Genomic DNA, 72,089 nt, shown 5'->3' with positions numbered 1-72,089 from the left:
TGGTCTAGTGGTTCTAGGCGCGCAGTCCGGAACCGCGGGACTGCTACGGTCGCAGGTTCGAATCCTGCCTTGGGCATGGATGTGTGTGATGTCCTTAGGTTAGTTAGGTTTAAGTAGTTCTAAGTTCTAGGGGACTGATGACCGCAGAAGTTAAGTCCCATAGTGCTCAGGGCCAATAATATTCCTAGTCGGCCGGGGTGGCCGAGCGGTTCTAGGCGCTACAGTCTGGAACCGCGCGACCGCTACGGTCGCAGGTTCGAATACTGCCTCGGGCATGGATGTGTGTGATGTCCTTAGGTTAGTTAGGTTTAAGTAGTTCTAAGTTCTAGGGGACTGATGACCTTAGAAGTTAAGTCCCATAGTGCTCAGAGCCAATAATATTCCTATTCTAAGCAAATAAGATATTTAATTATCTTAACATGTATCAAAATATACACACAAAAGTGTTTCTAAAAGTTGTTCAAGCTAGAAAAAAATAAATCAGTCTCACCTTTATTGAAACCTAGAAATCTATTTGGTACTTGTTGCTGATAGTTTTCTGAAGCTTACAAGGATTTTTCTTTTTAAAAAGAGAAGTGTAGTCTTCTCCAAATATTTTGGCAATTTTAATCAAATTGTGCTTATGGCCTAGTTTTTCAGCAAGGTCATGGGCAATTCACCCCAACTCAATCAGGGAAATGTCATAGAATTATTGTGCCAATGTAGTCACATTGTTGACCAATTATTGTTTTTGTTCAGCAATAAAAATAAATCTTCACCTGAAGATCTTGTGTGACTTTGATTTTAATAGGTCATAAAGTGTAATTCCTGGTATTTTCAATTCCTCCAATACGATATTCAATTATCTCCCTGACTTCATTAAACTTAAATGCCATTTTTAGGGTTACTACACTCCACTTAGCACCTACCGATTTTCTTTTTCTTGTCCTCGCCATTTAAAATTGGATATAAGGCCTTACTTAAGTGTAAACACCTTTTTCCTGACGTTTAGAGCATGGGGAAATACCGACAGCCTGTCGACATTGCCCTACATTCTTTTGTCAACATTACCTCATTCAGCTTCATGGCTGAGATTTTAATTGCTTTGCTAGTGCCCGAAAAGTTACAAAACCCACACTAAAAGACGCAGTAATAAACATACTATCTGCCTCCTTTATAGTTAATACCTTTAAACATGTTTACGTTCTTAACGCTGTTTGATAGTGAACGAAATATAGCATGAAAATTCACTAAAAATTAATTTCTAACGCCTCAATAAGACTGTCGTTTACAAGAACTCTCCGCCTCTGCACCCTGCTCCTGGCATCATCCGCTAAGCTTCAGTAGTTTCTGCTACTCACTACAGCGCTACTCAGCTGAGAAAACGATTGTGTCGGTATTAACTGATATGCCGGTGTTCTCCCAGTCTCCCCTACATTGTTTATCTTCAGCAAAAAGAAAATGGATTACTTATCAGCAGTGTATAAGATTTTTCTTAGTAAAATATTTCTGTAACATAATTGTAATTATCGTTTCATAAAATAAAACATATAAAGTGCACATAACGTGTGTCATACCAGTAACCATTATGAGTAATGATTTTCTTGATGTGCTACTTCATAGTTTTTTTAGGTATTAACAAAATCGATATCGTCATCAGCGTCAACCATTAAGTTACAGGTTATTTAGGAAAACTATAATCAGGAAATAATGCTTTTAAACTGGTTCATTATATTCCGAACCTTATTTTTGGTATGAAGTTAGTACTTTTAGCAACTTTTAGTCTGCTGCTGAGTTGTGTGAGTAAATATTTTACTGTGCAGGAATGGCAAGGCGATGACAAAGTTAATGTGTGTATCATATATGAGATGTTAATTATTCGAGGACACAGAAATAGAAGGAACTATACTGACTTAGACGTACACCAGTGGCCAATTTTTTAATCGATTGGCGACAGAATTAGATTTTCTGAAAATATTCGCTACATCAGGGCAACGGACAACATTTTGCTTTCAAATATTCTATCGTCAGACATATATTTAAGAAGCAATCTTTTGCTTCAGAGGCTAAGACTGTCTGAAGTAATCATGGCAACGGGTTTCTATTAAACAAAGGCTCAAAAATTTTAGTGTAGGTGTGGATAATATAGTTTTTTATTCGTGCAAATAACTAAATTTCATGTGCGAAAAGTAATAATTGATGTTTTAAAACGTATATATGATGCTTTTCGTCTTCCTTCCTTCCTTGCAGTTGGTGTAATTTATTATGGAAGTTCCATTATCAACAACATCGATTATAAATTTTAGCTTTAATTATTTATCAATGCTGTTACTAGCGCTGATAATCCCTGCGTGCTGGGACTAATACTTTCGTAATCTCACATTCACCGCTTAGAGAAAAAGGCCACTACGTACCCTCAGACGGGATTTTGTTACTTCGATAGTACATATATGAGCGAGGTTTCTACGGCCTCTCGCATCCCAATCACCATCGTTCACGGTCATTCCAGTCGCCTTCATTAAGAACTATCGCCTCCATTGCTTCGTTGAGGTCGTCTTTCCAGCATCTCGCAGGTCTACCGCGCTTTCTTCTTTGATGTGGAGTCCATTGCCATACGCGTTTTGGCCATCTTGTTCTGGCATACGCTGTAAGTGACCATACCAGAGTAGGCGCTTCCTTTCTATTTAGTTTAGGATTGTGCTTTCGACATTCATAACCTTTCTGATCCTATCATTTCTAATATGATCAAGCTTGGAAAATCCACAACCCCGTCTCCAGAAATTCATCTCGACAGCCAGCAGGAGATCTTCCTGCCTCTGAGTTAGTTCCCACAACTCTGCACCATAAGTTGTGATTATTTCAATAATTGTGTGGTGGATGGTATGTTTTGTTCTGCGCGTTATGTTTTTGTTCCAGAGAATACCATTTAGTTCCAGAATGAGATTCTCACTCTGCAGCGCAGTGTGCGCTGATATGAAACTTCCTGGCATATTAAATCTGTGTGCCAGGCCGAGACTCGAACTCGGGACCTTTGCTTTTCGCGGGCAAGTGCTCTACCATCTGAGCTACCCAAGCACGACTCACGCCCCGTCCTCACAGCTTTACTTCCGCCAGTACCTCGTCTCCTACTTTCCAACCTTCACAGAAGCTCTCCTGCGAAATATTATGGTCATAAGTTGTTTTATGGCTCGCTTGCCCTGGCCAATTTTATTGTTTATATCATCCATACTTCTACCATTGACACCATTTAACAGTATCAGCACCAAGTTGTAAGTCGTTAACAGCATTTTCTCCCACTTTCAGATATTCTGTTTTAGATGCGTTTATGACAATACCCCATTTTTCATATACTTCTTTCAATTTGCACAGCATGTAATTTGCATCTTCCTCATATCCAACTACTTGGTCGTCAGTAAAAAATAAAGTGAACAAGATCTCATCGTGTATGGGGATATCCATTCCTCCTCATTTCCTTTTTCAGAGTTTTAGTGCCTCCTCTAGGTGGATCTTAAAGTGTGTAGGGGCGAGTGCGCATCCCTGGCTTAGTCCCTTTGTCACCTCAAGCTCTTGAGATAGTTGATTTCTCACTTTGACCATTGTCGTGCAACATTGGTAGAGGAGTCCGACAGCTTTCACACAGCGTGTCACCGAGCTATGTGAAAGCTGTCAGACTCCTCTACCAAGGTTGCACAGCAATGGTAATAGAAATAGTAATGGAGATATTTTCATGTATAATAGACCTTCTTTTGGACCACTCAAGTATTGTTGTCAAGAAGAGTAAAATATCATCAACGTACCACGGTCCTGCTTCCTCGCTGCTAATGCTGCTCGTGAGGCAACAGCGACCCATTAAAGCTGATGCTACTGCCTAGACCTAGATTTATAGAATGCACAGTCCAGCATGGCCCTTCAGCTATTCTTCATGGCCGTGGTGATCCGCTGTGTCAGGATGCTCCACAGGAAACAGGGCTTTAAATGAGGAGTTGGTTTGAGAAACCACATTGATGTAGCCCAGCAGGAGTATTAAATATTAAATTTGTATTTATTTTTATATCAGACATGTACGAGCACAACAGCACTGCAAGTCAACGTTAAAAGCTCAATGAGTAACTTTATCGAATGTTTACTATTAATGGCAGTTCATCGTCCTATGAAAGGTGTAAGTGCAACAGCCCACGAACAAGGTGTATCGCAAACAGCGCTCTCAGACTCACCGACAAGGGAACCACAGCAGCACGTCTGAAACCGAAGACTTACTGCCGACCACTTGTGCTACCGCCGAAAACCGATCGTTGCAAATCTCCCCATGCGCTGCTCTCTGCTCATATTTTGAGACGGTACCTTATCCCACACAGTAGCCTGTCGTTCTACCGCTGCAAAAAGTACATACTGATTGCTATATGTTGTACGATAAGCTGGGTATTCAAAATAAGCATCTCAGCGTTCTGATCATTTTGGTACGTTCTGCTATATGTGAGGAATAAACAGCATTTCTGTAGAGACCCATATTATTCTCGATCTACAAATGGCTACCAAAGGCCGTGCATTATATTGGGTAGCAACTGGTTACTCGGTATGTCCCGGTTTCTGATTTACCTTACTAACTGAGTACCCGACGTTGCACAGGTATGTATTTATTCCATTCTTCTGTTCGACCGTCTGCTCCTTCTCCATTTGTCCGCCCACCCCGATAGCTGAGTGGTCTCTGCAACGGACTGTCATGCCAGGGGGCCCAGGTACGCTGGGTCGGAGTTTTCTCCGCTCGGGGACTGGGTGTTGTATTGTCTTTATCACCACCATCACCTCATTCCCATCGACAAGCCAAGTCGCCGAAGTGGCGTCAACTCAAAAGACGCACCAAGTGACCGGTCTACCCGACGGGAGGCACTGGCCACACATTTTTTCCCTTTGTCCATCTCCTCTTCCCACCGCTCTCTTTCCGTCACCTCCTGCCCTTCTTTCTGTCCATATGCTCCTCTCCCCTTGAAACGTCCCCTTAGAACAATTTATACAAGACTGTGCTTAACCTGACACACAATATTATTTAGCGCAACGCAATCTGACTTTCAAAATCCCTACAAAAGAATGGCCCTGACTAACATTAACCTATACCTTTCACAAATCACTTACCTCACAAAAATCTTCGTTACTGGAACTACTGCAATACAGCGAGCGCCACTACTGCCAGCTAAATAAAAGATTCAAACTACGGAAGGCACTAACTACTGATAGGGATAGTTAGCAAATGAAAGATATTAATAGAGAACAAACAATGTATTTACCTTAATAGTCATAATATATATAGCAGTTCATGACAAATTACAAAACTCCGCCATCTCTCTCCCCACATCCACCACTGCTGGCGGCTCACCTCCAACTGCGCAACGCGCCTCACCAATACCACAATTTCTACAAGGACTGCAGTGGGTCTGCACCTCTGGTGGCCCACCAATGCCGTAATCTCTACCAGGACTACAGTGGGTCTACTCTGTGATGACCTACCTATCAATATTCTTCATAACTTCGACTGTCTCTGCTGTGGGTTTGCTCTGTTGTGGCCCATTACCTGTCAGCATGTCAAGAGTCAGCACTGTCTTTCCGTTGGAAGGACAACACTACTTCTTCAAGACTGCATGGAAATCCACTACTTCCGTGTGCATTTTCTTTTACTGCTCAGACTTTGAGAAAAACACTGAAATTTTACTGTGATTAACAATCTGGACTATCTTTATGGACTGTGAGAAAATTTTAGCTTTTGACCAACGTTTTATCAGTAAGTGTGTGCATTGGTTATCTTTGTTACTGTAATTATGAAAAATTTTATCAAATCATTATTGGCCACTGCCCAAAAAAATTTGTAAAATTTTTTGTGGGGAGCATGGGGGCTATGTAAGTAGGCTGTTTAGGTTCTTATATTGGTAACGCCGCCGCCACGTAGCGCTCTCTGTATGAAAATCACTGGCTGTACTGTGTGCAGTCTGTGGCTAGTTTGCATTGTTGTCTGCCATTGTAGTGTTGGGCAGCGGCAGCTGGATGTGAACAGCGCGTAGCCTGTTCAGTGTTGCCAATTTAGCGACTCTGTCGCTAGAAATGGCGACTTTTGCCTTCGTCTTAGCGACAAAAAAACCTTTTTAGCGACAAAAATTATTTAGCGACTTATCTGGCGACTTTTGGAGTACTGACGACTTTTGAAGCACAAATCAAAACTATTTTGGGCCAGTATTTTCGTTAACAAAACTAAGATTTTAACTATCGAATGGGTACTACGCAGACATTGTTCTAGATTTACTAAGTTAAATTAAGTTCTTAGCAGATTATGTAGCACTGTTCAGCATTTAGTAAACCTGAATGTGGGAACTGCCTACAGATTAAGAAAACCTTGACTATAGAACATTATTCATTACCCACTAGCCTGTTATCGTCGATAGCGTATCGATCTATAATTCTTAAACTTTTGAACCTTTATTTTTCGAATTGACAAAAAACATACGTAATATTAAGTATAATAAAATACATTTCTGTCCAGCAACATCTAATTTTTCGAAATGTTATCTTGCAGTCAAATTATTACCACATGCACAGTGGTAATGCAAGAACAATTCGATGGGGGTATCTCAGACATTATTACGTTTAACCAATGAACAATAGGACTGATATTGAGTTACCGAGTAAGTAGATTGTTTCATGACCTCTAGTTCGCCTGAGTTTTAATGTATTTTCAGTGATTATAAATTGGTGAAACTTATGTTGTGGTGGCTTACATAATGGATTTACCGCAGAAGAAGAAGCAGTACGCTCAAAAATATCGGGATGCGTGGGAAGCAGAACCTGAATTCAACGGGTGGCTGAAACCAGTCATTGGAGACTTATCGAAGGCAAGATGTCAAGTATGTGTAACAGAGTTTTATGCTGAATTGTGTGATATTAGAAAGCATTCGAAAACTATTAAGCATAAACAAAAAAATTGATTTAAAAAAACACAAACCACCTTACCAATAAAAATTGTTTCGAAAACTACAGTTAAAATAGCAAGCAGAGTGGAAGGCACCCTTTCTTTATTTATTGCTGAACATTGTTCTATTTTACCTGTAGATCATTTAGGAATACTGTGCAAGAAGGTGTTTTCCGATGATGAGGGCGCTAAAAACATGCGATTACATCGTACAAAGTGCACTAACATTATGACTGAAGTTTTGGCTCCATATTTTACACAATCATTGGTTGACGATATAGGTAAACAAAAATACAGTGTACTAATAGATGAATCCACAGATGTATCAATATATAAAATGCTAGGTATCGTTATACGGTACTATAGTGTAAACAACCAAACCATTAGATCAGCATTTCTCAAACTCGCTGTAGTAGAAACTGCAGATGCAAGAATTTTGGCTGCTGTTCTTGTGAATTCTTTGAAAGATCTCAAACTTCCAATCGCTAATACGGTAGGAATTGGCACAGATAATGCTTCTGCAATGGTTGGAATAAGCAATGGGCTTTCCGAACAACTCAAGAGAGAATATGGTTTGAAGCATTTGGTTCTGATCGGTTGCATTTGTTACTCTCTTCAACTTGCAGTTTAGCACGCCTCAGTGAATACCATACCAAGAAACATAGAGTTACTTGTACGGGAAACGTACAATTGGTTCTCCATTTCACCCAAAAGACAAGAGGAATATAAAAAGGTTCATGAGACAATAAATTGTGGAAAACAGCCACTAAAATTTTTGAAGGTCTGTGCAACACGTTGGCTTTCAATTGAACCAGCAATACGAAGAATTCTAGAGCAGTGGGAAGAACTAAAGCTACATTTTTCACTTGCCATGGTTCAAGACAATTGTTACACTGCCGATCTTTTGTACAAGATGTATTGTGACGACTCAAATCATCTTTACATGTTTTACCTTAAACATGCTTTAAAAGACGCACAAATAGCAATAAAAGCTTTTGTAGGAGAAGACAATGACCCCACTAAATTACTAGATACACTTGTATTTCTCATGCAGTCACTCGGACAAAACATAGTTTTTCCAACTGTTGATTTGTTGACAACGCCAGTTCCAAGCGAATGTATGTACGCAAATACGAACCTTGGCTTTATGTTTGAACAGAAATTGTCTGAGTCAAGTATGTCTGAAGAAAATAAAGTTTATTTGAAGAAGAGATGCATTCAGTTTAGTCTGAAACTCATAAAAGAAATACAACAAAGACTGCCAAGTAACGTTACGATCCTGAAAAAAATGTCAATGCTGAATGTTGAAGAAACATTAAAAGTGAATAAAAATAATGCTGTAGCGGATGTAACCAAAGAATTGGGTTTTAGTGGCGATTTCGTAGACGGTATGCTGCAAGAATGGCATAATATCAACTTCATTAGGTGGAATGACACTACTAACACTGTTCGATTTTGGAGTGAGGTTTTGCAATATAAAAATGCCGCAGGGGAGAATCCTTTTTCTTTGATTTCACAGCTAGCAATGACTGTTCTATGCCTACCGCATTCAAATGATGAGGTGGAAAGAATATTCAGTTCTGTGAACACTATAAAAACTAAACAACGTAACAGATTATCGTTAAAGAATTAATGCTTTGATCATATTGAGAGACCAGCTGAAGAAACAAAATAAAGATTGTGCATCTTTTGGTCGGCCGCGGTGGTCTAGCGGTTCTAGGCGCTCAGTCCTGAACCGCGGGACTGCTACGGTCGCAGGTTCGAATCTTGCCTCGGGCATGGATGTGTGTGATGTCCTTAGGTTAGTTAGGTTTAAGTAGTTCTAAGTTCTAGGGGACTGATGACCACAGATGTTAAGTCCCATAGTGCTCAGAACCATTTGAACCATTTTGCATCTTTTGACATACCGTCAGACGTATTGGAGCTTATTGAAACGAACAAAAGTTACTCTTTTGCGACAAAACCAGTCGAACCGCAACATCATCTTTTGAGCGACGTTCAACCCTCTACATCAACTACAGTTCTGTCAGAGCATGAAACAGAAGAGTTATTCGATCTTCTGAGTGACGACAACGAATAGCTCACATACCAGTATGTATATATTTTGTAACCTAATTTGAGTTCTTGCTTTCTTTTGTTACAAATATAGTTGTATATTTCTAGTATATTTGACTACTGTGATCGGAACAACAATTTATGTGCTGCATCAATTATGATAACATGTTTAATTAAACGTTCGCGTATTTTATATGTATGTTGTTGCAAGCGATGCGTCATTTAATTAAGACAATATAGCAATTACGTATGAGAAAATTTTTATTAATATTTTATTACCCCCCCCCCCCCAACTGGCTTATTGCACCATTCACAGCACGAAAGTTTCAGTACACCCCTAGTAAAATCAGTTTTAGCGACTTTCTAGCGACTTTTGATATTGAATCTAGCGACTCTGGTTTTTTAGAGTTGGCAACACTGAGCCTGTTGGAGGTGAGCCGCCAGCAGTGGTGGATGTGGGAAATGAGATGGCGGATTTTTGAGTACAGAATGGATATTATGAACTGCAATGTATATTATGCTTTTTCAACACTATTAAGGTAAATACATTGTTTGTTCTCTATTAAAATCTTTCATTTGCTAACTATGCCTATCAGTAGTTAGTGCCTTCAGTAGTTTGAATCTTTTATTAAGCTGGCAGTAGTGGCGCTCGCTGTATTGCAGTAGTTCCAGTAACGAAGATTTTTGTGAGGTAAGTGATTTGTGAAAGTTATAGGTTAATGTTAGTCAGGGCCATTCTTTTGCAGGGATTTTTGAAAGTCAGATTGCGTTGCGCTACATAATATTGTGTGTCAGGTTAAGCACAGTCGTGTATAAATTTTTCTAAGGGGACGTTTCACCCTCTCCATCCATCTTCTTCTCCCCCCTATGTCGATCTGCTACTACATCTCTCGCTGTCCTCTCTCCAAAACGAGCGAGGTGGTGCAGTGGTTATCACACTGGACTCTCGCATTCGGGAGGACGACAGTTCAAATCCGAGACCAGCCATCCTGATTTTTTTTCAGCCACGACTTTGCCAGAGTACGCACATGTCCCATACATTTAATATATTTCACAAGTATTTGTACCGTATTTCATCTGTATCTGTAGCGAATTTCACCCTGTAGTTTCAGTCTCTACGTCGTATCTCCTAAACAATATGTCGTGTAATGACATAATTCCTCATGTACATACAGTGGTTTATTTGGATACTGTCTGCGAAATGTATTGCGAATACAGTAAGTATCAACGACGAAATAAATTAAAACATCAGGTATGATGCGCATTTTTTCAGGTATCCCAATGTTTATGACGTCATATATCCTGAAATAAGTGTCGTACAATAAGTTTAAAAGTCATGCGTGATGCGGCAGTTTCTTACTCATCTCAGTGTTTATGACGTCATGTTTTCTGAACTATGTATGTACATGTGAACACTGTCTGCAAAATCTGTCGCGAATACAGTTAGCAATAAAGAAGTAATAAATTAAAACATCGTGCTCGATGCGCCAGTCTTACTGCATGAACAGCGAAAACCTAGTAAGCGATAAACTTTCTTCCTTTCATCATTTTGCTGGGGTTGTTACAAAGATAAAATGTCGTTAAGATTTGAAATTATGTCTAAGGTTCGTCGCAAGTCACTAAGTGCTCTCATTTTCAAATACTGTATGAATATATTCTGGGTATTCGCGCGTCATGAGCTACACTACTTTCTCGCACCCACCCCCACACTTTTGATAAGTAGGTGGTTCTTACATCAACAATGATTTTTTCCAGAGAGAAAGTGACATGTCTACAAAGTCTGGTTGCAATCGTTACAATGTTTTAGGAGGAAATGTGGAACACACATACATACGTATATAAAAACACACGTACAAATATCCATTTTTGTAATATGTATGGATTTATCTTACTGAGACCTAGTTAGAGTGCAAAGATCCTTTAGTTTATTTAGACGTACTAATGCAGTACAGAAATTATAAAGTAAAATGTGTATGTATTCTAGTCTTGTTGGCAATGAACCTGTCACCCCCGAAAACTGATGATTCGACTCTGACACTAATATTGTTCGTTATCGATTATTTTGATATGTCACCCACTTGTATATCCCGTCCGCTCCAAGTACAATGCATAGAACGTTCATGGATATAACTCGCTCGTCAGACTGGCATGAATTTTTGCGTTTTGTCGGTTTTGGTTGGTTTCATTTGATAACAAAAATCTCGTCAGTCTTGACATTTCTTTCCGGCAAAGAATTATCCACGTTTTGCACTCCAATCAAATCTCGGAAGACATTCAAAAGTCGTTGATTTTATTTGTCAGTCACATTCTGGAAAAGATCCTGAACACCTGATGTAGAGATGTTGCTCCACGTCCTCTACTAAACACTGCGTGGTTGCAATTGACTAGTAGAAAACACATCTGTTGTTGTACACCAAGAATGAAGTCAGTCTCGGAAATTTTTGGACGGATGATATATGAACCCCACGCGCAACGGGGCACTGGCTGTCTTACCCAATAATTATGTACGTACCAATCTCCGTTGCAATTGCTCTGGGCGTTTCAGAGCATTTTGACTAATGTCGTGAAACTGTAACAGAGTTGATGAAATTATTTCGGATGATCAGCCGAGTAACAGCATCGTCTCGAAGCAATTTTGCTAATTGTCAACTTCAGGTTAACTGAAATTCCCATCTCCACGTTGCTCTAGCACAGGGATCTGTCATGTGTAAATATTTCCGTGGTCACATACAGGCTAACCAAGTGCTGTGCTGCGGTGGAATAAGTCACAATTTCTCCTGAAGAAAACTGCAGCTAAAACTCGAAGATGTCTTATCTCCTAGCGTTTGCGCCTCTCGCAGGATAACTTGATAACGTTTTCCTCTATCACTTATTTACAGACAACTCGACACACATTATTTGGAACAGCGCTTCTCTGCTACATCTGAAATGTTTTCTTATCACTTATTCTTTTCCAGACAAGTCTTAGCTTCCCCGCGTGATGTATTTGGCAGCTAGCACTGCTATGCACAATATTTTACCTCTACAGTATGGCGCCTACCTATATCCTATAATCCACTTGTGTAAATAGATGGTTGTGTCGCCTCTCTTGTATCTTGGATACATTTCTTTTTTTTGGGGGGGGGGGGGGTTACATGAATAGACATGCTATTCACTTAAATGCATTAGGTTAATCAGCTCAGTAGACGCTACTTACACTACGTTTCCTATGTATTTTGTGGGAACCTTGACTGAGATAAAATATGGATCACGAACTCTAGAACGTACACTTTCAGTTGTCTAACCACGTTGAAGATTGTATTTTTAGGATCGTGTGTTCGACGACAGGTCAAGTCATTCGAATCAGCCCCAACACCGCTTGTAGTGTAGGCAGTAAAGAATGTCGTTGCTTTCGGACTTGGTGTAACGTGTGCAGGCAGCGTACCCCAATGTGTCTACTATTAAACGAAATTTAGATACAGAAATAAATAGAGAAAACAGAAGTTATTGAGTACTGATATCGTTTATTAAATAAATTGTTAATAAATACAACGATGGCGATGCTGAAGTGTGGTTCCAGTATTACCGCTGGTCTGGAATTCGATTAACGTTTGTTGGTTTCTTGGTAGATGCCGCGCTACTTAGAGCTATACAGTCTTCTTTCATCGTGAACTGGAAATCTGAAAGATATACGAAAGATGTTCCATCAAACAATGAAAATAATTAAATTTCTTATCTTTTATGAGTTATTAGCATTTGAAGATCTCTTCAAAATAAATATTTAAAACACAGAAAAATATAAAAGTCTCTAACTAATCGCCAAACTCTAATTCATAATCGTGGTGAAGAAGTTCCTACGATCAACATCTTATCAAGTAAAGGGTCGTATACATACTGATGAGAGGAAAGATGAGTAGGAATGCTAAATTAACGATGGTTGTTTTGAGACACTTTATACAAAATTTCAAACATAACAGACTCTGTGTCTCGATTATCATAACCAATGAGATCCTACATTTAAAATACTCATTGTTTTATTTCTCTGTACTCCAAGATCTACCTATGTTCTGCTCTAATTGTTTGGTGAATTACTTAAGAAAGCAGTCTTTGTCTTTCGAAAACAACGTATGTTGTTTAAGTGAGACTAGATGGCAAACATGTTTGTCTGTTATACAAACGTACACTTTTCCGCAGCCTAATTTTTTATTTTCGTGCTACCTAGACTCGAAGCTATGAGCTCAGTTTCCAATACAATAGTATTACAATGAAACAAGTTTTATTACATATCTCAATAAATATGTAGCAGCCAAATCAGTGAATAAGCCTAATGTCTACAATACAATAATTGTAATAATACAAGAAACTCAGTTAACAAAATCCCGAAAGAAACAGTTATCGTAGAATGGAAAATCAGTCAAGTTTGAATCATTATACTTTTCGTAGGTACTACAACACAAACTAATCAAGGTTGTGTCTTCATTCCGGGTGACAATTTTTAGTGACCCTTCATTTCCAGAACTTCTAAATCAATAAGTCCCTGTTCTCCGTGGCCTGTTCTACGCTCCTAATACACCAGCACCGTATCCAACATGACTGCAAAGTAACTGCTTTGAATTCACAGAATCATCTTCTGCGCTTATTTTCCCCTTCTGTCTCGATGAAACTAAGATTAAATTGACAATGCAGTACTAAACGTCAACTATAAGTAAAAATACGTACTTGGTAGGTTGACTAGCAATATTTCATAACGCATTGACAGAGTCGTTCGGTGAATTCTTGTTGGGGACTGGTTTCGGACGTCCACTGTTGACCAGGGCTGAGCAGTTTTTGTCAAGCGTTATTCGAAAATCTGAAACATTTAAACAACAACTGCAGAATTCGGAAACAGCGTATTTCACCGTCGTGAAATGTTAGTTTACTCATACATACATGGCAGCATTCTTTTGCAGAATAATTAATTGTTTACTGCCACCTGGTCAGTCTAGTTTGTACGTGTAGCTCTCTTCTGTCATCTACCTTCCCTGTCTTCCTGCATCGACTCTGCAATTCCTATCCTCCAGTGTTATAGGAATGATTCAAAATAAGTTTTACACCACCCTCATGACATATTGGTTGAGGATATTTGTTCATAAAAACTACTTGGGTCACAGGAAATCGTCACGTTTGAAGTGGAGGTACTATGGAACTTCGTTTGAATGTGGTAGTTTTGGCCATAGATCAGCCGAATAATCGAAAATCTACATACATGCGGGAATTCAGAAAAAAAATAGAATGACAGATAATACAATATTTTACATAAATGTTGACCAGATATTAAAAAAAGAGTACGTTTCGTACACTGAAATAATCAGTTACGTATCTGTTGAGCCAGATTAGTATGTCGTTTACATGTAGAACGATCACGTTATAGCTCGGCCGACATTGTTTCATCATGCCGTTCCAAAAAACCGTTATTTGACCAGTTGCGATGTGACAACTGTATGCGTCGTAATGTCTTCAGACTGAGTGTCAAATTCGTGAGATAATCCGTCATCACCATCAGAAACCATTGTCACTTCGCAGCGAGTCGTTTACGTTGATAACGCCTATGTCTGAGTATCTCGAGATCTTTGTAAATGTTGCAACACCAAATCCATCAGCAATGTCTTTCAACAATTGAAGCCATTAATTAAAAAACAGCACAAATGAATAGTTTGACACTATACGAGTTGTGGTTATTTGGTATCAGTGTATTCATTGACGGAATCCGTTCCTCTGACAAATGATCGAGATAAGTGGAAAGCGACGACATGTAAAATCATTTGAGTACCATAAGAACTACATGACTGTGAGTAATACTGGAAGTGGAGCGGTCACCAACAGAAACAGATGCTTAATCATTGGTTCTTTGACTGTGCTTATGAACATGACATACCAATAAAAGCCCCTAAGGCAAAGGACGTTGGGAAGTATATAGCATCCGTTGATACTCGTCATCACGATATTTTGAAGAATTGGTGCAGAAACACAGAACGCAACAGATGAAACATGCTGACTCAGATAGTCAAGTGTGGACACAGACTAAAACTGACACTGTATTACTCACAGTATCATAAACACGTCAGAGTCAAAATAAGTGCGGTTTATATCTTTCCAACTTAATTCGGACTCCCTTACTGTGGAGTTGTACAACATGAAATATAATGATTTCCCAACCAGCAACAAAAAAAAAGCAAGATTTCTGGCAGTGCTTCACACTTATGCCGCCGGATTTCACTAATTTGAATCAAAGTTATATATATAGTTAACTGGGCACAAAATACCAACACAACAATCTAAATGTTTTAGAGATATGCAAAAATAACTGGTTTCCTCAAAAGCAAGGTTGGTGGACTTGTGGTGCTCTTGTTCTGGTAGCCATGGCTTCAATTCTCCGTTACCCTATGCAGTGCAGCTACCTTTTTGTACATGTACACTACCAGTTTCCTTCTCTCTGATATCATTGTTCACTTGTAACAATCGTAGGATATGCTGTACTGTACAGCTCTGTTTCAACGTAGTAACTGACTTGCATATGACGGCTGTCTCAATATAAATCTAATGGGTCTCGTCGTCGATTGTTGCAGCTATAGAGTTAGAATACTGTGGAGTTATTGTACTAAAAACCACACAGATGAACTGGGGATCCCGATCTATGAGGGTCTGATAAACGAGATCCCACTGTAAAGCTAAACCTGCATCTGTATGATTACTTCTGCACTGGCACTCAAGTGCCTGGCAGAGAGTTCATCGAACTGTGTGTGTGTGTGTGTGTGTGTGTGTGTTTGCTGAGAGACTGAGTAACATGGAAAGTGATAACGATTTTGTAAATACGATGAAATAAGAAGAGCTCTCATTCAGTGTAAATGCCTCACGAACTATCACGCCAGAACAAAGGAGTAAATGTTAAAGTAAAAGAGGAGGTTTTTGACGATATATCTGTGTTATTTACGGACAGTGGTGTAGAATCTGCTTCAAGAATGTCAGTTAATGTCACTACTAGGAATAATGCAAATCCTGAAGGTGATATTAAGCATGAAATCAGTAACAACCAATTTGTTTGATGACATTGCCGGCGGCGGTGGTCTAGCGGTTCTGGCGCTGCAGTCCGGAACCGCGGGACTGCTACGATCGCAGCTTCGAATCCTGCCTCGGGCATGGGTGTGTGTGATGTCCTTAGGTTAGTTAGGTTTAAGTAGTTCTCAGTTCTCGGGGACTTATGACCTAAGATGTTGAGTCCCATAGTGCTCAGAGCCATTTTTGTGATGACATTGTTGGTATTATTACTGAATCAAATGTGGCAAATGTGGATACCAAATATGGAATACTACCGGTGGAACAAGGTAAACAGGAAACAGTAATGCAGAAAATAGATACTCTAAGTATGCAAGAAATGTTTGCAGCATTAATGGGTTCTGTAGAAGATGGAAACAAACAACATACTAATTTGGTTAAAACAATTGGTCAGAAAATTAGTAAACTTGATGAATAACTCGCAAAGTGCACTAATGTTCTAAAAGAAATGTGGAAAAATGATTTGTAGTCGTTAGATAGTAAAGTGATAGGCAAAATTTCTCAAGTTGAGAATACTACCAACAATTCGTTTAAACTGTAAAAAGTGAATTAACAGATGCTTTGGAAAAAGCTGCTATTGGAAACAAAGAAAGAGTAGATTTGGTAAAAGAGAATGTGCAGAAAGTAGAGGTTAAAATAGCGGCGGTAGAGTCTATATGTGTAAATGATCACAAATTGTTAGAGAGTAAAAACAGTTCTGAATATACCAAATGTATGAATGAAGTGAAATGTGTGTCTGACTGAGTCTGTGTGTCTGAAGAAAATGTTCTTCAGCTAACTAACCAGGTAAAAGAGGTTTAAACTAAGTAGGATGAGCATGAAAGTAGATCATGCCAAGTTGAAACTAACCTCAGACATGTAACGAACGGGAGTGGGTGTAGTTTTGTAGTAGAATCGTCTGAAATATCATACGCCACTAACAGGCAGGTTTTACGTTTTGATCCAACAGGAAATGTACATCCAAAGGAATTTTGGAGTGACTTTGAAGGTTTTTTTACCTAGTTTGTGGTCAGACAGACAAAAAATAGGGTTTATTACGTTTAAATTCTTGGGAGAGGCTAGAACTTGGAGGGTTATCGCTACTGAACAGTACGATACTCTACATATATTTGAACAGGCGTTTTCTAAAAAATATTGGGACAAGCAGAAACAAATGGAGTTGCTAAATACCTTCTGGGCTGGGGAAAGTTTAGCCACAGAGAGGAAAGCGTAAGAACGTTCGTGTTGAAGTGAATGACAAATTTGTCTTATTGAAACAATAGAAGTTGCTGCATTAGGAGGAGCATGCGAATCATAATGTCAAACCACCAAATAATGCAGAATCACAGCATAATGTAAACTTTAACAGAATAAGCGTTTACTGTGGAAATAGCAAGAGCAGAGGTGCCGGGAGATGGTGCTATCCAGCAAATGATAGGCGAAATAAGGGGAACCAGGTGCAAAATTATCGATCGTATTCTCTTGTGCGAGAGGATTATGTTGCGCCAAGGTGACAGCAAATGGAGATAAACGTAAGAAATAGTACAGAATCCCAGAATCCGTCAAACTAAATTCCGTCTGTAAAAGGGTAGCGTTTACAAGACGTGAAGTAGTAACTTGAACCCGCTAGCAAAACCGTTTGTATTGTACATGTTAGCACTAAACAGACAGGGGTTACAAGTAGGGAGCAGAAGAAGGTAGCAACAACAGACGAAACGAGCTACATAAAAATCTGTACATTTAACGGAGGTTTATGGGATTTTTCGAACAGGCATAAACAAAATAAGCACTGTATTGCAAACTAAATGGATGATGTAGCAGCGGAAAATGTGACAGAACCTGAGTGCCAGAAAGTATTTAGCAACCAAGTTGAAGTCGAGTCATATTCTGAGGAAGGAGAAGTAACAGGAGCTGCAGAATTACGGGAGATTAGTGATGTCAGTGTAGAAGGAATGCTAGCGTCTATAAACGACGACATTTGTGAGGCTATAAGAGAGAGGCAGGAAAACGGTGTCAAAAATGGGGTTCAGTCAGTTAATTGCGGAAAAAAGGGAAAGAGAGAGAAAAGAGAGAATGGCAAAACGCCGGAAAAAATTTTTGCGCTTCATTAATGGGTAGAATAGTTAGTTTGGGGAAGTAAAGTGAAGAGGGTAATTCTCCAAAAATCTGTGTAATTTCTGGAAACAGGGAAGGTTTCGGCAGAAAGGATGTTGTGAACGATTTGTTGGAGGAGGGTTCTGACACTAGCAATGAAAGGAAGGTGTTGAGTCAGCCAGTAATTAGTCTACAAGTGTGTAATGAAGAAGTACGGTGTTTAGCAGATAGTGGCAGTGATTTATGTGCTGTGGGATTTGTTGGAGGAGGGTTCTGACACTAGCAATGAAAGAAAGGTGTTGAGTCAGCCAGTAATTAGTCTACAAGTGTGTAATGAAGAAGTACGGTGTTTAGCAGATAGTGGCAGTGATTTATATGCTGTGAGTAAAAGTTGGTTAGAATCGTTGCCAAAGAGAAATGAACTTGTAATAATGCCAGTAAAAGGGAAACAGATAATTGAGCTACAGGAAAAGTTAAAAAACCTGTTAAACACGAAGGTATATTGACAGTAAAAATAAATGTACTCCATAACTCCTTTATAATCCCTGATCTACGTATAAAAATGCTAACTGGCGTAGACTTCTTAAGCCAGTACAAAGGGAGAATAATTTTTAATGAAAATGTAGTCATTTTTGAAATAAATGGGAAAGATGCGATGGTACCATTTTTTCGAAAAAATAATTTGACTAAAGAAGAAGTAGCCAGTATACCAATTAGGTATTGTAGAAAGATGGAAGATTTAGAGGGCTACAATAGGTATGGGGATGGTGTGGGGTTGGACCCTGAGGAATGAAGGTGGTACAAGAAAAAATAGCTAAGGCTCTACCAACGAATCTCCAAACTGGAGAACTGGACTAGCGGAACCAAAGGAAAAGTCAAAAAAGATTACTGCACAAGGGCGAAAAAGTTTACACATGAATATATGTGTCAATTTAGGATTACTTAAAATCACAGCCAAATGCATATAGATTAGTATATTGGAAATTGGGGAAACCATTGGGCTTAAAAATGTTATTAAAATGGCTCTGAGCACTATGGGACTTACCTGCTGTGGTCATCAGTCCCCTAGAACTTAGAACTACTTAAACCTAACTAACCTAAGGACATCACACACATCCATGCCCGAGGCAGGATTCGAACCTGCGACCATAGCGGTCACGCAAAAAAAAAAAAGTTATTGATTTGAAAAGATATATTAGTCCGGAGTTGATGTGAGCGAAGCTTGGAGGCTTCAGAGGGCGTTGTAATATATGCAATGCTAAGTGTTTGACAAACACCAGGTGCTTGAGTTATTCACAAGGCAATTTCAATTTCTTTTCGTATTGTCAATCTTCCTCTTCTGTCATTCTGAGCTGAATCTATCATCTCTAATTTTCTTCTCTATCACCGAAGGTAAAGTGTTTGAGAGCCTCAGAGGGCGTTATGGTGTCTTATGACGAAATAAGTTTCATGGTGAGAGAAATGGGAGTCAAATTGTAACGGAGTGAAGTGACGACATAAATATGTTGAGGTAGGAAAGTAAGTAAGGTACGAAGGTGATGACATAAAGGGAAAGTAGAAAAAGGGTGCATTATCCTGCTGAAAGCTGACAGTAAGGATTGACTTTAGTAATATGAGAAGTTATTCCATGCTCTGTGGAAATGTATGAAGCATTAATGTATCAGCTAAAATAATGGCAGATAGGAAGGAATATCCTGCTGGAATATGTAACAATAAATAGGAGGCTGTGTGAAATGTAGGGAAATGAAAGTAACAGGATGTGAGAAGTGCAGTTAGTAAAGGAGGTATTTATGATGAACAATAAAGTGTAGTGATCAGGAAAAGACATGTTGTAATGATGAAAAGGACTATACAGTAGCCACATAGTTAAAGGAAGTTCAACAAATATGACGAAAAATATGCTGGGTAAAACTGAAGAACATTTATTATGAAAGGAACATGAATGAATATGGAGATTATATATATCGTAAATAAAAAAATTATTACTATTTAATAGTGGTGAAAAATATGAAGAAGAAGTGATGCAAAGAGATACTGGATAAAAGTGGTAACTATGTATTATAAAATGTTTGTAAATAATTGCTTTGTGTGAAATGTGTTAATCAGAAATAAATGTTCTCAAGCTGAGTTAAAGCAAAGAAAAAGTTTAAGTTTTGCTTTCAATAGCAACTAGTTTTTAAATAAAATCATTAATTCTTCTAAAATAAACTAAATCGTGAAAAAAAATTTCTAGTAGATTGGATTTCACTGATTAAAGCAAAATAAAGAAGCAACACTCTGTTAATTTACTTTCATTTGAAGTCAGGTTAAATGAAATATAAAATTTGTAAATAATTTCTTGGAATAATAAGTAATTGTGTATTAGGATGTATGTAAAGAAAGTAGTCTTAGACGGAAATATGGTTTCAGGAACAACGTTGCACGTAAACTCTGGAAGGAAAGATAGGTGGAGAATGGGGGAATGTTACAGACACTACAGTGCAAAGGTGCCATAGTCAAAAACCAGAGAAATATATGTGACAAACAGACTACAGTGATGTGCTGGTGCTAAGGCAGGATACAATAGCATTACTAAATGGAAGGATACAAATCGCAGTGCCTTCAAATAAAAAATGTCAACAAGTAGTTAATTTCAAAAGACTTTCATGAAACATGAATGTAAAAATGTTGAAAAAGTTATTAAAATATTGAAAATTTGCATCAATTTTGTCAAGTAAGATATGATTTTTCATAAAGAAATTAAAAGATTAGGCTAGGTTAGTTGTAGACTGTCAAGACCAGAGTAATAAATTTGTAATTTTAGTTTCTAAGAATGAGAATTATTTGAAAGATATAAAATTTGAAGCCAAGACCAATCATTTGTATAATTCTAAATTTTTTGGAAAAAGACTTTATAGCCATAGGGGGTGTGAGGGCCTGTGTATCGGGAGAATGACTCATGCAAGCACAGTCACAGATGGTCTGAAGGGACCCCAGTCGAGTACATACTTCTAATTTTCATTCACCAGAGTCCAGTAGTGCACACAGACACTCAGAAAACAGGTCAAGTGAATGTCTTTGTGAATTGTTCTGTTTATTTCTTGAACGCTTTTTTGTTTTATTTATGTTTGTACAGTTTTGTATATACTTTTAATAATGTGAATGATGCGTCAGTGTGGTCTAAAGTAAATATGTTGATCATTGTTCTACTGATGAACGCTGTACGAACTAGTGTGAGAAAGTTTTAAGACGGTGTGAATGCAGACGACTGGGAATTTTGTATCATAATATGTTAAATAAGTTTATTTTAAAAGGAAAGCTAATTATACTTCAAATGAAAATAGTTAACAACGCGAAGTATAAACAAAATATCAGAATGTCAAATTTTTATTTCGGGAAAAAGTACAGTTGGAAAGAGTATTATTTGTTGATTGATTAGTCATGAAAAGCGCGGACTATCGCGGGACAATAATGTTTTTCTATTGGCCTTAAAGAAAGCTGACCAATCAGAATGGAGTATTCTTCACGCGTCTTTTCTCTTGGAGACAGAGAATGCTTAAAGGAGTCTAAGTAGTTGGATCTCAGCCTTTCAATGGTACGGTCGTGTGTAGTATGAACTCCGAAGAAAGTTATAATTGGCCGGTTTTAGTTGTGCTACGTGTTCCAAAAGTGTTTTAAAGTGAAGGCATATACATTCCTGTGTGTCTTTTAGAAAGTACGAATTTTTAAGTAATTTTGTGTACGAGAAAAGACAGTAATTTCGCGTGGCATATTGAGCAGATCTGTGACTAAAAACTTGAGTGCATTAGACACCGATAAACTTAATATTATGGCGAGCATTTTCATTTAAGAACAATCCGTGCTTAGTAGCTGTTCACATTTCGTGCAATATATTACCATAAACTTGCTAACGTGAATGAAAGGGTTTGTGCATGACTGTGTTAAGATTATCACGGGTTTGGCAGTGAATATGGACATTATCATGGTTCAGAATATACCGAACTTTTGCCTGTATTCCCAACTTTCATTCAAAATTAAGACCTTTCCGCGATTCTTCGAATAGTTACGTTACATGCTGTCTGGGACGAGCTGCAGTGCGGTAGGTTTCTGCTCGTCTTTCCTACCGGCGATCTGCTGCACAGAGTTCACAGGTAGGTGGAGGTAATGGAAGAAAGGAATCGCGCCGCCGCACAGTCGTGAAAGGGGCGTTGTATACAATGTGAGCACTACCCAGTCCGCCAACGTGAGTCGGGGAGTCATTCCAAGCTCAGACTGAGCACACGTTGTCACTTTACGGCGACTAAGGGTGTCTGCAAGGAAAGATGTTAGCCGATGCTGTAGACCACAGCGGCGTCATTCCAACAGTCAGTTGCTATTGTGAGTGAGAACGCATTGAAGATCTGACTCGTAATGGTCGCCCGGGGTCAGTAACACCAGCTGATGGCCGCAGCCTACAGATCGCAGCTACCCCGAGTCGAGTGCAGCAGAAGTGCACGATACCTTCTTGGAGGCAACATGGATGTCTGAATCGATCCAGAGATTACTCATCCGTCTCCTCATCATCAGTTTTGCCTCTAAGCGTTCATCACGGACAACAACAAAGTCCCGTCAGTGGTGTGCTTTCTCTGCAGTGAGAAATTCAATGATGACACGTTGCTTGTAACGTACATCAACTACAGATGCCATTTTGAAACTGTCCTGCAGCTACGCTATGTGTCGGAAGTGACGGAAACTTGGCGTGCTCACTCAGGAGACTTCAAATAATACATACGTAACGTTTCGCATTCGTAGCGTTGCGTTCGGCTGAGAAAAAGCTGCCGTGCATTACTTTCTGGGCAACCAGTATCCGCTTACACCTCCCCACAACTGCACGGAATCCTATAAATTCCTGCTTTTTCCAGCGGCTGGCGAGTATCCGTGGCCAATTTTAAGTGATCTTGTATCTTCCGGGTGGGTTTCTAGATCATCGCGATGTTCCGTTTTTTCAAGATATTTGCTGTGCGGTGAGTAACGTCCTTAATGAAAGGCGCCTGTGCATCACTAAGACTTCTGCGCGGTGGTTTTAACTCTCTTTTTACCTCGACGGACGGATAACCACTCTTGAGCAATGCATTGGTCAGATGTTTTAATTCTGCGTCAAGCAGCTCTGTTTCGTAAATGTCCCTTGCTCTATTCGCCAACATTTTTATGATGCCTCGCTTCTGTTGTGGGTGGTGGTTCAATTCCCGTTGTAGGTCATGGTCTTTATTGGAGACTAGTACATCAAGAAAATGTTATCTTCCGCCTGATAAACTGAATCTTCGGACTGATCCCGTTGAGATGTTTGTGAAAACGACCTAATTCCTACCATATCTCCATGAACCTATCATCCACGTACCGGAACAAAATTTTTTGGCAGTTTTCAGTGCCTATTCCTCGATTTTTTTCCATAAAGAAGGTAGCTGGCGGGGTGGTCGAGCGGTTCTAGGCGCTACAGTCTGGAACCGCGCGACCGCTACGGTCGCAGGTTCGAATCCTGCCTCGGGCATGGATGTGTGTGATGTCCTTAGGTTAGTTAGGTTTAAGTAGTTCTAAGTTCTAGGGGACTGATGACCTCATAAGTTAAGTCCCATAGTGGTCAGAGCCATTTGAACCATTTTGGACCATAAAGAAGATGTACGTGGTTACTACGAAAAGGAACGGTGAAAAAGCGACTACAAGAGCACAACGGCAATTGCAGAAAAGAAGATTGACAGATCAGCTCTTCCGAAACTAACATTGCGAAGGGAACTGCATGTAATGGGCATTTAATAAGGTATCTCGCAAAAAGGCAAAGGAACTCGCACAGCTTGTATGTATCAAACAACACTCAAACTAGACAGTAACTGACTGAAAGTGTCTGGTGTGATCGGACGATCATTTTGCCTCTTTTCAAATGAGGCCCAATGATGAGTTTAACCCGAAGTGAGTAGAAGGTGTAGCTCAGGCTACATGTCGATCGGCGTTTAGTAAAAGAGTCCACAAACATAGGGGTGCAGCTCTCCACTGGACGTTCTCTATCTCTTCTACTTAACCTGTCAACGAACGGTCCCAGACTGATAAGCAGTACTCAAGAATCGGTCCTACTTTTGCACACTTCCGCTTCTATTAGTACCCTTGTATTGTATGTATTGAATGTTAACCGGAGACCTAGAAACGACGGAGAGGCTCCGTCCCCGCCGCAGCCGCAGCGGTCCACAACCCCTCGACGACTTCCGCAGTCCACTTCACCCCTCCGCCGCCCCACACCGAACCCAGGGTTATTGTGCAGTTCGGCCCCCGGTGGACCCCACAGGGAACGTATCACACCAGACGAGTGTAACCCCTATGTTTGCATGGTAGAGTGATGGTGGTGTACGCGTACGTGGAGAACTTGTTTGCGCAGCAATCGCCGACATAGTGTAACTGAGGCGGAATAAGGGGAACCAGCCCGCATTTGCCGAGGCAGATGGAAAACCGCCTAAAAGCCATCCACAGACTAGCCGGTTCACCGGACCTCGACACAAGTCCGCCGGGCGGATTCGTGCCGGGGACCAGGCGCTCCTTCTCGCTCCGGAAAGCCGTGCGTCAGACCGCACGGCCAACCGAGCGGGCGTTAGTGCCCTTACTGGCCATGTTTTATGTTAATAACCTGACATCAATGGCAACACCAAAATTTTTGCAAATGGTGCATTTTTCTGTAATGAAAACAGCTGCACATGCATAAAGTCGTATCTTGTTAATATGATATAGCAGTGCCGTTCTTGTTCAGAAATACGACATATATTCCTTCGCACATGCATGCGTGTCCGAAGGGACATTGTACGGTAATTCTAACAACACAGGCACTGCTATATCGTCTTTATACGCCGACACCGGGCAAGCGACTGTCAAGTAAACTGTCTCCCCTGTGCCGGAAAATACGTGATGAATGGAGAGTGCACGCTGTAGACACGTAGTTGACGACAAACAAATTTTTGCGTCTGCTTGTAGAGCGTACTCGGATATCCTAATGGTAAGGCGGCCGCCCGCGATAAGCTGGAAATCCGTGTTCAAGTCCCGTCCAGCACAAATTTTCATATTCGTCGTGCCATTATACAGCTGATGGCTGACCATAATCGCAACTGCGAATACATTTCATATCTTGTTAATGTTTGTGAGACGTGCAAAGATTACCCATACGCTTTACATATTCAGAAATGTTGTATTATGCACTTCACAAAACAAAAACACGTAGTATCCTTTGACTACTGTATCGGTAAGTCACAACTGGAAACATTCAACTGATTGAATTAGCTGGATGTAACAATCTGTGCGAGTATAAAATGGAATGATTATATGGACTGTGTAATACGTAAAGCAGCCGACAGAATTCCGTTCATTATTAAGATACTAGAAAAATGTAATAAATGTTTAAAGGAGATTGCGTAGAAAACGTGTGATCATCCTAATATATAGTTCATAGGTGTAGAGCCCTTACTGAATATGACTGATAAAAGATATTGTACACAGAGAGTGATTCAGCTGCCCCTAATACTGTGTTTTATGCAGCCAGCAATACCTTCAGTTACCACGAGCAAGATTTTCCTTTTCTCTCGCTCGCTAAGGGCAAACTGTTAGTCCAGCAAAAATGAACATTATCTTTTTGTAGGAAATTTAATGTCATTAAATTTTGTATTGGGATACGTTTTCCTAGGCCACAGTTTTCAGAAACTACGGCCTCTATCAAAAACACACCCCAGTGCATAATTTAACTACACTACTAGCCATTAAAATTGCTACACCACGAAGATGACGTGCTACAGACGCGAAATTTAACCGACAGGAAGAAGATAGGGTGATATGCAAATGATTAGCTTTTCAGAGCATTCACACAAGGTTGGCGCCGGTGGCGACACCTACAATGTGCTGACATGAGAAAAGTTTCCAACCGATTTCTCATAAACAAACAGCAGTTGACCGGCGTTGCCTGGTGAAACGTTGTTGTGATGCCTCGTGTAAGGAGGAGAAATGCGTGCATCACGTTTGCGACTTTGATAAAGGTCGGATTGTAGCCTATCGCGATTACGGTTTATCGTATCGCGACATTGCTGCTCGCGTTGGTCGAGATCCAATGACTGTTAGCAGAATATGGAATCGGTGGGTTCAGGAGGGTAATACGGAACGCTGTGCTGGATCCCAACGGCCTCGTATCACCAGCAGTCGAGATGACAGGCATCTTATCCGCATGGCTATAACGCATCGTGCAGCCACGTCTCGATCCCTGAGTCAACAGATGGGGATGTTTACAAGACAAGAACCATCTGCACGAACAGTTCGACGACGTTTGCAGCAGCATGGACTATCAGCTCGGAGACCATGGCTGCGGTTACCCTCGACGCTGCATCACAGACAGGAGCGCCTGCGATGGTGTACTCAACGACGAACCTGGGTGCACGAATGGCAAAACGTCATTTTTTTCGGATGAATCCAGGTTCTGTTTACAGAATCATGATTGACGCATCCGTGTTTGGCGACATCACGGTGAACGCACATTGCAAGCGTGTATTCGTCATCGCCATACTGGCGTACCACCCGGCGTGATGGTATAGGGTGCCATTGGTTACGCGTCTCGGTCACCTCTTGTTCGCATTGACGGCACTTTGAACAGTGGACACTACATTTCAGATGTGTTACGACCCGTGACTCTACCCTCAATTCGATTCCTGCGAAACCCTACATTTCAGCACGATAATGCGCGACCGCATGTTGCAGTTCCTGTATAGGCCTTTCTGGATACAGAAAATGTTCGACTGCTGCCCTAGCCAGCACATTCTCCAGATCTCTCACCAACTGAAAACGTCTGGTCAATTGTGGCCGAGCAACTGGCTCGTCACAGTACGCCAGTCACTACTCTAGATGAACTGTCGTATCGTGTTGAAGCTGCATGAGCAGCTGTACCTGTACACGCCATCCAAGCTCTGTTTGACTCAATGCCCAGGCGTATCAAGGCCGTTATTACGGCCAGAGGTGGTTGTTCTGGGTACTGATTTCTCAGGATCTATGCACCCAAATTGCGTGAAAATGTAATCACGTGTCAGTTCTAGTATAATATATTTGTCCAATGAATACCCGTTTATCAACTGCATTTCTTCTTGGTGTAGCAGTTTTAATTGGCAGTAGTGTAAATTAAATTTCCTACAATAGCGTCCTGTTCATTTCTTCTCAAGGACTAATAGTTTGCGTGTTACAATTGAGAGAATTTGAAAATCTTGCGCGTAGTATTTGAAGCCGTTACAGGTCGCATAAAACGAAGTGGTAGGGGTGGCTGTATCACCCTGTGTAGAAAGAATGGCAACAATAATTGTCACAGCTTTGTTTAACTTCTAGCAGACCATCACAGAAATGCCAGCAGGCATTTGTGGATAGACATCGAGGATACCTGTGAAAGCCTACTGACAAAGTTCTGAGAACCAGTAATCTGTGAGCAATCTAGGAACATACTGCAGCTCCCGAAGTATTGCTCCCAAAGCGATCACGAGGACAAGATTAATTTGAGTTGAACAGCAATTATTTTCACCCTCCATTCGCGAATGGAACTTGAGGAACATTGGTAACCTCTGCCACACACTTAACAGTGGTTAGCAGAGTATTGACGAAAATGATGATGTAGTATTGCATCCCCCCAATAATATCTGCTATCGGATTTCCGGCCAGTTATGCTAATAACAAGGGCTGCTTAACGCTGCAAAAGAACAACAGCCCATGTTGTGAACAATGGACTGAGAAGACATAACGCCTTGCTCTCGACTTGTGGGTTGTACGTGGAAGCTGCAGCACTCACTGGTGCGGTTGATGCAGTTGAACCTCTTAAGGTGGCAGTAGGTGAGGAAGGCGCTGGTGGTGTTGAGCTCCGAGTCCCTGCCACAAACGGGGGACCCGGCGCCGGAACACGGCTGGCAGGAGGCTCCAGCTGTCTGCGACGGCGGCGCTGGCAGTGGAGACGCCGAGGGCAGCGTCCAGATACCTGAGACAGAAGCAGGCGTCACTCTCTGCACTGCAGTCTCAGTGAGCTGCCCGCAGTTACTGGTCGTCCAGCTCTAACAACTACAGCGTTCATCAAACTACTATATATATTTATCACTAACGTTTTACTTGCAGCTTCGCGTGCATATGTGCATGGCACATATATTGCGTGTTCTCCTCTTCTCACTCTCTCTGCCCATCTCCTCCTTCCCTTCCTCTCTCTCTCTGCCAATCTCATCCTCCCCCTCTCACTATTCAACTCCCCCTCCCCATTCTCTTTGTTTGATCCTGTCCATCTGCACTTATACCCTCTTGACTGAATCCTGCTGCAACCTGCACAACACGTTGTGGATTGTGGGATCAGTTAAGGACAATCTGTTACTACGAAAGGCCGGAATTTACAAGATACCGTGCCAGTGTGGTATGGCTTACATAGGTTAAACCACACGCACCGTGAAAGAACGCTGCAATGAACATCAACGTTACACCCGCCTTTTGCAGCCAAGCAAGTCCGCTATTGCTGAACATTGTATTTCTACTGGACATTCAATGGAGTATGAGAAAACAATGATTTTGTCCACAGCAACGTCTTTCTGGGACTCCATTATTAAAGAATCCGTAGAAATACGACTGGCGGAAAATCTGTTAAACCGTGACAGCGGCTGCCAGCTGGACAGTGCATGGAATCCCATCATCTCCACGATTTGCTCAAATCGAAGACGACAGAGTGCGTCGACGGCCGTGGCAAACAGCAACGCAGAGGGCGACTGAGTTCCGCTATTCCACCAGCGAGGGCGCTGCCGGCGGGCAGTGTTGGTTCAACTATCAAGTTTTCGACGCATGCGCAGAATAGTTACAGTACGCTATACATTGCGGAGCGGAGGACGTTATCGACAGTCTGCGACGGCTCACCTGTAGATGACTGGCAGGTATCTAGTTGAAATATCGTGCGAAGTATTGAACGACGACCAGCTGCAAGCCCGAAATTTGTTTGAACTGCACAACACGTTAGTTGTTCAGGACAGCCTAGATCTCAGATGTTACCAAATCTTGATAACCCCACTCCCACCCCTATGGCAGATAGTTCGTTCTTACACAAATAGAACTTGTTTCCAGAGAGTAAGTAGTGAGTGTACCAAATTTGGTTAAAATCGATGACTTAGGAGGAGATGTGGAATACATATAATCTACAGGAATATACAACGATTGGTAGAAGCGGTGCTGAGGAAAGAGTACTCTGGGTCCAGAAGAAACACAGGTAATACTGACACTTTGGGTTACCTTAGAAGATGGATTGAGGGAGGGCAAACTCGCATTTATACCGTGTGACGAAAAGTGTTTTAAAGATTCAAAACTGTTAAGGTTTTCGTGGCCACTTTTTGGCAAACTGCCTGTTCGCATGTGCCTCAGGTACCTTGGTCGACATTTGTTTGATGCTTTTCCTGGCGGTTGGCCAGCACGATTGGCTGGCATTGTCCGAGCTTCACCCTCCATTACTGGTGGCGGACTGGAGTCGAGCTCGCGGCCGCACATTATGTTATCTGGCGCGTCAACGTCCATGGGCTTTTCTGTGGGCGTTTCCAGTGCGGTTCTGCCCTTGCTACCTGCAACGGTCGTTTGCTACAGCATGGAAATCAAGGAACCATTACTTTTTATGTTTTCTTCTTCCTTGTTGAAGCTATTCTCGTGTTTGTCTATCTCTATAGTTTCTCCGAACAAGCGGGTGTTATATCTCTTCTCTACGGTAAGAACTTCCATATCGGCGAAATTTACAGTGTGGTCGGTCTCACACAGTGCGTGCTCCACCACGGTCGATTTCTCCGCTTGCCCCAGCCTGCAATGCCGCTTATGCTGAAAGATCCATAAGAATAATGTTGCAATAGGACTGATTGTTAGCGCTCTTCGCTCATCGATGTATAAACTGGCGAGAGCGAAACACTTGGTCTCTCCGCTCCAGCAGCATGTGGAAAATACTGACACATACATAACGGGCTCCGAATATTTCGTTGAGAAGGTGCAGAAACTAAGACTTGGACTAAAGGACGTCCTGGTCAGCCTTGATGTTGTTTCTTTGTTTACCAAAGTGCCACTCAGCGACTCTCTGGAATACATCGGTTCCATTTTGCCGTAAAAATCACCAAGCTCTTTTATGTAGAGCTGTTTCGCAGCTTCTACGAACAGCTGGAAGGCATCGCCGTGGGTAGTCCACTTTGGTGGCCAACTTCTTCGTGGACATTTCGAAGCATAGTCACTGGACTTGGCACCTTGTTCAAAAATGGCTCTGAGCACTATGGGACTTAACATCTGAGGTCATCAGTCCCCTAGAACTTAGAACTACTTAAACCTAACTAACCTAAGGACATCACACACATCCATGCCCGAGGCAGGATTCGAACCTGCGACCGTAGCGGTCGCGCGGTTCCAGACTGACGCGCCTAGAACCGCTCGGCCACACCGGCCGGCCTTGGCACCTTGTGTGATACAGGTATGTCGACGGCAACGATACCTTGTTTGTTGGGAACCATGGTAAGGAGCAGCTCGGTGATTTCCTTAGACACCTGAACAGCCTCCTTGTCAAGATAAAATTGACCAAGGAGGTAGAAAAGGACGAACAGCTACCCACTCTAGATGTGCTGGCCACGAGGGATGGCGAAGACCGACATATATGGACTGATACCTACGCAGACTTTCAAATCTCCACTCGTACCACGAGCAACATGGTTGTGTGAGCCGCAGCGCCTCAGACGCGAGATGAAACATCTGAAAAGCATCTGAGGAGCAGTGGGTACTTAACCAGTTACATAAGAAGCGTCACAGAATCGAACACTCAGCGAAGTGGCATATGAGAAAAATAAATGTCGGGTCGGCATTTCTGCCACCCCTTTCCAGAGTGGCGAGCAGAATTGGATATATATTGCGCACCCTCGGCGTAAAAATTATTCATAAACCGATAAAGAAGATCAAAGAGCGTCTCAGATTGGCAAAGAAGAAAAAGGACCCACTTGCAATTCCGGGAATATACCGCATACCATGTACACTCCGTCTTCAGGCCACGAGTGGTCAACCGGGACCATCCGACTGCCGTGTCATCCTCAGTGGAGGATGCGGATAGGAGGGGCGTGGGGTCAGCACACCGCTCTCCCGGTCGTAAGATGGTATTCTTGACCTAGGCCGTTACTATTCGGCTCCTCAATTGGCATCACGTGGCTGAGTGCATCCCGAAAAATGGCAACAGCGCATGGCGGCCTGGATGGTCACCCATCCAAGTGACGACCACGCCCGACAGCGCTTAACTTCGGTGATCTCACGGGAACCGTTGTATCTACTGCCGCAAGGCCGTTGCCTATACCGCGTACCATGTACGTGCGGCAATGCCTACGTTAAAATGACTCGATGATCAATCAGCACCAAGATCACCGAACATAAGCGGTATTGTAGGTTGGGGCAGGTGGAGAAATCGGCCGTGGCGGAGCACGCGCTGAGACCGACCACATAATGAAATTCGCCGACACGGAGATTCTTGTTGTAGATAAGAGCTATCACACCCGCATGTTCAGACAGGCTATAGAAATACACAAACATGAGCAGCTTCAGCAAGAAAGAGGGAACATCAAGGTCAACGGTTCCTTGATTCCCGTGCTGCAGCGAACGACCGTTGGAAGTAGGAAGGGCATAACTGCAGCGGAAATGCCCACGGAAAAGCCCTTGGACGTTAGCACGCCAGGTAAACTAGCGTCCAAAATTAAAGCAAGAAACAGGTATTTCTCCGTCCTGTGTCTAATTCACGATATAGTCATACAAACTGTCAACCATATGTCCGTAGGATCGTGTTCTGCACGGAAGATGGCATTCCTGTCAACGGTCAGCCATGCCAACGATGACGTCAGGGAATTTATGAGACGAGGTAATGTTTGCCGGGTAGCCCCACAGTCACAATCGCTGTATGCACAGTCACAGACGGTGCAGTATGGCTCAGAAAAGATGCATACCAGACTCTCTGCGGTGGAGGGCCATAGAAAGAAAGGAAGGACTGTCGCAAACTGATTTGACCTGATGGCTTAATGTGAATCGTTCTTTTGTTTCTCGGATGTGGTGACAGTTTACAGAGACCGAAACTATATCCCGAAGACCAGGACGGAGCCGACCACGTGTGACTTCAGAAAAGAGGACCTTTATTTGGCTGTAAGGGCACGACAGTACCGCCTTAGTACTACACGGCTACTTGCATGTGAGCTCGCAGCATCCACTGGACGTGTTGTATCGAGGCAAACAGTGCGCACAAGGCTTCGGCAGAGTGGCCTTTATTGTCGGAGACCTGCTGTACGTGTGCCTCTGACGTGTCTTCGCGGAAGGGAATGTCTAGAGTGGAGTCATCAACATGCCACCTGGACAGTCGAACAGTGAGCCAATGTTGTTTTCACAGGTGAGTCCCGATTTAATCTGTAGAGTGGTTCTCGATTGATTCGCATCTAGAGGGAACGTGTAACACGATTTCGGGACCGAAACGTTCTAGAAAGAGACCGAGATCGAGAAGGATACCTAATGGTGTGAGCAGGGATAATGTTTACCTCTCGAACCCCTCTTCATGGAACTGTACAGGTGAATCGTTAGTGTTTAACTGCTGTCATGTATCGTGAGTAGATCTTGGGATCTCATCTGCGGTTATTGCGAAGTGCTGTGGGCCCAGACACCGTACTGATGGACGATAATGATCAGCCTCATAGAGCACAGGTGGTTGATGTTTCCTTGGAAACAGAAGATATTGCACGCATAGTGTAGCCTGCTTACTCTTCCGTTTTAAATCCCATAGAGCATGTCTGGGATGCACTAGGGACACGGCATGCATCACGTCAGCTTCAACCAACACTCTCCAAGACTGCGAGCTCCTCTGCAGGAACAATAGGCGTTATTGCCTCAACATGAGACTGATGACATCATTCACAGCGTGCCCCGTCGTTCTCAGGCCTGTATTGCTGCCAGAGGTGGTCACACCCCATACTGAGTACATTAACCAGTTGTCGGAGTGTGTGTGCAAATCCGTTACGTTGGAAAAAACGAAGAGCATCTTTGTCTACCGTAATGCATGTTGCAGTTGTTTGCGTTCTGAATTCTTCACATAGTTTCTAATTTTATTATCATCTGTTTATACTGTTTTGTGGCAAAATAAACGCAGCCTTGCAAAATTTCCTTTTGTTGATTTTATTTTAGACACCAGTGTATATACACTTCTGGAAATGGAAAAAAGAACACATTGACACCGGTGTGTCAGACCCACCATACTTGCTCCGGACACTGCGAGAGGGCTGTACAAGCAATGATCACACGCACGGCACAGCGGACACACCAGGAACCGCGGTGTTGGCCGTCGAATGGCGCTAGCTGCGCAGCATTTGTGCACCGCCGCCGTCAGTGTCAGCCAGTTTGCCGTGGCATACGGAGCTCCATCGCAGTCTTTAACACTGGTAGCATGCCGCGACAGCGTGGACGTGAACCGTATGTGCAGTTGACGGACTTTGAGCGAGGGCGTATAGTGGGCATGCGGGAGGCCGGGTGGACGTACCGCCGAATTGCTCAACACGTGGGGCGTGAGGTCTCCACAGTACATCGATGTTGTCGCCAGTGGTCGGCGGAAGGTGCACGTGCCCGTCGACCTGGGACCGGACCGCAGCGACGCACGGATGCACGCCAAGACCGTAGGATCCTACGCAGTGCCGTAGGGGACCGCACCGCCACTTCCCAGCAAATTAGGGACACTGTTGCTCCTGGGGTATCGGCGAGGACCATTCGCAACCGTCTCCATGAAGCTGGGCTACGGTCCCGCACACCGTTAGGCCGTCTTCCGCTCACGCCCCAACATCGTGCAGCCCGCCTCCAGTGGTGTCGCGACAGGCGTGAATGGAGGGACGAATGGAGACGTGTCGTCTTCAGCGATGAGAGTCGCTTCTGCCTTGGTGCCAATGATGGTCGTATGCGTGTTTGGCGCCGTGCAGGTGAGCGCCACAATCAGGACTGCATACGACCGAGGCACACAGGGCCAACACCCGGCATCATGGTGTGGGGAGCGATCTCCTACACTGGCCGTACACCACTGGTGATCGTCGAGGGGACACTGAATAGTGCACGGTACATCCAAACCGTCATCGAACCCATTGTTCTACCATTCCTAGACCGGCAAGGGAACTTGCTGTTCCAACAGGAGAATGCATGTCCGCATGTATCCCGTGCCACCCAACGTGCTCTAGAAGGTGTAAGTCAACTACCCTGGCCAGCAAGATCTCCGGATCTGTTCCCCATTGAGCATGTTTGGGACTGGATGAAGCGTCGTCTCACGCGGTCTGCACGTCCAGCACGAACGCTGGTCCAACTGAGGCGCCAGGTGGAAATGGCATGGCAAGCCGTTCCACAGGACTACATCCAGCATCTCTACGATCGTCTCCATGGGAGAATAGCAGCCTGCATTGCTGCGAAAGGTGGATATACACTGTACTAGTGCCGACATTGTGCATGCTCTGTTGCCTGTGTCTATGTGCCTGTGGTTCTGTCAGTGTGATCATATGATGTATCTGACCCCAGGAATGTGTCAATAAAGTTTCCCCTTCCTGGGACAATGAATTCACGGTGCTCTTATTTCAATTTCCAGGTGTGTATTATCCGCGGCCACGAGCTAGACTCCAGTCCACCGCTAGAGGGTGAAGCTTTGAAAATGCCAACCACTCGTGTTGGCGAAAAGTCGGGAAAATAATCAAACATATGTCAACTGAAGAACCGCACACAGAAGCCAACAGGTGCTTTTGAAGATGCTGATTGGACTACAGTCTTTGAAATTCTGTAGTTATCAGAGATGGAATATACAAAGCGAAGTGTTATCAGCTGTTTCTAGAAGAAATGGACTGCAGGTACGAAAGGGGCACAGTAGTTGGTAAAGAAGTGAGACAGGTTTACAGCCTGTCACCCGTGTTATTCAGTACTGACATTGATCAAGTTGGATAGAAAACAAAGCAGCAATTTAAAAATGGAATTAAAATTCATAGAGATGAAATGAAGCCTTTAATTAACATAAAAGCTGAGAATGGTATCAAATCATATTGTAATAAACATCAGTGACAAAACAAACGTTTTGGCCGCGCTTGCAGTGGGCATTCTTTGTATCTACTGCGACTGTTTATTCAGTTACAGTTATTTTACGAGGGCTATTCGGAAAACCAGGAGCGATCGGTCGCGAAAAACCACAGTGAAAATCTGATAGAGCTTTGCACATGTGAGTTGAGCAGTGTCCCTATTATGTCCGTAGACAGAGTCACGTCGCTCTTCTCCGTTCTGAACAAGCAGTGAGTGCCTAAAGATGCCTAGAAAATAGTGTCTGCCGCCAAGTTCGGGTACCTTGATCACCCACCATACGGCCCGGATTTGCCTACCTCTTACTTTCATCTCTGCTCACATGACTGGCGGGCTACGAAGACAACATTTTGGTACAGACTACGACCTGCAGTCCAGCGTAGAAAATTGTAAAGCACGGATGGCTGCCTTCTCTGACAAGGGTATTGGAAAGTTGGTACAAAGCTCCGATCGATGTCTAAATCGGAGTGGCGACTATGTAGAGATGTATCTGGAAGTTGTAGCTAACTGTTGCAAAGAAAACGGAAACCTATGCACTTACAAATGAATTTCTGGCTCGTCTATGACATTGCAATTCTGTCAGAGGTTACAAAGGACTTGGAAGATCAATGGAATGAAGTGGTAATGTTTTTAAAGGAGGGTACAAGATGAATATCAATAAAAGAAAGTTGAGTGCTGATTGTTGACGAATTAAGATAGGTGATGTTGTGTAAATTAGTTTAGTGAATGAGACACTGCTACAGGGACAGACAAATAAATGACAACGTAGAAGTAAAAACAGCATAAAATTGTACCCACAATTGATACAGACGCTTTTATATAAACGAGAAATATGTGAACGTGGTTCAGTTTAAAGCTCTAACAGTATCCGTGCATATAGATTCAGTTATGGGTATTCAGTTCTGGCTCTTCTGGAAACAGCTGTTTTTTATTGTCGAAACAAGTTTCAGCACAAAATGAGATTTTCACTCTGCAGCGGAGTGTGCGCTGATATGAAACTTCCTGGCAGATTAAAACTGTGTGCCCGACCGAGACTCGAACTCGGGACCTTTGCCTTTCGCGGGCAAGTGCTCTACCATCTGAGCTACCGAAGCACGACTCACGCCCTTTCTTTCAGGAGTGCTAGTTCTGCAAGGTTCGGAGGAGAGCTTCTGTAAAGTTTGGAAGGTAGGAGATGAGATACTGGCAGAAGTAAAGCTGTGAGACCGGGCGTGAGTCGTGCTTCGGTAGCTCAGATGGTAAAGCACTTGCCCGCGAAAGGCAAAGGTCCCGAGTTCGAGTCTCGGTCGGGCACACAGTTTTAATCTGCCAGGAAGTTTCAAGTTTCAGCACCTTTGTGCCATCGTCATTAGTTACATTCACTCGGTTTCTATTTTCAAAAATGCTGAGTTCTGTACGGACTTCTTTACATTATTTATCATTAATATCTTCATGGTGTCTGTTCTCACCTGCATCCTCATCTGTTATGGAAATACATGAAGATATGTGCTTCTTGGTTTTGAGGAACTCCGGACACAAGTTACGCTTTTGAACTCAACGAAACACAATATTTGTGTTGCTATCGTCTGTCTGGTCGCTAGAGTCCAGGCACAGATGACGCAGCAGACGACGCTCCGCGTAGCAGAGCCTGCCTGAAGTCACAACTGAAATCGGCCAGCTCGTACAAAAGCTGGATGTATCAATTAATAGGGATATGAAGTGAAACGGTCACATAGGCGCAGCCGTAGGTAAAACAGGAGGCAGACGTCGTATCAGTGGTAGAATGCTATGGAAACGCGATCAGTCTACAGAAGAGACTGCACACAAAACAGTCGTGCGACACATCATAGAATATTACTCAAGTGAGCGGGACCTGTACCGGGTGGGACTATAACAGAGGATATTGAAAACTTACAATGGAGGTCAGCACAGATGGTCAAAGGTTCAGAGGTGTCTGTGATCCATGGAAGGGTGACACACAAATGCTGAAAGAACGAAACTGGCAGACGCTTGAAGATAGATGCAAACTACGCCGCGAGAAACTACTATTTCTAGAACGAACTTGTTGATCGATCCAGGACTATCCTACAAATGGTTCAAATGGCTCTGAGCACTATGGGACTTAACTTCTACGGTCATCAGTTCCCTAGAAATTAGAACTGCTTAAACCTAACTAACCTAAGGACATCACACACATCCATGCCCGAGGCAGGATTCGAACCTGCGACCGTAGCGGTCGCGGGGTTCCAGACAGTAGCGCCTAGAACCGCTCGGCCACCGTGCCTGGCGACTATCCTACAAACCCCTAGGTTTCGCTCCCTTAAGGGTCGCGAAGACAAGATTAGATTTCTTACAGTCCGTAGAGAGGCGTTTGAGGAAACATGAACGGGACGAGAAGAAGCCATAATGTGTGGTACAATGGGAAGTACCCTCTGCCATGGCTTGTAGAATATATATATAGATGTAGACGGTGGCGCTAGCGAATTTGGGCAAATCCTGAAGGTGGCAGGGGTAAAATACAGGGTGCGAAAGGCTATTTACAATTTGTACAGAAACCAGATGGCAGTTATAAGAGTCGAGGGACATGAAAGGGAAACAGTGGTTGGGAAGGGACTGAGACAGGGTTGTTGCCTCTCCCCGATGCTATTCAATCTGTATATCGAGCAAGCAGTAAATGAAACGAAAGAAAAGTTTGGAGTAGGTATTAAAATCCATGGAGAAGAAATAAAAACTTTGAGGTTCGCCGATGACATTGTAATTCTGTCAGAGACAGCAAAGGACTTGGAAGAGCAGTTGAACGGAATGTACAGTGTCTTGAAAGGAGGGTATAAGATGAACATCAACAAAAGCAAAACGAGGATAATGGAATGTAGTCGAATTAAGTCGGGTGATGCTGAGGGAATTAGATCAGGGAATGAGACATTTAAAGTAGTAAAGGAGTTTTGCTATTTGGGGAGCAAAATAACTGACGATGGTCGGAGTAGAGAGGATATAAAATGTAGACTGGCAATGGGAAGGAAAGCGTTTCTGAAGAAGATAAATTTGTTAACATCGAGTATAGATTTAAGTGTCAGGAAGTCATTTCTGAAAGTATTTGTATGGAGTGTAGCCATGTATGGAAGTGAAACATGGACGATAAATAGTTTGGACAAGAAGAGAATAGAAGCTTTCGAAATGTGGTGCTACAGTAGAATGCTGAAGATTACGTGGGTAGATCACATAACTAATGAGGAGGTATTGAATAGAATTGGGGAGAAGAGGAGTTTGTGGCACAATTTGAGAAGAAGAAGGGACCGGCGAGAAAAGGACATGTTCTGAGGCATCAAGGGGTCACTAATTTAGTATTGTAGGGCAGCGTGGAGGGTAAAAATCGTAGAGGGAAAAAGAGATGAATACACTAAGCAGATTCAGAAGGATGTAGGCTGAAGTAGGTACTGGGAGATGAAGGGGCTTGCACAGGATAGAGTAGCATGGAGAGCTGCATCAAACCAGTCTCAGGACTGAAGACCATAACAACAACAACATGTGGTGGGCCTCGTCCCATCTGCCTAATGACAAAGTGGTGTGGCGCTGGATCTGGACTAATGCTCTTCCTGTGCAGAGCTTTACCCATGACGCGACAGAGGCGTCCCGGCGGCGGGCAGTGCCAGCCGTTCTCTGTTTAATAACTGAGCTGCTCGCTGAACGCCCGACAAACTGGACACGTCGCTTGATATTTGTTTTCGATCTCGCTCTGACTTTGCTTTGGACTATTGGACTACTACTGGCATCTCTGCTGCTGTATAAGGCCATTCAGCTTACTATCTACAGGTTGGACCAGAGGTCCCAGTACCCGCTAATATCGAGTGAGGCGCTTCGTCTTGCTGCAGCCATATGCGTTCTGTAAGGACGCTTTCCTTAAGCAGAGGTATTAAACATTTTTGTAACATGTGTAAATAATTTTCACCATCCACAGTCTCTTAAATAAAAGTGGGGTCCAAGCAGATGTGATGTCATCGCTGACCATATCACGTGAGGCAGGTTCCTTTCCAATTCGACTGTGTAATGACGTTTCTCTTTGATTCAAACGACAATAATTTTGCCACGTGAGCTGCGATAAATGGCGTAGTCATCTGAAAACAGAATCTTAGCACGTTTCACTGCATTGGAGAACGAAGCACGACGTGCTAAAATGCGCTCATTCCGATCTATATCCGATAACTCGTTTACGAATGTCGGTCGGAAAAGTCTGACCTTAAGGTCTCTCTTCACGTGATCTCACATTGTTATCCACAATATACCGAGTTCTGAAGCACGTTTAAGTGTCCACTTCATTTGATTTTAATCAACAGAAGCAGAGACTCTGGCCAAAAGCAAAAGCACCTCTTTCCCAAATCGGAAGTGTTGTCTTCCGCTTTGGAGCCTTATTAAATCTTTCCTGGAATGCTCCCATAATCTGTGCTATTGCCTGCCCGGTGTGTTATCGGTCGTCCACCCACACACTTGTAACTAAGCGCTCCTCAATAGTGTAACTATGACCGCTCACATCTCCCAAGGCTAAAAATTAAAAAGCGAATGCGACTTCGACTGCGAAAACATGTAAACATGAATTCCATCATCTGATTTCAACAACTGATAAGAACTAATTTAGCTGCTATTCTGCATACCAGCTTTTGCTACTAAACAGGGGCTACAGGGGCACGGGGACTACTCATCCATTCTGTAGATTTAAGTCTGTGTTTCGGTAACAGATTTCGATATGCCCTCAGCAAACGACACTTGTGCAGCAGATGTTGGACTTTTGAGTTTGCTGCTTCGAGAAAAGGACTCTTGATGTTATAAAAATATCGGGAATCCGATACATTAATATTTAAAAAACTATAATTATCGGCTCTCGAAACAAAGGAAAAAGGTATCGATATGTCGACGGAAAAATATCGACGTACAGGCCTTTGGAAATATCGACTTCATATTGTAAATATACTGCCGCTTTTAGAGCTGTACATTTGATTCATTTTTAGATATTCTGTACACCAACAAGTTAGAAGCTTGCCTATCTTCCTTAGAGCAAAAATTGGCGATAACCACTTTGATAACAATGGTAACTGCATGTAAATGGGACACTAAAAGGTGCCCAATGGGTCTGTCATTCGGTTTTGTCACATATCGGCTTTGTCCGGAACACTTCATGTCGACTTAGCCTGTAGTGCCAACAATGAGTGGTGCAGTTTCTCTTGGTAGCGAGAAGTGCCGATTAGTCGTCACTTCTCTCCACAAAGACTAATCTTTCCATTTAGATTTTTGCTCATCATTTTCAGCAGTTGTTTTTGAACAATGTCGATGCGAAGAAATAGCACACTAGTAGCGTTAAAAATTGTTTCTTACCGCAACTGGTGTGCTATTTCTCCACATCGGAAATCTTGTTATTCTATTCACACTGCCATTGGGGGCACTTATCCAGTGCCCAACGCTGAGCCCAAAATCTATCACTAAGCTCATTATTAATACATAAAACCACTACATTTTTGAACTAAATTGACATGTAAACACGGGCAACAGATCGTTTTTGTATGAGTGACACGCCTCCAAATACTCGTGTTTCACTTGTTCGATTCAACCCTCTTCGAGCTGAACTGAAATTACTGATATTGTCGCAGAAGAAATTGCAGAGCACAGTCTCCGTGGAGTAGTGGGTATGAAAGTAGACTGTTGCATGGAGGTCGTGAGTTCAACACTCCGCTATACTGTAAAATTTTAATGTCTATATTCGGTTCGAGTACAGTCTAGAAGTATCCATAAATGAAAAGAATCATTGTGCTTGAATGTTCTGTAAGTGTATATATACCGTACGTGTTCTGGCCGGAGGCAGTTGGGTCCGCGCTCTTGTATTTGCAAGTGCTGAATAAACCTTCGTTAAGTGAAACTAGTGTTCGTCATTCATCTAATTACACATTCTTTTACGTGACAATATTGTCAAGGACTTTTCGAATACTAAAATTCGGGAAATAGGTTTTCTCTCAAAAATTCTATTATTTTTAAAATTGGATGACGAACTATAGTTTCTTTTGTGTAGTATGTGAGATAAATGGCGATTCTATAAAATGTGTTACTGTTAAAATATAAAACTAAATTAATGTCCCAATAAATTTTTGAATACTACAGCTGGACTAACTACACAACCTAACTTCAACATTAATTGTGGGGGATGGAAAGGAGGCGAAGGGGGGTGGGGGAGGTGCCAATGCAGTGCTCGCTCCGAACTACGGACGGGCTAGGGCCGTCTCCATCCATTAAGTGTATTAATTTCTGCGACGTATGACTGAAAGGAATGTAAGAAAAATGCGCTGCACGTACTGCAAGAGTGGCCAGCAAGGAATTACCAAAGACCAATGAAAGAACTAATCGAGGCAACCGAATCTGACGCTGTTTGATGGCATTAGACTTCCAAATATAGTGTAAAATTGCATAGCTTACAATAACATTATGTTTTATTTTTATGATTTTGTGTTTCTAAAGTTTCAAATTGTGTGTGCTGCTAGTGCGAATTATCTTATGATAAATAAAGTAGCCGGCCGAAGTGGCCGAGCGGTTCCAGGCGCTTCAGTCTGGAACCGTGCGACCGCTATGGTCGCAGCTTCGAATCCTGTTTCAGGCATGGATGTGTGTGATGTCCTTAGGTTAGTTAGGTTTAAGTAGTTCTAAGTTCTAGGGGACTGATGACCTCAGAAGTTAAGTCCCACAGTCCTCAGAGCCATTTGAACCACAAATACAGTAACCCGAAGTTTGGCCCGAAGAATCACAATGTTTTGTTATGCACAGTGCTATTATTAGAGATGATTAGCTGTTGTCTTCTTCCGACCTCTGAACTGACTTAGCCCAGCTGGTTTTAGAGCGTACCTACAGTTTAACGTGGACACTGAAACACGGTGCATCTCGACATTTTTCACATCAGTAGTTACTGTCGGAGGGTATATCGTTATTGCAGGATTATTAGGTGCAAGCACAATTTTATTTAAAAATAATGTTAACTATCGTTTTATAATTAAACTGTAGACTGTAGATAAATTTCAACGCCGCTGAAATTTAGATTCATAAATAATTCTTACATTAGTTGTAAAATTTATGTGTCTCCTTGTTTCCTTCATTGACTTATCTCGTGAGACGCTTATACAATAAATCAGTGTGATATAAAATATTACACTATTCTTATATTGCTTAATATGATACTGATCAGCATCGGAAGCGCATTCAACCATACACAATATTCAAATCGAGTCCTTCACCAAACACCAAAAAGAAAACCCAGTTGTAAATTGTAATAATTTGTGTTTGTGAAAAATGGCGAGTTAAACTGTGGTTCGAAGTCCACTTAAACTGTAGGTCCTGCTATAGCAGTCCGAGAAAGTCAGTTCAGAAGCCGCAGGAACGCAACGGCGTACCACTTCCAATCATGGCTAATTAAGCACTGCGACCTTCACACCAACTTTCGGGTTAATGATAGCTTTACCTAAACTGTAATAAAGAGTTTTGATCGTTGGGAACTAAGGCATGTAAGAGGAGAATGGGGCATGCGCGGGGATAGGGAGGGCGGCAACTATACATAACGTGACTCATTGTCGTAGTCAGTTTGAGGATGAGGTGCTGAACCTGTGGCAGTTTTTGCGGCGATTCAGCCTTATCCGAATTCTCCACTACTGTGATCTGCAACATACACTCTCCAGAAGATCGGCCGGCCGGAGTGGCCTAGCGGTTCTAGGCGCTACAGTCTGGAACCGCGCGACTGCTACGGTCGCAGGTTCGAATCCTGCCTCGGGCATGGATGTGTGTGATGTCCTTAGGTTAGTTAGGTTTAAGTAGTTCTAAGTTGTAGGGGACTGATGACCTCAGAAGTTAAGTCCCATAGAGCTCAGAGCCATTTGAACCATTTGAACCAGAAGGTCGCGATTTACCTACTGGGCATGCGTCAGATGATGCATTCCAATCAAAATAAGGATATGCTTCCAACATGGCCACCGTGCCAGTCATCTCCACAGAACAGGTGTCACTGTCTATCTAACTTGTTTGTGCAACGTTACATCACAACGTCATTTAAATCAGATATTCTTCGAGCAAGAGACCAAGGAAATTGTAAAATTAATTTCTCACCAATACACTTTTATCCTCGTCTCAGAAAATGCGACAGCTTACAAAATAATTTCATACATTTTAAGAGCTTCTAACCCGCACATACGATTCAGAGTCTGCTACAACGGGGAACATCTGTGCCAGAACAAGGACCGTGTCACGCAGTTGTGCCATATCTACGTACTGCCTTAGCGTTTGGAAAGCACTGCAAAACTGAAGTTAAACTTGCAGCATCATCCCACGACAAATTAGTGAATTTGTATTGTTATTTATGCTTTTTCCCTCAATAATCTACACTACTGGCCATTAAAATTGCTACACCACGAAGATGACGAGCTACAGACGCGAAATTTAACCGACAGGAAGAAGATACGGTGATATGCAAATGATTAGCTTTTCAGAGCATTCACATAAGGTTGGCGCCGGTGGCGACACCTACAACGTGCTGACATGAGGAAAATTTCCAACCGATTTCTCATACACAAACAGCAGTTGACCGGCGTTGCCTGGTGAAACGTTGTTGTGATGCCTCGTGTAAGGAGGAGAAATGCGTGCATCACGTTGAGACTTTGATAAAGGTCGGATTGTAGCCTATCGCGATTGCGGTTTATCGTATCGCGACATTGCTGCTCGCGTTGGTCGAGATCCAGTGACTGTTAGCAGAATATGGAATCGGTGGGTTCAGGAGGGTAATACGGAACGCCGTGCTGGATCCCAACGGCCTCGTATCACCAGCAGTCGAGATGACAGGCATCTTATCCGCATGGCTATAACGGACCGTGCAGCCACGTCTCGATCCCTGAGCTAACAGATGGGGATGTTTACAAGACAACAACCATCTGCACGAACAGTTCGACGACGTTTGCAGCAGCATGGACTATCAGCTCGGAGACCATGGCTGCGGTTACCCTTGACGCTGCATCACAGACAGGAGCGCCTGCGATGGTGTACTCAACGACGAACCTGGGTGCACGAATGGCAGAACGTCATTTTCTCGGATGAATCCAGGTTCTGTTTACAGCATCATGATGGTCGCATCCGTGTTTGGCGACATCGTGGTGAACGCACAATGGAAGCGTGTATTCGTCATCGCCATACTGGCGTATCACCCGGCGTGATGGTATGGGGTGCCATTGGTTACACGTCTCGGTCACCTCTTGTTCACTTTGAATAGTGGACGTTACATTTCAGATGTTTTACGACCCGTGGCTCTACCCTTCATTCGACCCCTGCGAAACCCTGCCGGCGTTGGATAAGCAGCTGCCAGCAGCAAGTCGTATACTCCTAGCTTACTTATTTGTTACACAGCTTAATTCTTAATTTCTTTGCGTGTTTTGGGTACTTGCATTGTTTAATTAATAAATTTCGGGCGTATTATAGTATTTGAGAGTTGTAGCGTCTCGCTTTAGTACCTGAACAGTGTAAATTCCCGTAGTCGTCTGTCTTCTGTTTTTGTTTTGAACGGCCAGTGTCGGTTGGTCACAGCCAGTGTGCTCCCTGCAGTTGGTGCACATCGACAGCGCAGAAAGATACGTATATAGCTTCTTTTCTGTGTTTACTTCGTAGACTCTTACTTAAATTGCGTGTGAGTTTCGTATAGGAGGTGTAATTTTCAGTTTTAGTTACTGTAATCGTAAATTCAGGCAGATTGTAGCGCAGTCGTTAGGCATTTGTACAGGTTAGTTCATACATACTTTGCGTGTTTCCCTTGCGTTATCTAGGCACTCGTGTTTCAGGAACTGTTGTTCAACATCGATTAGAATGGACAGGGACTGTGATTGCTGTGCTCGGATGAAGGCTGAGATGGCATCCCTTCGCTCACAGCTGCAGCCGGCGCTGACTTCGGTCGCGCAGCTTGAGGCTGTTGCCAATGGGCACCATTGTGGGGAGCCGGACTTGGGTATCACGGGGATGCCAACCTCGTCCCGTCTGTCCCCAGATTTGTCTGCCGCTGTGGTTGCCCCGGTTGCTGCTCGCAGTGGGGCTGAGCCCTCGCCTGTGGTTGATTGGGAGGTCGTTCCAAGGCGTGGCAGGCAGCAAAAGACGTCCCCGGAGGCTGATCAGAAAGCCTCCCCGGTGCGTCTGACAAACAGGTTTCAGGTACTGTCTCTGGCTGAGCCAGATGCAGCTGCCTGCCCTGTTTCAGAGGATGATTCTCAGCCTTCAAGATCCTGGCAATCGCAGAGGGTGGGCTTATTGGTAGTTGGGAGCTCCAATGTTAGGTGCGTAATGGGGCCCCTTAGGGATATGGTGGCTAAGGAGGGGAAGAAATCCAGTGTGCACTCCGTGTGCATTCCGGGTGGAGTCATTCCTGATGTGGAAAGGGTCCTTCCGGATGCCATGAAGAGCACAGGGTGCAGCCAGCTGCAAGTGGTGGCACATGTCGGCGTTAATGACGTGTGTCGCTTTGGATCTGAGGAAATTCTCTCTGGATTTCAGCGGCTATCTGATTTGGTGAAGGCTGCCGGTCTTGCTTACGGGATGAAGGCAGAGATCACCATCTGCAGCATTGTTGACAGAACCGACTGCGGACCTTTGGTGCAGAGCCGGGTGGAGGGTCTGAATCAGAGGATCAGACGGTTTTGCGACCGTGTTGGCTGCAGATTCCTTGACTTGCGCCATAGGGTGTTGGGGTTTCGGGTTCCGCCGAATAGGTCAGGAGTTCACTACACTCAGCTGGCGGCTACACGGGTAGCGGAGGCTGTGTAGCATGGATTCGTGGACTGGGCGGTTTTTTAGGTTAGAAGGCCTCGGGAAAGTACGGGGTGGGCTGCAATCTCAAAGGGTGCATGGCAAAACAGGACGTGCTTGGATCAAGCAACAGTGGGAATTGTAGTTGTAAATTGTTGTAGTTGTGCTGGCAAAGTCCCTGAGCTTCAAGCGCTAATAGAAAGCACAGAAGCTCAAATCGTTATAGGTACAGAAAGCTGGCTAAAGCCTGAAATAAGTTCTGCAGAAATTTTTACGAAGTCTCAGACGGTGTTCAGGAAAGATAGATTAGGCAGAGTTGGTGGTGGAGTGTTTGTGTCTGTCAGTAATGGTTTATCTTGTATTGACGTCGAAGTAGATACTCCGTGTGAATTGGTATGGGTGGAGGTTATACTTAACAGCCGAACTAAGTTAATAATTGGCTCCTTCTACCGACCCCCAGACTCCGATGATATAGTTGCTGAACAGTTCAGAGAAAATTTGAGTCTCATAACAAATAAATACCCCACTCATACGGTTATAGTTGGTGGGGACTTCAACCTTCCCTCGATATGTTGGCAGAAATACTTGTTCGAAACCGGTGGTAGGCTGAAAAAATCTTCCGAGATTGTCCTAAATGCTTTCTCCGTAAATTATTTCGAGCAGTTAGTCCACGAACCCACGCGAATTGTAAATGGTTGCGAAAAGACACTTGACCTCATAGCCACAAACAATCCAGAGCTAATAGAGAGCATCATGACTGATACAGGGATTAGTGATCACAAGGTCGTTGTAGCTAGGCTCAATACCGTTTCTTCCAAATCAACCAGAAACAAACGCAAAATAATTTTATTTAAAAAAGCGGATAAAGTGTCACTAGAAGCCTTCCTAAGAGACAATCTCCATTCCTTCCGAACTGACTATGCAAATGTAGACGAGATGTGGCTCAAATTCAAAGAGATAGTAGCAACAGCAATTGAGAGATTCATACCTCATAAACTGGTAAGAGATGCAACTGATCCTCCATGGTACACAAAACAGGTCCGAACGCTGTTGCAGAGGCAACGGAAAAAGCATGCAAAGTTCAGAAGAACGCGAAATCCCGAAGATTGGCTAAAATTTACAGACGCCCGAAATTTGGCACGGACTTCAATGCGAGATGCCTTTAATAGTTTCCACAACGAAACATTGTCTCGAAATTTGGTAGAAAATCCGAAGAAATTCTGGTCGTATGTAAAGTACACAAGCGGCAAGACGCAGTCAATACCTTCGCTGCGCAGTGCCGATGGTACTGTTACCGACAATTGTGCCGCTAAAGCGGAGTTATTGAACGCAGTTTTCCGAAATTCCTTCACCATGGAAGACGAATGGAATGTTCCAGAATTTGAAACACGAACAGTTGCTAGCATGAGTTTCTTAGAAGTAGATACCTTAGGGGTTGCGAAGCAACTCAAATCGCTTGATACGGGCAAGTCTTCAGGTCCACATTGTATACCGATTAGGTTCCTTTCAGATTACGCTGATACAATAGCTCCCTACTTAGCAATCATATACAACCGCTCGCTCACCGATAGATCTGTACCTACAGATTGGAAAATAGCGCAGGTCGCACCAGTGTTTAAGAAGGGTAATAGCAGTAATCCATCGAACTACAGACCTATATCATTGACGTCGGTTTCCAGTAGGGTTTTGGAGCACATACTGTATTCAGACATTATGAATCACCTCGAAAGGAACGATCTATTGATATGTAATCAGCATGGTTTCAGAAAACATCGTTCTTGTGCAACGCAGATAGCTCTTTATTCGCACGAAGTAATGGCCGCTATCGACAGGAGATCACAAGTTTATTCCGTATTTCTAGATTTCCGGAAAGCTTTTGACGCCGTTCCTCACAAGCGACTTCTAATCAAGCTGCGGGCCTACGGGTTATCGTCTCAGTTGTGCGACTGGATTCGTGATTTCCTGTCAGGAAGGTCGCAGTTCGTAGTAATAGACGGCAAATCATCGAGTAAAACTGAAGTGATATCAGGTGTTCCCCAGGGAAGCGTCCTGGGACCTCTGCTGTTCCTGATCTATATAAATGACCTGGGTGACAATCTGAGCAGTTCTCCTAGGTTGTTCGCAGATGACGCTGTAATTTACCGTCTAGTAAGGCCATTCGAAGTCCAGTATCAGTTGCAAAGCGATTTAGAAAAGATTGCTGTATGGTGTGGCAGGTGGCAGTTGACGCTAAATAAGGAAAAGTGTGAGGTGATCCACATGAGTTCCAAAAGAAATCCGTTGGAATTCGATTACTCGATAAATAGTACAATTCTCAAGGCTGTCAATTCAACTAAGTACCTGGGTGTTAAAATTACGAACAACTTCAGTTGGAAAGACCACATAAATAATATTGTGGGGAAGGCGAGCCAAAGGTTGCGTTTCATTGGCAGGACACTTAGAAGATTCAACAAGTCCACTAAAGAGACAGCTTACACTACACTCGTTCGTCCTCTGTTAGAATATTGCTGCGCGGTGTGAGATTCTTACCAGGTGGGATTCACGGAGGACATCAAAAGGGTGCAAAAAAGGGCAGCTCGTTTTGTATTATCACGTAATAGGGGAGAGAGTGTGGCAGATATGATACGCGAGTTGGGATGGAAGTCATTAAAGCAAAGACGTTTTTCGTCGCGGCGAGATCTATTTACGAAATTTCAGTCACCAACTTTCTCTTCCGAATGCGAAAATATTTTGTTGAGCCCAACTTTCGTAGGTAGGAATGATCATCAAAATAAAATAAGAGAAATCAGAGCTCGAACAGAAAGATTTAGGTGTTCGTTTTTCCTGCGCGCTGTTCGGGAGTGGAATGGTAGAGAGATAGTATGATTGTGGTTCGATGAACCCTCTGCCAAGCACTTAAATGTGAATTGCAGAGTAATAATGTAGATGTAGATGTAGATGTAGATCAGCAGGACAATGCCCGAGCGCATGTTGCAGGTCCTGTACGGGTCTTTCTGGATACAGAAAATGCTCGACTGCTGCCCTGGCCAGCACATTCTCCAGATCTCTCACCAATTGAAAACGTCTGGTCACTGGTGGCCGAGCAACTGGTTCGTCGCAATACGCCAGTCACTACTCTTGATGAACTGTGGTATCGTGTTGAAGCTGCATGGGCAGTTGTACCTGTACACGCCATCCAAGCTCTGTTTGACTCGATTCCCCGGCGTATCAAGGCCGTTATTACGGCCAGAGGTGGTTGTGCTGGGTACTGGTTTCTCAGGATCTAAACACCCAAATTGCGTGAAAATGTAATCACATGTTAGTTCTAGTAGAATATATTTGTCCAATGAATACCCGTTTATCATACGCATTTCTTCTTGGTGAAGCAATTTTAATGGCCATTAATGTAAAAGAATAATACCAGCTTCCTGTCACGATGATATGTTGTTAAGATCTGTTGCCAGCTATCACGTGATCTGCATGTACTTACACTAATCCGTGTTAATCATCAGATGTAGGCCTGCTACTAACATAATATTATTCTGACTTGCTGCATGGAGAGTTCACAAACCACCGTTACTTCGTTTCGAATACTTTGTATGTCGGTCGATGTTACCCTTTACCACTGCTTCGTTAGATTGTCAAGAGACTGTGCCACTTCGTCAGCTTTATTATGAACAACATATCATGCAGCGAACTACCCTAACCGTCTCGAAAAAATCGGAGCCACTTCCGTATGTAAGAAGGGTAAAAATATGCGCCAAATTGTGTACCAATATTTGAATAATTCTCATGAATGGCAGCTTGCCTTAATTGTGAACAATTGTGGCTGAGAGAAATATCCCTTTAGTGTTAGGATACAGGATTACTGGTATGCTGCTTTATCACTGACGCAGATTAAATATCAGAACGAGACGACATTAAATGCAACGAGCACGTAAGATCAGTTGCAGTGATGCCGAATGACCAAGATTTGCAAGGAAGTTTAATGAACCTGTAAAAGAAACACAGCACAGAACGATTCTTGAGTACTCCTAGAAAGTTTGGGATCCACACCAGGTTGGTTTACGAGAAGACATTGAAACAATTTAGTGACGTGCTGCTAGATTTGTTACCGACCGGTTCGATCAGTGCGAGAGAGTTACGGAAATGCTCCATGAGCTTATATTGGTATCCATGAGGGAAGTTCAGAAAACCAGGATTTGCGACATGGTATAAGACGATTCTACCACTCCAACGTTCTTCACGCATGATGATAAAAGGGGCGAAAGAAAACAGATTAGGGCACGCAGAAATGTGCGCAGGTAATCCTATTTTTTGTCTCGCTATATTAGCGAGAAGAAGAGGAAAGGGAACGGCTAGCAGTGGTACAGAGTACCCTCCGCCGTACACTAAAGAGCGTCTTACGGAGTATATACAACAATGTTCCGTTTATCAGCATATGGATTACACAGCTTGCGCATTATCTAGCTACCTTTCGGGGATTTTTGAAGAATTAAAGATGCGGCCTCAAATATTATTGTGCGATTGTTAGCAACATTTTCGAAGGGAATAGAAATTTTTAGTTGCGAAGACGTACATGACGAAAGCATCCGCGGTTGGTTAATTAGCGATGTCTCTGAACCGGGATTTGAGCGGCTATGTGACGCGGATGTACTGAGCAAAGTGTATCCGTTAGAGGGAGACAACGAAGATGAGGCGATCGAGAAATCCATTATCACGCATACCGAGGCACTGAAATACATTGATCTGTTACTAGAGAATGCAAGGTAAAATTCATTTGACAGTACCTATTACCACTGTTCTGTTAATGAAATAAATAAATAGTACCTATTACCTACGGTGGCCGTTTCCATCTGGTCGCCTTGGGGAGTCGGAGTGTCCAGAGTCGCTGTACAACCGCCTGTGAGACTACTACCACGGGAAACATGCGTCTTTAACATGCGCAGGAAAAGAAGTGATAAAGACCATAACAAAAGGCTATTCGCAGGAACCAGTGTGTGGTCCAGAGTTTTTCGACGTAGAACTGGAGACCACACTACACTATGTGATCAAAAGTATCCGGACACCCCCCAAAACATACGTTTTTCATATTAGGTACATTGTGCTGCTGCCTACTGCCAGGTACTCCATATCAGCGACCTCATTAGTCATCATACATCGTGAGAGAGCAGAATGGGGCGCTCCGCGGAACTCACGGACTTCGAACATGGTCAGGTGACTGGGTGTTACTTGTGTCATACGTCTGTACGCGAGATTTCAACACTGTAAACATCCCTAGGGCCACTGTTCCCGATGTGATAGTGAAGTGGAAACTTGAAGGGACACGTACAGTACAAAAGCGTACAGGCCGACCACGTCCGTGACTGACAGACGCTGCCGACTGTTGAAGAGGGTCGTAATGTGTAATTGGCAGACATCTATCCAGACCATCACACAGGATTTCCAAACTGCATCAGGATCCACTGCAAGTAATATTACAGTTAGGCGGCAGGTGAGAAAACTTTTATTTCATAGTCGAGCGGTTCCTCATAATCCACACATCGCGCCAGTAAATGCCAAACGACTCCTCGTTTGGTGTAAGGAGCGTAAACATTGGACTATTGAACAGTCGAAAAACGTTGTGTGGAGTGACGAATCACGGTACACAATGTGGCGATGCGATGGCAAGGGGTGATTATGGCGAATGCCCTGTGAAAGGCATCTACCAGCGTGTGTTGGGCCAACAGTAAAATTTGGAAGGGGCGGTGTTATGGTATGGTCGTGTTTTCATGGAGGGGGCTTGTACCACTTGTTTTGCGTGATGCTATCACAACACAGGCCTACATTGATGTTTTAAGCACCTTCTTGCTTCCCACTGTTGAAGAGCAATTCTGGGATGGTGATAGCATCTTTCAACACAATCGAGCACCTGTTCATAATGCAGGCCTGTGGCGGAGTGGTTACACGAGAATAACATCCCTGGAATAGGCTGACCTGCACAGTGTTCTGACCTGAGTCCTACAGAACACCTTTGGGATGTTTTAGAACGCCGACCTCGTGACAGGCCTCACCGACCGACATCGATACCTCTCCTCAGTGCAGCACTCTGTGAAGAATGGGCTGTCATTCCCCAAGAAACCTTCCAGCATCTGATTGAACGTATGCTTGCGACGGTGGAGGCAGGTGTCCGGATACTTTTCATCACATAGTGTATAGACAGCGGTAACCTAAGCGACCTAATTCCTTTTGCAGATGACGTGTTGTTCGTTGTAAACTGTGATTCGGGAAGAATCACAGAAGACAAATGTAACGCAGCACTCCATGAACTTGAAGGATGATGCCGAAGTGTTAAATTATGACTAGCACCTCACAAAACTATGTACCTCCTGCTGAAAGGGACCCTAGCAAGAAATACTGAAATAAAATTAAACGATGTAATGATTTCATGATGCGTTGTAACGAGGCATCCATCAATCGTTTGAGCCTTGTCCCGCAGTTACGCAGGGTCAGCCATCGTTAATCGGATTTGGCGTGTTAATGTTTAAGGGGTGCCAGCCGCGGTGGTCTAGCGGTTCTGGCGCTGCAGTCCGGAACCGCGGGACTGCTACGGTCGCAGGTTCGAATCCTGCCTCGGGCATGGGTGTGTGTGGTGTCCTTAGGTTAGTTAGGTTTAAGTAGTTCTAAGTTCTAGGGGACTTATGACCTAAGATGTTGAGTCCCATAGTGCTCAGAGCCATTTGAACCATTTTTTGTTTAAGGGGTGACCGGATGCCCTTCCTGCCGCCACCCCGTACCCCCCAGGACGGAATCAGTGTACCCCAACTGTCTGTGTCAAGTGTAATCCATGGAAAAGTGCGAATGTGTTCAGATGTCTGCGAGCCGTGTAACTGAGGCGGAACATGGGGAACAGCCCGGTATTCACCTAGCGGGATGTGGAAAACCGTCTAAAAACGACATCCAGGCTGGCCGGCACATCGGCCTTCGTCGTTAATCCGCCGGGCGGATTAGATACGGGGCCGGCGCGCCTACTCGAGTCCAGGCAGCATTGCGTTAGCGCTCTCAGTTACCCTGACGGGTTGCGTTGTAACTGCGCATCGATGATTATTAAATCAAACAATGGAAAATCCAGGATGGAATGTAACAATATTATGAAAAGGAAAGTTGCTACTCGCCATATAGCGAAGATGCCGAGTCGCTGATAGACACAACAAAAAGACTCTCACAATTAAAGCTTTCGGCCATTGGCCTTCGTCAACTCTATGATTATTTCTTGACGAACATCGTAGCTCGGGACAGCATATAAAGGAGGCAGTTACAAAAGATACAAACGTCTTGATTCTTTCGAAACATTTATAACCCAGGAATAAATAATTAACACGTACATTTAGTGCTGTCGATAAAAGTGTGACTGTATGGCCTACTTTAGCTTCCTAGACAATAGGCTGAAATTGTGAAGAATAAATACACTCCTGGAAATGGAAAAAAGAACACATTGACACCGGTGTGTCAGACCCACCATACTTGCTCCGGACACTGCGAGAGGGCTGTACAAGCAATGATCACACGCACGGCACAGCGGACACACCAGGAACCGCGGTGTTGGCCGTCGAATGGCGCTAGCTGCGCAGCATTTGTGCACCGCCGCCGTCAGTGTCAGCCAGTTTGCCGTGGCATACGGAGCTCCATCGCAGTCTTTAACACTGGTAGCATGCCGCGACAGCGTGGACGTGAACCGTATGTGCAGTTGACGGACTTTGAGCGAGGGCGTATAGTGGGCATGCGGGAGGCCGGATGGACGTACCGTCGAATTGCTCAACACGTGGGGCGTGAGGTCTCCACAGTACATCGATGTTGTCGCCAGTGGTCGGCGGAAGGTGCACGTGCCCGTCGACCTGGGACCGGACCGCAGCGACGCACGGATGCACGCCAAGACCGTAGGATCCTACGCAGTGCCGTAGGGGACCGCACCGCCACTTCCCAGCAAATTAGGGACACTGTTGCTCCTGGGGTATCGGCGAGGACCATTCGCAACCGTCTCCATGAAGCTGGGCTACGGTCCCGCACACCGTTAGGCCGTCTTCCGCTCACGCCCCAACATCGTGCAGCCCGCCTCCAGTGGTGTCGCGACAGGCGTGAATGGAGGGACGAATGGAGACGTGTCGTCTTCAGCGATGAGAGTCGCTTCTGCCTTGGTGCCAATGATGGTCGTATGCGGGTTTGGCGCCGTGCAGGTGAGCGCCACAATCAGGACTGCATACGACCGAGGCACACAGGGCCAACACCCGGCATCATGGTGTGGGGAGCGATCTCCTACACTGGCCGTACGCCACTGGTGATCGTCGAGGGGACACTGAATAGTGCACGGTACATCCAAACCGTCATCGAACCCATCGTTCTACCATTCCTAGACCGGCAAGGGAACTTGCTGTTCCAACAGGAGAATGCACGTCCGCATGTATCCCGTGCCACCCAACGTGCTCTAGAAGGTGTAAGTCAACTACCCTGGCCAGCAAGATCTCCGGATCTGTCCCCCATTGAGCATGTTTGGGACTGGATGAAGCGTCGTATCACGCGGTCTGCACGTCCAGCACGAACGCTGGTCCAACTGAGGCGCCAGGTGGAAATGGCATGGCAAGCCGTTCCACAGGACTACATCCAGCATCTCTACGATCGTCTCCATGGGAGAATAGCAGCCTGCATTGCTGCGAAAGGTGGATATACACTGTACTAGTGCCGACATTGTGCATGCTCTGTTGCCTGTGACTATGTGCCTGTGGTTCTGTCAGTGTGATCATGTGATGTATCTGACCCCAGGAATGTGTCAATAAAGTTTCCCCTTCCTGGGACAATGAATTCACGGTGTTCTTATTTCAATTTCCAGGAGAGTAAATAAATTTTCTCTGTAAGACTGTGGAGAAATCCATAGAGTTTAATAAACTAGCCTGCCTATGTTTTGTTGACTTATCAAAGCCTTCGATAGTGTTAGAAAAAAAGATATGTTCCAAAACTCAATCGTCTAGAGAGTGTCAATGGGGATCGTAAAAATCAAAGATATACAGAGTGTCCCAGGAAGAATGGTCAGAGTGTCCCAGGTAAACATGGGCTATAAAATGCATCCTTAAAAGCTATGAGCATTTCTTCATCTTCGAAGCTGTGCAATACATCTCTTCTACAGCAGGCTATTTGCTTTCCGTATTTTAAGGAAAGTCAGTATGGACAAAAACAAGAAAAAGTTGTCAAGTAAACATGGGTGCTGACATGCATACCCTTAGAGTCATGAGTACTCTTTTTTCGCTAATGTGAAACACATCTCTTCTGCCGAGCAAGTGCTCGTAGCTCTTAAGATATGCGCTTTAGAGGCCATGTTTATTGGACCTTTTTTTCTTGTTTCAGTCTTTACTACCACCAGCCAAAATATGGAAAGCGAAGAGCTTGCAGTAGAAGATATTTGTTTCACAGTGTCGAAGATGAAGAAGCTCTTAATGTATGCGTCCTGGAGCCCACGTTTACTGGACCTTTTTGCTACGAATGGTGGTTCCTGTCGTATCCCTGAATATTGACCAGACCCCTGGGACACACTGTATATACAGGTAATAAAGCTATAATTAAAACACACGAACGATTGAAAGATAAAATTATGATACATAAAGGAATTAGACAAGGAGAATGATTAAGCCTACCCCTGTTCAAGTTGATAGTGGACCAAATAACTGATGTTGTAAGAGACGACCCAGCATATAAAATCTGAAATAAAGTCTTAAATGTTGTAGGTTGTGCTAATGATGCTGTACTGGTTGCAGATACTGAGGATAATTTGCAAAGTTAACTTCGCCCGTTCAATAAACAGCCGAATAATATAACTTGGAAAATTCATCTAAAAATTCAAAGTGTATGGTAATATGGTAAGTTTTATATATGTTTTCTGTTATTGTAAATAATTCACATTTACTGTACTGGGACAAAGATGAATGAGTGCAATGCATGGGTAGTGAATAAGATCCTTGACTCTGTGTTCAGTTCTATCTATGGTTGACTTGCTAGTCAGTCAGTTGTGCAACACTGGGGCATTCTTATTTGAGATGTGGTAGCGAACAGTTAAGTTTTTCAGTGAATGAAATCTCTTATTTGTAAATATTAAACAAACTATCTGGAATACTTCATGATGGAGTTGAAAACTCATTTATAATATTTTGTTGTTCTTTATACTGATGGAGAAGATTTTAGAGGCATTTTAAAGGTAATGAGAGAATTTTGTAATTGTTAGAGTCTTCTAATGTTGTGCGGTCTCTTTGTCAATAATCAGAGTTTCATTTCTTGAGAACGATTTCCTTTAGTGACCAGGCCTTCTCCATGATTCATACCAAAATTTTAAATATTCTGTCGTGTTTTCATTGCAGCTTACGCCACACTGCCAAACAGATTGTTTCTGACAAGTAAAAAGAAAGAAGTTAGTAGTGAGAAGTTTATTTTCTTTTAGCTGCTGTATCTGCTGATACGTATTTTCTTTCGAGAACGTCAGTACTCTAGAGACAAAAAGAGCATGCTGAGAAAGATTTAAGTCACGTTTATTTCAAGGCAGATTTCATCTTGTAGTCATGAGCGAACAATGTTTAGTCGAGATTGTCAGGTGTTGTGCTAGCAAGCAGATTAATTTTCAGTGCACAGTGTTAGTAATCTCAAAGAATTTCTTCCAGGTAAAGTAGTAATTTATTTTTGTGGATATTCAAAGTCAAACATTGCACTTCATTACACGCAACGTTGATAATTTACTTCGTACAGTTTCAGTTATATGGTTTTCATTGAGCACACAGTTAGTTTCTTTTGGCATGTAATTGGATTCACTTTCTTTATTTAAAATTTTTCATTTCATGAACTTTAAATTTGTATTGCATGAGGTTGTCTACATGCGCTAACACAAACTACCAACAGCCAGTTTTGCTCGGCAATTGAATACGATACCTAATGTAGATTATACAAGAGAAGAAAGTTTTTGAAATCAATATATACACTCAGCTTTCTCTCACATATAGACAATATTTCATAGAAAGCTTAGAGAATCAAAAGCACCTCTTAGTTGTTAATTAGAAGTAGATGGTCTGTTAATCGAACAAGTAATTTGCTTTGATTATCTAGATATTGTTAATCACCAGTTACAAAGAGTTAATCGTGGAAGAGAAGAACCAAGTCAAAGGCAGTAAGGGTAGCTAGTTGCTTGCAAAATACTGTATGGAGAAACAAATCTATGAGAACTGAGGAGGAAATAAAAATATATAAAATCATCGTGCATTCTGTTGTGACACATGCGTCAGAATCTAGAATGGAAACGAAAAAAATGAAATAAAAGTTAACGGCAATAGAATTGAGAGTACTAAGACAGATCCAAGGATTAACAACGTTTGGCAACAGAACAATATTATAATAAGAGATGAGTGTGAAATACAAGATATAAATAAATGGATGAAGACTAGAAAATGAAATTGAAAGGATAATGGGGAAAGGTTGGACCCACAAGACTAGCTAAGATTTGTAAACATAGACGACAGCATGAGAAACGACTGCCTGGACGACCATCCAGCAGATGGGACAACAGTTGGTCCAGTAATCTACTGAATGTGGCCAACAAACGGGGAGATGCTTGTCATCAGCAGCATAAGATGAAGTAAGTAAATAAATATAGCGATTATCTGAGTCTTCTGGAAATCAGAACTATCCTCAGGAGAAACGCGAATGACAAACAGAGGGAAAATGGGAGATTATTTCCCGAAAATGATCTGAAAACAAGTGTCTGGAAGCAGTATTTCTGAGGCGTGATTTTGCATATTATTTGTCAGTGTCCGATAAGTAACTCGCAAGTAAAGCAATGGGCTTTCAACTGTGACATGTGGTATGTTTTGAAAATACAATAAATAGCATTGTTATTTATGGATTATGTGGTGTCACCACCAGACACCACACTTGCTAGGTGGTAGCCTTTAAATCGGCTGCGGTCCGCTAGTATACGTCGGACCCGCGTGTCGCCACTGTCAGTGATTGCAGACCGAGCGCCGCCACACGGCAGGTCTAGTGAGACGTCCTAGCACTCGCCCCAGTTGTACGGACGACTTTGCTAGCGAAGCTACACTGACAAATACGCTCTCATTTGCCGAGGCGATAGTTAGCATAGCCTTCAGCTACGTCATTTGCTACGACCTAGCAAGGCGCCATTATCAATAGATATTTAACTAGTGATGCCTGTACCTTCAGACCGATGGTCTCCAATTATGGATTAAAGTTAAGTATTCCAGCAGCAACGTACCTTATTGGCTATATTAATTACATTGTCATTTTCCAGACCTCACGCCAGCCTGCGTGAGCTTAAAAGCGTGCATTTCGGCCTCCTCTAGCAACACGATGTTGGCTCTTCTGCCAACACAATAGATTATTCCATTACTTCCTGGTAAAAAAAAATCCATATTTAAAGTTGAATAACAAGTACATTGGTTTTTTATTCCACCGATTTTTGTTTATTTCAAACTAGTTTTCGGCTTTTGGGGCCATCTTCAGGAAACAACTGACCAGTGTCTAGAAGGGACTTTAGTTCATAGGTAACCAAACAATATAAGCAAGGATGCAGTGCAATTGCATGGAGTGTTGTGCATCATACCTGTTTCATAACTTTGCAATTACTCTTTACCGAATAGACAATAGTAACACAATAAATAATTAAACTACACATTATTACAGGTTATGGTGTTATAACGCCAAAGTTTGTGAGGTCTTGACACTGACTGAGAAACGGTTAAACTGAGTACTCTTCATTTGGCCGAGCGGTTCTAGGCGCTTCAGTCTGGAACCGCGCGACCGCTACGGTCGCAGGTTCGACCCTGCCTCGGGCATGGATGTGTGTGATGTCCTTAGGTTAATTAGGTTTAAGCAGTTCTAAGTTCTAAGGGACTGATGACCTCAGCTGTTAAGTATCATAGTGCTCAGAGCCATTTGAACCATTTACTCCTCATTTATGTTTTGCAAGAACATGTTTTTAACACTGTACGTTAAACTTTAGGCAACGGACAATATTATACACAATAATTAAAATATACAATCTTACTGTATTACAGAAAAATAACATGTAATAATATAAGACTGTGCATTTTAATTATTGTGTGTAATATCGCCTGTTGCCTAAAGTTTAATTTACAATATTGAAATACATATTGTTGTACAACATACATGAAGAGTGCTCAGTTTAACAGTTTCTCAGAAAATTTCAAGACTTCACAGACTTTAGCTTTATAAACATTTAAACTGTAATATTGTGTAATTTCATTATTTACTGTGTTTATTGTTGTCCTTTGTGTAAAGAGTAATTTCAGTGTTAAGAAACGAGTTTGATGCACAACAGTTTACGGAAATGGATTGTATCTTTGCCTACAATATTGGGTTATCTACCAACTATTGTCTCTTCCAGGCGCTAGTCAGTTGTTTCCTGAAGATGGACCAATAAGCTGAAAACTAGTTTGAAATAAACAAAACTCAGCAGAACAAAAGCAGTGTACTTGTTATTTAGACATAAACAGTAAGTAGCAGTTTCCGGTAAAGAAATGTGTTTTTCTTATTATCTGTGTTTTCCGATTATCCACGCAGTCTCTGGTCCGCTATAACGCGGATAGTCGGGAGCCAGTAGTATGTAGATGTAGGTAGAGAGACAGTGCTCGGATAAGTGGCTGTGCACCCCCGTACTCACCGAGTAGCACGGCGAGGCTGAGGCAGGTGACGGCCGCGGACGCCATGGTGTGGTGTGCCGAGATGTGTTGCCAACAGCTGGCCCGCGACCGCCGCTTTATACCGCCCCAGACCGCACCACGGCCAGCACCGGGCCTGACCCGGCGACCCCTCGCCGTGATGGACGCCCTCCGCTCGCGCCGCTAACTGGCGACCAGCTTCAAGTCCGGCCACAGCCTGCCTGAGAAGGACTGCCCGTGGCCTCCGCTGGCAACGTGACCTCTGTTCCTCCGCGTCACCGACCCCTGGCACCGCGCTGCCGGCTCTCCGCTCTAAGGCACGTGCCATCTCTCACCTTACTGTGCAAACACTGTTGCATCGCAGGTGGACGTCCGGTCGCGCACCTAACACTGCACCGACCAAAATAATATCATTTTGCGTCTGCAGGAAAGATAGTAATTGTTGTGTCTAGACAAGACAGCCTAGACACAATGCGAGGAAGCCGAAAGGCACGTGCTTAAACTCACGCAGGCTGGCGTGAGGTCTGAAACAGGATACGTAATGAATGCTATAAAGAAAAGTACGTAGCTTCTGGAATACTTAACTTTAATCCACATTTGTAGAACATCGCTCTTGATGATACATTAATAGAATCTCAATATCTATACTGGTAATGGCACCTTGCTAGGTCGTAGCAAATGTAGCTGAAGGCTATGCTAACTATCGTCTCGGCAAATGAGAGCGTAATTCTCAGTGAACCATGGCTAGCAACGTCGGCTGTACAACTGGGGCGAGTGCTAGTACGTCTCTCTAGATCTGCCGTGTGGTGGCGCTCGGTCTGCAATTACGACAGTGGCGACACGCGGGTTCGACGTACACTAGCGGACCGCGGCCGATTTAAAAGCTCCCACGTAGCAAGTGTGGTGTCTGGCGGTGACACCACAGTAATATTCCGTTTGAGACGCTGTAGTGTGCCACACATTTCGCCGCACTATCTTCCTGGAGAACTGAGTGAGGTTACGTGAAGTTCGTGTTATTTAAGTACAAATATTGCAATTGATTTTAAACTATCTTCCCGATGAGTTAAAGATTTGAAATTTTAAACATAACTCAGAAATGTACGGTAATGCAATATTAACCCACTTTATTTTCCGTCTGTTCCACAGAGGTGCGGGGTAGGGGTGAAAAAGGTTGATAACTCCACACAGCTCAGTTGCCATGCAGGAGTGGCAAGTCATGCAGGTAGTACCGGAATGCATCCAAGCGGTGCGCGAGTGGATGGGATGGCTGAGCAGAGAGAGTGGGAAAAGGAGATGGACAGAGAGGCGAAGGAGGGGGAGGAGGTGATGTGTAATATATATGGCATCCACATATATCGACAAAATATTCACGTAAATAGCTAGTACACACTGTAAGTAGGCTGTTTAGGTTTTTATACTGGTAACGCCACGTAGCGCTCTGTATGAAAATCACTGGATGTGCTGTGTGCAGTCTGTGGCTGGTTGGCATTGTTGTAATATTCGCTATTGTAGTGTTGGGCAGTTGGCTGTTAACAGCACGTAGCGTTGCGCAGTTGGAGGTGAGCCGCCAGCAGTGGTGGATGTGGGAAGAGAAATGGCGGAGTTTTGAGAGCGGATGATCTGGACGTGTGTCCATCAGAGACAGTAAATTTGTAAGACTGGGTGCCATGAACTGCTATATATATTATGACTTTTGAACACTATTAAGGTAAATACATTGTTTGTTCTCTATCAAAATCTTTCATTTGCTAACTACGCCTATCAGTAGTTAGTGCCTTCAGCTGTTTGAATCTTTTATTTAGCTGGCAGTAGTGGCGCTCGCTGTAAGGCAGTAGTTCGAGTAACGAAGTTTTTTGTGAGGTAAGTGATTGATGAAAGCTATAGATTATTGTTAGTCAGGGCCATTCTTTTATAGGGATTTTGAAAGTCAGATTGCGTTGCGCTAAAAATATTGTGTGTCAGTTTAGTATTGATCAGAATAGGTAAAGAGTGAAATGTCTGAGTACGTTCAGTTCTGTTCAGTTGTTTGAAAATCAAATAATGTAAGAGGTTTATCAGCACAGTAATTCATTAATTTTTCTAAGGGGACGTTTCATAGTCTACAGATCCATTAAACAATAATTTTATGATCTACTTTCTCAAAAAAGGGAACACAAACAAACATTTCCCTTCACAGGAATTGCATAAATAATTTTTTAACGATTTGGTAACTTGTTTCGTAGAGTAACTTATCGTGATGCATCACTCTAGTGTTAAGATGTGACATAGGTATTAGACATGGCCATCTTTACTGTAATATTTTTTCTGCTTAGCTTTGTCATGATTAGATATAAGTTATTGGATTTTCTGCTGCTGTTTGCCAGGCATAGTGCTACTGAATTTCACTTTGTATTACTCTGTTAAACCAGTTTTACTACTGATTTATTTTTCTTGTTTGCTGCACATTGCCTTATATTAGTTGTAATGTTGCATTTGCTTTGCTAATTTAGATATACCGCTGCTTGCTTTGCCAATTTGCATTTTTTTTGTCATTGCTGTTTGTGTTAATTGTTTTGTGCTGCTGCATTGCCTCATCCCTTAGTTTACGCATCTGAGCTCAGTAGATTTAAGTTAGTTTAAGAGGGGTAGGCTATAAGAGAATGAGTTATGAATTGGAAGAAATGCATTGACAAGGTATAATAAAAGGTGAAATAAGAGGCAACATCTATGCAATGAAGTTTTGGGTTGGACTGCAGTACCAAATGTTACACTGAAAACGAACCCTGTCCTTTCTATTTGTGTTATTCCATTATGTGTCTGTGTACTTTGTGTATTTGTGTTCTTCCTGTCTTTATGTGTTTATCTGATAAGAGTTATGTTGTAGAATTTTTCTAATACTATGTTATTTACTTTATAAAGATGTTTATACATTATTTATTCTGTTTTGTTTTAATGCTCACGTGTGAAGTTGATGTTTCGAAAGTTATTCTGACCTTTTATGTATTTACTTATGTCATAATTTCTGTAACTCTGATGTATATGTTTATTTCTATTCTTTTGCAAAGCCTGTATTACTGCAAATGTTTTCTGTATTATTATTTAGTGATGTTTTCTGACCTTTGTGATTGTATTCTCATGTTATAAAATTAAGTAACTTGTAAGCATTCGTTTCACTGCACACATTTCTGTTGGTCATAGTATATGCACAATATGTGAGAAGTTGGGACTGTTAGTGTTTGCATGTGTGTTGATAACTCAGCAAGGGACTGGTTAATAGCATTGCTGGTTCTAAGTACAATTCCAAAAACTTTGTGAGTGCACAAGTGGTAGTTTATGGACTTGCGATATTGTCCGCAAGACTCTTTGATGGTGATTGTGCACCTGCACAGCCGCAACAGATGGCTGCTGGCCATCTCTACAAGGACTACTGTGGGCCTGCACCTTTGATGACCCACCAATACCATTATTTCTACAAGGACTGCTGTGGGTCTGCACCTCTGGTGGCCCACCAATACCATAATTTCTACCAGGACTACAGTGGGTCTGCTCTGTGATGACCTACCTACCAATATTCTACAACTTCGACTGACTCTGCTGTGATTTTGCTCTGTTGTGGCCCATTACCTGTCTGCATGTCAAGAGTCAGCAGTGTCTTCCCGTTCGAAGGACAACACTACTTCTTCAAGACTGCATGGAAATCCACTACTTCCGTGCGCATTTTCTTTTACTGCTCAGACTTTGAGAAAATCACCGCAATTTTACTGTGATGAACGATCAGGACTGTCTTTAAGCACTGTGAGAAAATCTTTGCTTTTGACCAACAGTATATCAATAAGTTTGTGCATTTGATTTCTTTGTCATTGTAATTATGAAAATTTTTTTCAAATCTCTATTGGCCACTGCCCAAAACAATTTGTACAATTTTTTGTGGGGAGCATGAGGGCTATGTAAGTAGGCTGTTTAGGTTTTTATATTGGTAACGCCACGTAGCGCTCTGTATGAAAATCACTGGATGTGCTGTGTGCAGTCTGTGGCTGGTTGGCATTGTTATAATATCGCTATTGTAGTGTTGGGCAGTTGGCTGTTAACAGCACATAGCGTTGCGCAGTTGGAGGTGGGAAGAGAAATGGCGGAGTTTTGAGAGCGGATGGTCTGGACGTGTGTCCATCAGAGACAGTAAATTTGTAAGACTGGATGCCATGAACTGCTATATATATTATGACTTTCGAACACTATTAAGGTAAATACATTGTTTGTTCTCTATCAAAATTTTTCATTTGCTAACTATGCCTATCAGTGGTTAGTGCCTTCAGTAGTTTGAATCTTTTATTTAGCTGGCAGTAGTGGCGCTCGCTGTAAGGCAGTAGTTCGAGTAACGAAGGTTTTTGTGAGGTAAGTGATTGATGAAATGTATAGATCATTGTTAGCCAGGACCATTCTTTTATAGGGATTTTGAAAGTCAGATTGCGTTGCGCTAAAAATATTGTGTGTCAGTTTAGTGTTGATCAGAATAGGTAAAGAGCGAAATGTCTGAGTACGTTCAGTTCTGTTCAGCTGTTTGAAAATCAAATAATGTAAGAGGTTTATCAGCACAGTAATTCATTAATTTTTCTAAGGGAACATTTCAACACATCAAAGAAGGTTTAGCATCATCCCAGTTCCCAATACTCCTGAAGATAGTCGTTGATTGTGGATATTGTATCACAGACACAGTCCCTTTGTTCAGAGATGTCACTAAACCCGCACAAACATGTAAAAAACCATGCACGAGCAGCACCTATTAGGCGGAGGGAGTCCGACAGGCGATCAATTCCAGTCATTCCAATCCGTCCACATTGTTACTTTGCGCCAGAAAGGGCTCTCAACAAGGGACGTGTCCAGGCGTTTCGGACTGCACCAAAGCGATGTTGTTCGGACATGGAGAAGATACAGAGAGACAGGAACTGTCGATGACATGGCTACGGTCGCAGGTTCGAATCCTGCCTCGGGCATGGATGTGTGTGATGTCCTTAGGTTAGTTAGGTTTAAGTAGTTCTAAGTTCTAGGGGACTGATGATCACAGATGTTAAGTTCCATAGTGCTCAGAGCCATTTTTTTGTCGATGACATGCCTCGCTCAGGCCGCCCAAAGGCTACTACTGCAGTGGATGACCGCTAGCTACGGATTATGGCTCGGAGGAACCCTGACAGCAATGTCATCATGTTGAAAAATGCTTTTCGTGCAGCCATAGGACGTCGTGTTACGACTCAAACTGTGCGCAACAGACTGCATGATGTGCAACTTAACTGCCGACGTCCATGGCGAGGTCCACCTTTGCAAACCACAACACCATGCAGCGCGGTTCAGATAGGCCCAACAGCATACCGAACCTGGTCAGGCTGAACGCCTTAGACACACTGTCCATAGAGAGCAGCAAGGTAGAGGTTCCCTGCTGTTTTAGTGTCGCATTACGTGCGGCTGACGTACGCCGCTGGTGGTCATGGAAGGCGACGTAACTGCGATACGTGAATGCCATCCTCCGACCGATAGGCAACCATATCGGCAGCATATTGGTGAGACATTCCTCTTCATAAACGACAGTTATCGCCTGCATCTTCCACATCTTGTGAATGACTTCCATCAGGATAACGACATCGCTCCACTAGAGTGGCCTACATGTTCTCCAGACATGAACCCTATCGGACATGCCTGGGATGGATTGAAAAGGGCTGCATATGGACGACGTGACCCGCCAACCACTCTGAGGGATCTGCGCCGAATCGCCGTTGAGCAGTGGGACAATCTGGACCAAGAATGCCTTGATGAACTTGTGAGTAGTATTCCACGACGAATACAGGCCTGCATCAATGCAGGAGGACGTGCTACTGGGTATTAGAGGTACCGGTGTGTACAGCAATGTGGACCACCACCTCTGAAGATCTCGCTGTATGGTGGTACAACATGCAATTTGTGGTTTTCATTAGCTATAAAAAGGGCAGAAATATCTACCCAAATTTTCTGGTCAGCTTCTGGAACTCTTGGAACGGAGGTGATACAAAACTTTTTTTGATGTGTGTATATAATTACACTAATCAACGAGAACATTATGACCATCTGTCTAATATCCAGTATGTCCTCCTTTGGCACGGATAACATCAGCGACGCCTCATGACATGGAAGCAAGGATGCCTCGGTAGGTCGCTGGAGGGAGTTGGTACCACATCTGTACACCAAGTCACCTAATTCTGGGGAGGAGGGCGACGAGCTCTGACGCCACGTTCAGTTACATACAAGATGTTCTCGATCATGTTCAGATCTGGAGAATCTGGGGGCCAGCACATCGAAACTCGTCACTATGTTCCTCGAACCAACCCGTCACACTCCTGGCCTTGTTAGATGCCGCATTATCATCTTGTTGAAAAATTCTACTGCTGTCGGGAAAAATGATCGCCTAAAGGGGTGTACTTGGTCTGCAGCCAGTATACGATATTCCTTGGCCATCATGGTGCTTGCACTAGCTCCACTGGTCCCATGGACGCCCACATATACAGGGTGAGTCACCTAACATTTCCGCTGGATATATTTCGTAAACCACATCAAATACTGACGAATCGATTCCACAGACCGAACGTGAGGAGAGGGGCTAGTGTAATTGGTTAATACAAACCATTAAAAAATGCACGGAAGTATGTTTTTTAACACAAACCTACGTTTTTTTTTAAATGGAACCCCGTTTGTTTTGTTAGCACATCTGAACATATAAACAAATAGGTAATCAGTGCCGTTTGTTGCATTGTAAAATGTTAATTACATCCGGAGATATTGTAACCTAAAGTTGACGCTTGAGTACCACTCCTCCGCTGTTCGATCGTGTGTATCGGAGAGCACCAAATTACGTAGGGATCCAAAGAGAACGGTGATGGACCTTAGGTACAGAAGAGACTGGAACAGCACATTACGTCCACATGCTAACACCTTTTGATTGGTCTTTTTCACTGACGCGCATGTACATTACTATGAGGGGTGAGGTACACGTTCGACGGGCGTTTCATAGGACTTGGAGGACGCATAAATTGGCCAGCCCGTTCTCCTGATCTTACACCTTTGGACTTCTTTCTGTGGGGTACGTTAAAGGAGAATGTGTACCGTGATGTGCCTACAAACCCAGAGGATATGAAACAACGTATTATGGCAGCCTGCGGCGACATTACACCAGATGTACTGTGGCGTGTACGACATTCATTACGCCAGAGATCAATTGTGTGCAGCAAATGATGGCCACCACATTGAACATCTATTGGCCTGACATGTCGGGACACACTCTATTCCACTCCGTAATTGAAAACGGAAACCACGTGTGTACATGTACCTCACCCCTCATGGTAATGTACATGTGCGTCAGTGAAAAAGACCAATCAAAAGGTGTTAGCATGTGGACGTAATGTGCTGTTCCAGTCTCTTCTGTACCTAAGGTCCATCACCGTTCCCTTTGGATCCCTACGTAATTCGGTGCTCTCCGATACACACGATCGAACAGCGGAGGAGTGGTACTCAAGCGTCAACTTTAGGTTACAATATCTCCGGATGTAATTAACATTTTACAATGCAACAAACGGCACTGATTACGTATTTGTTTATATGTTCAGATGTGCTAACAAAATTAACGGGGTTCCATTTAAAAAAACGGAGGTTTGTCTTAAAAAACTTACTTCCGTGCATTTTTTTATGGTTTGTATTAACCAATTACACTAGCCTCTCTCCTCCCGTTCGGTCTGTGGAATCGATTCGTCAGTATTTTATGTGGTTTACGAAATATATCCAGCGGTAACGTTAGGTGACTCACCCTATATATTTCCCAGAGCTTAAGTGAGCCACTGCTAGCTTGTCTCCATCCTGCGGTACAGGTGGCAAGGAGCTGTTCCCCTGGAAGGCGACGGATTCGCGCCATCCCGTCGGCATGATGAAGAAGGTATTAAGATTCATCAGACCATGTAACGCTCTACAGCTGCGTCAGTGTCCAATACTGATGGTCACCTGCCCATTTCAATCGGCCACAGTTCGCCCCCTTTCCTATTTTACCAGTCTACCCAGCCTACGACGTCCGACATATGTAACGAGGGGTGACCACCCAACCCCACGACGTTTGGGCGTGGTTTCACCTTGAATTCCCCACTTGTTGAAGGCACTCGCCACAGCACTCTTCTAACACCCGAAAAGTAATGCAGTTTCCGAAAGACTTGTGCCAACCCTCCGGGCGGTCACAATCTGCTCTCGATCAAACTCGGATAGATCGGGCGCCTTCCTCTTTCTACACACAGACAGCACACTCACTGTTACTACATGCACCGTGCATGTGTCTAACTAGCAGTCATTCCTCGCCACGTGACGCTGCTTTGGCCTGACGAGTTTATATCGACAGTAGGTTGGTGGTCGTAATGTTCTATCTGATCAGTGTATATTACTAAGTATTTAAATAAGTAATGTAATTTCATGAAAGTGTTTAAAATACATTGAGAAATGTCACACACATGAGACAAGAAAACAGTAAATAATTATTTAAATAACTTTTTTTATATAACATGTTTTGAATTTGGCTAAAAGGTATCAAATCACCATACAGATTCCTATCCCCTACAGACAGTCCTGAAAATCTGCGCTTGCAAATTTTTATTAGCTACGACGACATTTGTAAGATTTATAATGAAATCGTGGGGCTCATGCAACAGATAATGCACACATCAAAAAAAGTTTTGCATCACCAAGGTTCCGAGAGTTCCGGAACATGTACAGAAAATTGGAATAGAGGTCTACATAAACATCATTTCCACCCTTTTTATTGTTCATGAAAACCACACATTGCCTGTTGTACCACGATACAGCGAGATCCTCAGAGGTGGTGGTCCAGATTGCTGTACACACCGGTATCTCTAATACCCAGTAACACGTCCTCTCACATTGATGCAAGCCTGTATTCGTCGTGGCATACTATCCACAAGTTCATCAAGGCACTGTTGGTCCAGACTGTCCCACTGCTCAAGGACGATTCTCCATAAACAGCCCTTTACAGTCTATCCCGGGCATGTTCGATAGGGTTCATGTCTGGAGAACATGCAGGCCACTCTAGTCGAGCGATGTCGTTACCTTGAAGAAAGTCATTCACAAGATGTGGACGATGCGGGCGCGAATTGTCGTTTATGAAGACGAATGTCTCACCAATATGCTGCCGATATGGTTGCACTATCTGTCGGAAGACAGCATTCACGTATCATACAGCAGTTACGGCGCCTTCGATAACCACGAGAGGCGTACGTCGGCCCCACATAAAGCCACCCCAAAACAGCAGTGAACGTCCACCTTACTGCACTCGCTGGACAGTGTGTCTAAGGCGTTCAGCCTGACTGGGTTGCCTCCAAAAACGTCTCCGACGATTGTCTGGTTGAAAGCGTATGCAACACTCATCGGCGAAGAGAACGTGATGCCAATCCTGAGCGGTCCATTCGGCATGTTGTTGGGCCCATCTGTACCGCGCTGCATGGTGTCGTGGTTGCAAAGACGGACGTCGCCATCGACGTCGGCAGTTAAGTTGCGCGTCATGCAGCCTGTTCCGCACAGTTTGAGTCGTAACACAACGTCCTGTGCCTGCACGTAAAGCATTATTCAACATGGTGGCGTTGCTGTCAGGGTTCCTCCGGGCCATAATCCGTAGGTAACGGGCATCCACTGCAGTAGTAGCCCTTGGGTGGCCTGAGCGAGGCATGTCATCGACAGTTCCTGTCTATCTGTATCTCCTCCATGTCTGAACTATATCACTTTCGTTCGCTCCGAGACGCCAGGACACTTCCCTTGTTCAGAGCCCTTCCTGGCATAAAGTAAAAATGCGGACGCGATCGAACCGCGGTGTTGACCGTCTAGATATGGTTGAATTTACAGACAACACGAACCGTGTACCTGCTTCCTGGTGGAATAACTGGATCTGATCGGCTGTCGGACCCCTCCGTCTAACAGGCGCTGCTCATGCATGGTTGTTTGGGCGGGTTTAGTGACATCCCAGAACAGTCAAAGGGACTGTGTCTTTGCTACAATATCCACATTCAACGTCTACGTTCAGGAGTTCTGGGAACCGTGGGATAAAAACTTTCTTTGGTGTGTGTAGTTAGAACGTGAACTATTCACGCAACAACTATGTATAATACAATTTACATTAACGAGGTCAAATGCGTCGTATTACTAGATCAAACATACATTTAAGATCAGACAGAAACATCTAAAAATGCCTTACTAATTTTATGTTCTTCACGAACTGTAAAAATAACTATTTGAAACAACTATTACGTGCACATGACAGAAATTAAGATCAATAAGTAATCGTAAACTGTTGTCTACTAATGTTTTGGGGCATAACATGGCGTCGTCGGATTCAAAGCAACGTACGGCGTAACGCCTTCTCCCCCAATTATACCTCCATGGCAGCAGCACAAAAAAGAGAATAGCTATACGTATCCATAGTTACAAAAAGCCTAAGAAACAGGAAAAGGAAATTTTAACGACAAGATGTTTTCTACTCCCATTATCGAAATTCTGCAAGAGCTTAAGAAGAACCTGTGATGATGGGTGTACGTCACAAACATAACTACGAAGAAAGCCTACGGAAGTATATGATGGCATACTACAACGTAACCTCTACATTAACGACCTCCCACCTACACACAGCACGACGGTGGCAATCTACGCGGATGGCAATGCCATCCTTGCGCAAGATTGGAAGCCGTCTAACATAGCTCACGACTACAGACTGCACTCAGAGCGGCAGAGCCTTGGCTGGTGAAATGGCGTGTTACAGTAAACGTCGACAAGTGCGAAGCCGTTCTGTTCACTAGAAAACCGAAACTACTGCGCAAACATCAGCACTGCAACCCAATAACACTACATGCACGCCCAATACCTTTCCGTGAGGAGGTGAAATACCTCGGTGTCTGGCTGGACCGGAAACTACTCTGGGGAACCACATTCAACACGTGACCAACAAAGCAAACGCGAGGCTCAAACAACTCTACCCTATGCTTAACAGGCGTAACACACTGAATAGGAGGGTGTCTAGGTCCATGTACATGACGCTTATTCGAACCCTGATGACGTACGCAGCCCCTGTCGGGGATACGCTGCGCCCACACGCCTGCGCCGTCTGCAGCTCATACAGAACAAAGTAATCAGAATCGTAATCAACGCTCCGCGCTACACACGCACCGCGGACCTTCAAAGGGAATATCGGCTAGATACCATCTTGCATGTATTCCAAAAACTCTCCACACGACTGTACAATAACGCGAGACAATCGCGCAACCCGTTTATCCTTTCTCTGGTTAACTACGACCACAACCATCGATGGAAACATAATAGAGCAAAGACACTATTGGCAAGGAACTAAACATCTATGGTCCCATAGCACACTAACACGACAGTACTGGCGAGCACCTGCAACACAGCTACTACTGGTAACCCCAGATGCTCGACCCGTCGAAAAACAGGCTACCGCAGGGAAACCGTACTGCACACAGCACGCGAGCCAGCCACACACATCCCCTACACTGTGAGCCGATCTATGACCGATCGCCCACTAATATATGACGACCTTGAACTGTTACAGGGGCGCAGCAACTGCAGCAAGCCTCACAACGAGCTGCCGCAACGACAAAGGTAACGATGCACGATACCTCGCACTAACATAACCACACCTTGCATGCAAGCCGCTACTGCCCTTACTACCCGTCCTACTGTCGCAGAGGTTTTTTTTCCCTTGGCGCTTGCCTTGGCACTTTTTTTCCACTGCCCTTACAACCGCTACCCTTCGATCGCTTTCGTCCACTTTCTATCTCATGATGGACCATGTTAATGAGTAATCTTACCCAGACGCATGGATAACATCACAGCCCGCATCCTGTGACTCCTGATTCAAAAACTAACATGTAATACGGAGGTGACAGTAGAACTTTTGGTTTGGTCACCACGTTGGTGTGGGCAGGGAGGGACCCCATCCTGTGATGGATGAGTGTGTCAGTGCTACCAACAGAGACGTCCAGCTGTGCAGCGAGGTGTTTCATTGTGGTCCGTCGATCACCTCGAATGAGAGTGTCCGCACGTTCCCACATTGCTGGAGTCGGAACGCACCTCCCTCACAGACGCCATTATGAAGGCTACGTTTAGCATCGGAACTATATGAAACCTTGCTAGCTGAAGCGGGAATATTCCACGATGTCCCACAACAAATTCCGCATTTTTTTTCAATTGAAATTGGCTGAGGAAAAAAAAAAGTTACATTACTTATTGAACACCCCTCTATAACTGGCCCCTTTCTTGCTACGACCATGACTAATGCAGATGTCGATAAACCTCCGTTCGAGCTGCAATTTCACTTTTTTTTGTCGTACTAATTTTGTCAGTACGGGCGTTGG

At 43.4% G+C, this 72,089-nt stretch overlaps 1 protein-coding gene across 2 annotated transcripts; it reads right to left on the bottom strand.

Annotated features, from left to right (window-relative positions):
- Positions 1-12,482: 12,482 nt before the first annotated feature.
- On the bottom strand, positions 12,483-59,859 carry LOC126187850 (uncharacterized). 2 transcript variants are annotated; one of them, XM_049929163.1, is made up of 4 exons: positions 59,685-59,855; positions 27,930-28,112; positions 13,685-13,814; positions 12,483-12,645 (listed from the first exon to the last, which is right to left on the bottom strand). In XM_049929163.1, exons 1-3 carry the CDS (start codon positions 59,728-59,730, stop codon positions 13,708-13,710), a joined length of 336 nt encoding a protein of 111 aa, XP_049785120.1. In that variant the 5' UTR covers positions 59,731-59,855; the 3' UTR covers positions 12,483-12,645; positions 13,685-13,707. The 2 variants fall into 2 exon arrangements, with proteins under 2 accessions (XP_049785120.1, XP_049785121.1); XM_049929164.1 differs by lacking the exon at positions 13,685-13,814 and having other exon boundaries at positions 59,685-59,859.
- Positions 59,860-72,089: the final 12,230 nt, after the last annotated feature.

The sequence above is a fragment of the Schistocerca cancellata genome, chromosome 5 (genome assembly GCF_023864275.1).
Source record: "Schistocerca cancellata isolate TAMUIC-IGC-003103 chromosome 5, iqSchCanc2.1, whole genome shotgun sequence".
Lineage (NCBI taxonomy): Eukaryota > Metazoa > Arthropoda > Insecta > Orthoptera > Acrididae > Schistocerca > Schistocerca cancellata.
The sequence above is the reverse complement of the archived record's forward strand: the minus strand, read 5'-3'. Positions and strand labels throughout refer to the sequence as shown.

Coding starts and splice junctions, on each gene's coding strand:
- LOC126187850 (XM_049929163.1), bottom strand. CDS start 59,730: ATGGCGTCCGCGGCCGTCACCTGCCTCAGCCTCGCCGTGCTACTCG. Junction 28,113..59,684: donor CAGCCTCGCCGTGCTACTCG/GTGAGTACGGGG, acceptor CTTCTGTCTCAG/GTATCTGGACGCTGCCCTCG. Junction 13,815..27,929: donor CAACTGCATCAACCGCACCA/GTGAGTGCTGCA, acceptor TAAATGTTTCAG/ATTTTCGAATAACGCTTGAC.